This window comes from Hordeum vulgare, chromosome 4H (genome assembly GCF_904849725.1).
Source record: "Hordeum vulgare subsp. vulgare chromosome 4H, MorexV3_pseudomolecules_assembly, whole genome shotgun sequence".
Classification (NCBI taxonomy): Eukaryota; Viridiplantae; Streptophyta; class Magnoliopsida; order Poales; family Poaceae; genus Hordeum; species Hordeum vulgare.
The window spans coordinates 607461490-607527017 of record NC_058521.1 but is presented as its reverse complement, the minus strand read 5'-3'; the positions used below and the strand labels follow the sequence as shown (position 1 = coordinate 607527017).

The 65528-nt window shown below is 44.5% G+C and overlaps 2 protein-coding genes and 1 non-coding gene across 4 annotated transcripts; 2 read left to right on the top strand and 1 right to left on the bottom strand.

Annotated features, from left to right (window-relative positions):
* Nucleotides 1–27376: 27376 nt before the first annotated feature.
* Nucleotides 27377–30571, bottom strand: LOC123450047 (protein IN CHLOROPLAST ATPASE BIOGENESIS, chloroplastic-like). 2 transcript variants are annotated; one of them, XM_045127445.1, is made up of 11 exons: nucleotides 30330–30571; nucleotides 29962–30045; nucleotides 29573–29647; nucleotides 29434–29476; nucleotides 29275–29332; nucleotides 28994–29179; nucleotides 28860–28922; nucleotides 28686–28777; nucleotides 28087–28168; nucleotides 27869–27979; nucleotides 27377–27781 (listed from the first exon to the last, which is right to left on the bottom strand). In XM_045127445.1, exons 1-11 carry the CDS (start codon nucleotides 30463–30465, stop codon nucleotides 27641–27643), a joined length of 1071 nt encoding a protein of 356 aa, XP_044983380.1. In that variant the 5' UTR covers nucleotides 30466–30571; the 3' UTR covers nucleotides 27377–27640. The 2 variants fall into 2 exon arrangements, with proteins under 2 accessions (XP_044983380.1, XP_044983379.1); XM_045127444.1 differs by having other exon boundaries at nucleotides 27377–27979.
* Nucleotides 30572–30810: 239 nt separating this feature from the next.
* Nucleotides 30811–33488, top strand: LOC123450045 (protein WEAK CHLOROPLAST MOVEMENT UNDER BLUE LIGHT 1-like). Its single transcript, XM_045127443.1, has 2 exons — nucleotides 30811–31362; nucleotides 31464–33488. The coding sequence occupies exons 1-2, from the start codon at nucleotides 31060–31062 to the stop codon at nucleotides 33288–33290; spliced, it is 2130 nt and encodes a 709-aa protein (XP_044983378.1). The 5' UTR covers nucleotides 30811–31059; the 3' UTR covers nucleotides 33291–33488.
* A 185-nt stretch (nucleotides 33489–33673) lies between these two features.
* On the top strand, nucleotides 33674–33745 carry TRNAT-UGU. Its single transcript has one exon. It is a non-coding gene; the product is annotated as a tRNA-Thr (tRNA).
* The last annotated feature ends 31783 nt before the right edge of the window (nucleotides 33746–65528 follow it).

Genomic DNA, 65528 nt, shown 5'->3' with positions numbered 1-65528 from the left:
GGAGAACTCTTCTACCTCTCCGTCTCTCTTGCTGGATCAAGAAGGCCGAGATCATCGTCGAGCTGTACGTGTGCTGAACGCGGAGGTGCCGTCCGTTCGGCACTAGATCGTGGGACAGTTCGCGGGATAGATCGCGGGGCGGATCGAGGGACGTGAAGACGTTCCACTACATCAACCGCGTTCACTAACGCTTCTGCTGTATGGTCTACAAGGGTACGTAGATCACACATCCCCTCTCGTAGATGGACATCACCATGATGGGTCTTCGTGCGCGTAGGAAATTTTTTGTTTCCCATGCGACGTTCACCATCAGTGGTATCATGAGCTAGGTTCATGCGTAGATGTCTTCTCGAGTAGAACACAAAAGTTTTTGTGGGCGGATATGTGTGTTTTGCTGCCCTCCTTAGTCTTTTCTTGATTCCGCGGTATTGTTGGATCGAAGCGGCTCGGACCGACATTACTCGTACACTTACGAGAGACTGGATTCATCGCTACGAGTAACTTCGTTGCTCAAAGATGACCGGCGAGTGTCGGTTTCTCCAACTTTAGTTGAATCGGATTTGATCGAGGAGGTCCTTGGATGAGGTTAAATAGCAATTCATATATCTCCGTTGTGGTGTTTGCATAAGTAAGATGCGATCCTACTAGATACCCATGGTCACCACGTAAAACATGCAACAACAAAATTAGAGGACGTCTAACTTGTTTTTGCAGGGTATGCTTGTGATGTGATATGGCCAAACGATGTGATGTGATATATTGGATGTATGAGATGATCATGTTGTAATAGATAATATCGACTTGCACGTCGATGGTACGGCAACCGGCAGGAGCCATAGGGTTGTCTTTATAACTAACGTTTGTGCTTGCAGATGCGTTTACTATTTTGCTAGGATGTAGCTTTAGTAGTAATAGCATGAGTAGCACGACAACCCCGATGGCGACACGTTGATGGAGATCATGGTGTGGCGCTGGTGACAAGAAGATCGTGTCGGTGCTTTGGTGATGGAGATCAAGGAGCACGTGATGATGGCCATATCATGTCACTTATGAATTGCATGTGATGTTAATCCTTTTATGCACCTTATTTTGCTTAGAACGACGATAGCATTATGAGGTGATCTCTCACTAAAATTTCAAGACGAAATTGTGTTCTCCCCGACTGTGCACCGTTGCTACAGTTCGTCGTTTCGAGACCACGTGATGATCGGGTGTGATAGACTCAACGTTCACATACAACGGGTGCAAAACAGTTACGCACGCGGAACACTCGGGTTAAGCTTGACGAGCCTAGCATGTGCAGACATGGCCTCGGAACACATGAGACCGAAAGGTCGATCATGAATCATATAGATGATATGATTAGCATAGGGATGCTTACCACTAAAACTATACTCAACTCACGTGATGATCGGACTTGAGCTAGTGTAAGTGGATCATGAACCACTCAAATGACTAGAGAGATGTACTTTTTGAGTGGGAGTTTAGCGAATAATTTGATTAAGTTAAACTCTAATTATCTTGAACATAGTCTAAGTCCACTTTGAATATATTTGTGTTGTAGATCATGGCTCACGCTACAGTCATCCTGAATTTTAATACGTTCCTAGAGAAAGCTAAGTTGAAAGATGATGGAAGCAACTTTGTAGACTGGGCTCGTAATCTTAAGCTAATCTTACAAGCTGGGAAGAAGGATTATGTCCTTAATGCTGCGCTAGGAGATGAACCACCCGCTACGGCTGATCAGGATGTTAAGAACGCTTGGTTAGCACGTAAGGAGGACTACTCAATAGTTCAATGTGCAGTCTTGTATGGCTTAGAACCGGGACTTCAACGTCGCTTTGAGCGTCATGGAGCATTTGAGATGTTCCAGGAGTTGAAGTTTATCTTTTAGAAGAACGCCCGGATCGAGAGGTATGAGACCTCCGATAAATTATATGCTTGCAAGATGGAGGAGAACTCGTTTGTCAGTGAACATGTGCTCAAAATGTCTGGGTACTCAAACCGTCTAGCTGAGCTGGGGATTGAACTCCCGCAAGAAGCTATCACTGATAGAATCCTTCAATCACTGCCGCCAAGCTATAAAGGCTTTGTGTTGAACTACAACATGCAAGGGATGAACAAGTCTCCCGGCGAGTTGTTTGCGATGCTGAAAGTCGCAGAGTCTGAACTCCGTAAAGAGCATCAAGTGTTGATGGTGAATAAGACCACTAGTTTCAAGAGAAACGGCAAAGGCAAGAAGGGTAATTCAAAGAAGAGCGGCAAGCCTATTGCCAATCCGACGAAGAAACCCAAAGCTGGACCTAAGCCTGAAACAGAGTGTTACTATTGCAAGGGTATGGGTCACTGGAAGCGCAATTGCCCCAAGTATCTGGCTGATAAGAAGGCGGCCAAAGAAAAATCAGGTATATTTGATATACATGTTATTGATGTGTACTTAACCGGCTCTCGTAGTAGTGCCTGTGTATTCGATACCGGTTCTGTTGCTCATATTTGCAACTCGAAACAGGAACTGCGGAATAGACGAAGGCTGGCGAAAGATGAAGTGACGATGCGCGTGGGAAATGGTTCCAAGGTTGATGCAATCGCCGTCGGCACAGTCTCACTTCAGTTACCGTCAGGATTAGTTATGAACTTAAATCATTATTATTTAGTGTCTGTGTTGAGCATGAACATTATATCTGGATCTTGTTTATTGCGAGACGGTTACTCTTTTAAGTCAGAGAATAATGGTTGTTCTATTTCTATGAGTAATATCTTTATGGTCATGCACCCAATGTGAGAGGATTGTTCATATTGAATCTTGATAGTGATACACACATACATAACATTGAGACCAAAAGAGTTAGAGTTAACAATGATAGCGCCATATTTTTGTGGCACTGCCGCTTAGGTCATATTGGTGTAAAGCGCATGAAGAAACTCCATGCCGATGGACTTTTGGAGTCACTTGACTTTGATTCACTTGACACATGCGAACCATGCCTCATGGGCAAGATGACTAAAACTCCGTTCTCCGGAACAATGGAGCGTGCAAGTGACTTGTTGGAAATCATACATACCGATGTCTGTGGCCTGATGAGCGTAGAGGCACGCGGCGGATATCGTTATTTTCTCACCTTCACTGACGATTTGAGTAGATATGGTTATGTCTACTTAATGAAGCACAAGTCTGAAACATTTGAAAAGTTCAAGCAATTTGAGAGTGAAGTTGAAAACCATCGAAACAAGAAGATCAAGTTCCTACGGTCCGATCGTGGGGGTGAATATCTGAGTTTCGAGTTTGGTGCTCACTTAAGACAATGTGGAATTGTTTCACAGTTAACACCGCCTCGAACACCACAACGTAATGGTGTGTCCGAACGTCGTAATCATACTTTATTAGAGATGGTGCGATCTATGATGTCTCTTACCGATTTGCCATTATCATTTTGGGTTATGCATTAGAAACAGCTGCATTCACTTTAAATAGGGCACCATCAAAATCCGTTGAGACGACACCATACGAACTGTGGTACGGTAAAAGGCCAAAGTTGTCGTTTCTTAAAGTTTGGGGATGTGATGCTTATGTCAAAAAGCTTCAGCCTGAAAAGCTGGAACCCAAAGTGGAAAAGTGCATCTTCATAGGTTACCCAAAAGAGACAGTTGGGTACACCTTCTATCTCAAATCTGAGGGCAAAGTGTTTGTTGCTAAAAACGGAGATTTTCTCAAGAAGGAGTTTCTCTCGAGAGAATTGAGTGGGAGGAAGATAGAACTTGACGAGGTTGTCGAACCTCTCATCCCTCTGGATGGTGGCGCAGGGCAAGGGGAAACCTCTGTCGTTGCGACGCCGGTTGAGGATGAAGTTAATGATGATGATCATGAAACTCCAGTTCAAGTTTCTGTCGAACCACGCAGGTCGACGAGACCACGTGCTTCTCCAGAGTGGTACGGTAATCCCGTCTTGTCAATCATGTTGTTAGACAACAATGAACCTGCAAGTTATGAAGAAGCAATGGTGGGCCCAGATTCCAACAAATGGCTAGAAGCCATGAAGTCCGAGATAGGATCCATGTATGAGAACAAAGTGTGGACTTTGGAAGTATTACCTGAGGGCCGCAAGGCTATTCAGAACAAATGGATCTTTAAGAGGAAGACGGACGCTGACGACAATGTGACCGTTTATAAAGCTCGACTTGTGGCAAAGGGTTTTTCACAAGTTCAAGGAGCTGACTACGACGAGACATTCTCACCCGTAGCGATGCTTAAGTCCGTCAGAATCATGTTAGCAATAGCTGCATTTTTCGATTATGAAATCTGGCAGATGGATGTCAAAACGGCGTTCCTTAACGGTTTCCTTAAGGAAGAGTTGTATACGATGCAACCCGAAGGTTTTGTCGATCCTAAGAATGCTAACAAAGTGTGCAAGCTCCAGCGATCCATTTATGGACTGGTGCAAGCATCTCGGAGTTGGAACAAACGCTTTGATGAGGTGATCAAAGCATTTGGGTTTATACAAGTGGTTGGAGAATCCTGTATTTACAAGAAAGTGAGTGGGAGCTCTGTGGCGTTTCTAATATTATATGTGGATGACATATTGCTGATTGGAAACAACGTGGAGTTCTTGGAGAGCATAAAGGATTACTTGAATAAAAGTTTCTCTATGAAGGACCTAGGAGAAGCTGCTTACACTCTAGGCATTAAGATCTACAGGGATAGATCAAAACGCCTGATAGGACTTTCACAAAGCACATACCTTGATAAAGTTTTGAAGAGGTTCAAAATGGAACAGTCCAAGAAAGGGTTCTTGCCAGTTTTACAAGGTACGAGATTGGGTAAGACTCAGTGCCCAGCAACTGATGAAGATAGAGAGCATATGAGCTCCGTCCCCTATGCTTCAGCCATAGGTTCTATCATGTATTCAATGATGTGCACTAGACCGGACGTTAGCCTAGCCATAAGTATGGCAGGTAGGTTCCAGAGTAATCCAGGAGTGGATCACTGGACGGCGGTCAAGAATATCCTGAAGTACCTGAAAAGGACTAAGGAGATGTTTCTCGTGTATGGAGGTGACGAAGAGCTCGCCGTAAAAGGTTGCGTCGATGCAAGCTTTGACACAGATCCGGACGACTCTAAGTCGCAAACCGGATACGTATTTATTCTTAATGGGGGTGCGGTAAGCTGGTGCAGTTCCAAGCAGAGCGCCGTAGCAGATTCTACATCTGAAGCGGAGTACATGGCTGCCTCGGAGGCGGCTAAGGAGGGTGTCTGGATGAAGCAATTCATGACGGATCTTGGAGTGGTGCCAAGCGCACTGAATCCAATAACCTTGTTCTCTGATAACACGGGTGCCATTGCCCTAGCAAAGGAACCACGGTTTCACAAGAAGTCCAGACACATCAAACGACGCTTCAACCTCATCCGCGACTACGTCGAAGGGGAGGACGTAAATATTTGCAAAGTGCACACGGATCTGAATGTAGCAGACCCGCTGACTAAACCTCTTCCACGGGCAAAGCATGATCAACACCAGAACTGTATGGGTGTTAGATTTTTTACAATGTAATTCGCATGATGATGTGAGGGCTAGATTATTGACTCTAGTGCAAGTGGGAGACTGTTGGAATTATGCCCTAGAGGCAATAATAAATATAGTTATTATTATAATTCCTGTATCAAGATAATCATTTATTATCCATGCTATAATTGTATTGAATGAAGACTTATATACATGTGTGGATACATAGACAAAACACTATCCCTAGCAAGCCTCTAGTTGGCTAGCCAGTTGATCAAAGATAGTCAGTGTCTTCTGCTTATGAACAAGGTGTTGTTGCTTGATAACTGGATCACGTCATTAGGAGAATCACGTGATGGACTAGACCCAAACTAATAGACGTAGCATGTTGATCGTGTCATTTTATTGCTACTGTTTTCTGCGTGTCAAGTATTTATTCCTGTGACCATGAGATCATATAACTTACTAACACCGGAGGAATACTTTGTGTGTATCAAATGTCGCAACGTAACTGGGTGACTATAAAGATGCTCTACAGGTATCTCCGAAGGTGTTCGTTAAGTTAGTATGGATCGAGACTGGGATTTGTCACTCCGTGTGACAGAGAGGTATCTCGGGGCCCACTCGGTAATACAACATCACACACAAGCCTTGCAAGCAATGTGACTTTATGTAAGTTGCGGGATCTTGTATTACGGAACGAGTAAAGAGACTTGCCGGTAAACGAGATTGAAATAGGTATGCGGATACTGACGATCGAATCTCGGGCAAGTAACATACCGAAGGACAAAGGGAATGACATCCGGGATTATATGAATCCTTGACACTGAGGTTCAAACGATAAGATCTTCATAGAATATGTAGGATCCAATATGGGCATCCAGGTCCCGCTATTGGATATTGACCGAGGTATCTCTCGGGTCATGTCTACATAGTTCTCGAACCCGTAGGGTCTGCACACTTAAGGTTCGACGTTGTTTTATGCGTATTTGAGTTATATGGTTGGTTACCGAATGTTGTTCGGAGTCCCGGATGAGATCACGGACGTCACGAGGGTTTTCGGAATGGTCCGGAAATGAAGATTGATATATAGGATGACCTCATTTGATTACCGGAAGGTTTTCGGAGTTACCGGGAATGTACGGGGAATGACGAATGGGTTCCGGGAGTTCACCGGGGGGCCCACCCACCCCGGGGAAGCCCATGGGTGTTTGGGGTGCCGCACCAGCCCTTAGTGGGCTGGTGAGACAGCCCAAGAGAGGCCTATGCGCATAGGAAAGAAAATCAAAGAGGAAAGGAAAAAAAAGAAGGAGGTGGGAAAGGGAAGAAGGACTCCACCTTCCAAACCAAGTAGATTTCGGTTTGGAAGGGGGAGACCTTCCCCCTTGGCTCGGCCGACTCCCTTGGGAGTCCTTGGACCCCAAGGCAAGTCTCCCCCTCCTCCTCCTATATATAGTGGGGTTTGGAAGTGTACCGGGCTCATCGGTAGTGTACCGGGAGTGCCGGGAGTGGTGTCGGGGACCATCGGGAGGGGTGTCGCGCCCCAAGGGGTCTCATGGGCTATGGGAAGAGATAAACCAGCCCCTAGTGGGCTGGAATAAGTTCCCACTAAGGCCCATAAGGTTTGAGAAGGAAAAAACACAAGGTGGAAAGAGTTTCCAAGTGGGAAGGTGGAATCCTACTCCAAGTAGGATTGGAGTAGGACTCCTCCACCTCCAATTTCGGCCAAACCTTTAGGTTTTGAGGCTGCCTCCTCCCCTCCCTCCCTCCTATATATAGTGGGGTTTTAGGGCTGATTTGAGACAACTTTTGCCACGGCAGCCCGACCACAGACCTCCACGGTTTTACCTCTAGATCGCGTTTCTGCGGAGCTCGGGCGGAGCCCTGCTGAGATTAGATCACCACCAACCTCCGGAGCGCCGTCACGCTGCCGGAGAACTCATCTACCTCTCTGTCTCTCTTGCTGGATCAAGAAGATCATCGTCGAGCTGTACATGTGATGAACGCGGAGGTGCCGTCCGTTCGGCACTAGATCGTGGGACTGATCGCGGGACGGTTCGCGGGGCGGATCGAGGGACGTGAGGACGTTCCACTACATCAACCGCGTTCACTAACGCTTCTGCTGTACGGTCTACAAGGGTACGTAGATCTCACATCCCCTCTCGTAGATGGACATCACCATGATAGGTCTTCGTGCGCGTAGGAAATTTTTTGTTTCCCATGCGACGTTCACCAACACTCCACTCTTCCCTCTCTCCACTCTTCCATCTCTCCCCTCTTCCATCTCTCCCCTCTCCACTCTTCCATCTCTCCCCTCTCCACTCTTCCCTCTCTCCACTCTTCCATCTCTCCCCTCTCCACTCTTTCCTCTCTCCACTCTTCCATCTCTCCCCTCTCTCCACTCTTCCATATCTTCCCTCTCTCCACTCTTCCCTCTCTCCACTCTTCCATCTCTCCCCTCTCTCCACTCTTCCATCTCTTCCCTCTCTCCACTCTTCCTCTCTCCACTCTTCCATCTCTCCCCTCTCTCCACTCTTCCATCTCTCCCCTCTCCACTCTTCCCTCTCTCCACTCTTCCATCTCTCCCCTATCCACTCTTCCATCTCTCCCCTCTCCACTCTTCCCTCTCTCCACTCTTCCATCTCTCCCCTCTCCACTCTTCCCTCTCTCCACTCTTCCATCTCTTCCCTCTCCACTTTTCCCTCTCTCCACTCTTCCATCTCTCCCCTCTCTCCACTCTTCCATCTCTTCCCTCTCTCCACTCTTCCCTCTCTCCACTCTTCCATCTCTCCCCTCTCTCCACTCTTCCATCTCTCCCCTCTCCACTCTTCCCTCTCTCCACTCTTCCATCTCTCCCCTCCCCACTCTTCCCTCTCTCCACTCTTCCCTCTCTCCCCTCTCCACTCTTCCCTCTCTCCACTCTTCCATCTCTCCCCTGTCCACTCTTCCCTCTCTCCAATCTTCCATCTCTCCACTCTTCCATCTCTCCACTCTTCCATCTCTTCCCTCTCTCCACTCTTCCATCTCTCCACTCTTCCATCTCTCCCCTCTCTCCCCTCTTCCATCTCTCCCCTCTCCACTCTTCCCTCTCTCCACTCTTCCATCTCTACCCTCTCCACTCTTCCCTCTCTCCACTCTTCCCTCTCTCCCCTCTCCACTCTTCCCTCTCTCCACTCTTCCCTCTCTCCCCTCTCCACTCTTCCCTCTCTCCACTCTTCCATCTCTCCCCTCTCCACTCTTCCCTCTCTCCACTCTTCCATCTCTCCCCTCTCCACTCTTCCCTCTCTCCACTCTTCCATCTCTCCCCTCTCCACTCTTCCCTCTCTCCACTCTTCCATCTCCCCCCTCTCCACTCTTCCCTCTCTCCACTCTTCCATCTCTCCCCTCTCCACTCTTCCCTCTCTCCACTCTTCCATCTCTCTGTTGGGGAACGTCGCATGGGAAACAAAAAATTTCCTACGCGCACGAAGACCTATCATGGTGATGTCCATCTACGAGAGGGGATGAGTGATCTACGTACCCTTGTAGATCGTACAGCAGAAGCGTTAGAGAACGCGGTTGATGTAGTGGAACGTCCTCACGTCCCTCGATCCGCCCCGCGAACAATCCCGCGATCAGTCCCACGATCTAGTACCGAACGGACGGCACCTCCGCGTTCAGCACACGTACAGCTCGACGATGATCTCGGCCTTCTTGATCCAGCAAGAGAGACGGAGAGGTAGAAGAGTTCTCCGGCAGCGTGACGGTGCTCCGGAGGTTGGTGATGATCTTGTCTCAGCAGGGCTCCGCCCGAGCTCCGCAGAAACACGATCTAGAGGAAAAACTATGGAGGTATGTGGTCGGGCAGCCGTGAGAAAGTCGTCTCAAATCAGCCCTAAAACCTCCGTATATATAGGTGGGAGGGAGGGGAGGAGGCAGCCTCAAAATCTAAAGGTTTGGCCGAAATTGGAGGTGGAGGAGTCCTACTCCAATCCTACTTGGAGTAGGATTCCACCTTCCCACTTGGAAACTCTTTCCACCTTGTGTTTTTTCCTTCTCAAACCTTATGGGCCTTAGTGGGAACTTATTCCAGCCCACTAGGGGCTGGTTTATCTCTTCCCATAGCCCATGAGACCCCTTGGGGCGTGACACCCCTCCCGATGGTCCCCGGCACCCCTCCCGGCACTCCCGGTACACTACCGATGAGCCCGAAACTTTTCCGGTAATGCACGAAAACCTTCCGGTAACCAAATGAGGTCATCCTATATATCAATCTTCGTTTCCGGACCATTCCGGAAACCCTCGTGACATCCGTGATCTCATCCGGGACTCCGAACAACATTCGGTAACCAACCATATAACTCAAATACGCATAAAACAACGTCGAACCTGAAGTGTGCAGACCCTGCGGGTTCGAGAACTATGTAGACATGACCCGAGAGACTCCTCGGTCAATATCCAATAGCGGGACCTGGATGCCCATATTGGATCCTACATATTCTACGAAGAACTTATCGTTTGAACCTCAGTGTCAAGGATTCATATAATCCCGTATGTCATTCCCTTTGTCCTTCGGTATGTTACTTGCCCGAGATTCGATCGTCAGTATCCGCATACCTATTTCAATCTCGTTTACCGGCAAGTCTCTTTACTCGTTCCGTAATACAAGATCCCGCAACTTACATTAAGTTACATTGCTTGCAAGGCTTGTGTGTGATGTTGTATTACCGAGTGGGCCCCGAGATACCTCTCCGTCATACGGAGTGACAAATCCCAGTCTTGATCCATACTAACTCAACGAACACCTTCGGAGATACCTGTAGAGCATCTTTATAGTCACCCAGTTACGTTGCGACGTTTGATACACACAAAGCATTCCTTCGGTGTTCGTGAGTTATATGATCTCATGGTCATAGGAACAAATACTTGACACGCAGAAAACAGTAGCAACAAAATGACACGATCAACATGCTACGTCTATTAGTTTGGGTCTAGTCCATCACATGATTCTCCTAATGATGTGATCCTGTTATCAAGTGACAACACTTGCCTATGGCCAGGAAACCTTGACCATCTTTGAACAACGAGCTAGTCAACTAGAGGCTTACTAGGGACAGTGTTTTGTCTATGTATCCACACAAGTATTGTGTTTCCAATCAATACAATTATAGCATGGATAATAAACGATTATCATGAACTAAGAAATATAATAATAACTAATTTATTATTGCCTCTAGGGCATATTTCCAACAGTCTCCCACTTGCACTAGAGTCAATAATCTAGTTCACATCACCATGTGATTCCAACGAATCCAACACCCATATAGTTCTGGGGTCTGATCACGTCTTGCTCGTGAGAGAGTTTTCAGTCAACGGTTCTGAAACTTTCAGATCCGTGTGTTCTTTACAAATTTTTATGTCATCTTATAGATGCTGCTACTACATGCTATTCGGAAATGCTCCAAACATCTACTCTACCATACGAATCCGTTTCACTACTCATAGTTATTCGGATTAGGGTCAAAGCTTACATCGACGTAACCCTTTACGACGAACTCTTCAACCACCTCCATAATCGAGAAAAATTCCTTAGTCCATTAGTTACTAAGGATAAATTTTGACCGCTGCTAGTGATTCAATCATGGATCACTCTCTGTACCCTCAACAGACTTTGAGTCAAGGCACACATCAGGTGCGGTACACAGCATGGCATACTTTAGATTCTACGGCTAAGGCATAGAAGACGACCTTCGTCTATTCTCTTTATTCTGCCGTGGTCGGGTTTTGAGTCTTACTCAAATTCACACCTCACAACGCAACCAAGAACTCCTTCTTTGCTGATCTATTTTGAACTCTTTCAAAAACTTGTCAAGGCATGCATCTTGTTGAAACTTCTATTAAGCGTTTTCGATCTATCTCCATAGATCTTTGATGCTCAACGTTCAAGTAGCGTAATCCAGGTACTTCTTTGAAAACTTCTTTCAAACAACCTTGTATGCTTTACAGAAATTCTACATTACTTCTGATCCACAATATGTCAACCACATATACCTATCAGAAATTCTATAGTGCTCCCACTCACTTCTTTGGAAATACAAGTTTCTCATAAACCTTGTACACACCCAAAAACTTTGATCATCTCATCAAAGTGTATATTCCAACTCCGAGATGCTTGCACCAGTCCATTGAAGGATCACTGGAGCTTGCATACTTGCTAGTATCTTTTAGGATCGACAAAACCTTCTGGTTGTATCACATACAATGTTTGCTCAAGGAAACCGTCGAGGAAACAATGTTTTGACATCCTACGTGCAATATTTCATAAATAATGCATCAACAACTAACATAATTCTAACAGACCTTTAGCATCGCTACGAGTGAGAAAGTCTCATCATAGTCAACTGTTTGATCTTGTCGAAAACATCTTTGCGACAAGTCGAGCTTTTCTTAATAGTGACTTATCACCAGCATCGTCTGTCTTCTTTTAAAGATCCATCTTTTACTTAATAGTCCTATGACCATCAAGTAGTTCTTCCAAAGTCTACACTTTGGTTTCATACATGGATCCTCTCTCGGATTTCATGGCTTCCAGCCATTTGTCAGAACCCGGGCCCACCATCGCTTTCTCCATAACTCGTAGGTTCACTGTTGCTCAACAACATGACCTCCAAGACAGGGTTACCGTACTACTCTGCAGCAGTACGCGACCTTGTCGACCTACGAGGTTTGTAGTAACTTGATTCGAAGCTCAATGATCACCATCATCAGCTTCCACTTCAATTGGTGTAGGCGCCACAGGAACAACTTCCTATGCCCTGCTACACACTGGTTGAAGTGATGGTTCAATAACCTCATCAAGTTCTACTACCCTCCCACTCAATTCTTTCGAGAGAAACCTTTCCTCGAGAAAGGATCCGTTTCTAGAAACAAACACTTTGCTTTTGGATCTGAGATAGGAGATGTACCCAACTGTTTTGGATATCCTATGAAGATGCATTTATCCGCTTTGGGTTCGAGCTTATCAGGCTGAAACTTTTTCACATAAGTGTCGAAGCCCCAAACATTCAAGAAACGACAGTTTAGATTTCTCTAAACCTCAGTCTATACTGTGTCATCTCAACGGAAATACGCGGTGCCCTATTTAAAGTGAATGCGGTTGTCTCTAATGCATAACCCATAATCGATAATGGTAATTCGATAAGAGACATCACAGCATGCACCATACTAAATAGTGCGTGGCTATGACATTCAGACACATCATCACACTATGATGTTCCAGGTGGCATGAACTGTGAAACAATTTCCACATTGTCTTAACTGTGTACCAAAAACTCGCAACTCAGATATTCATTTCTATGATCATATCGTAGACAGTTCATCCTCTTGTTACGACGAACTTCACTCTGAAACGGAATTGAACTTTTCAGTATTTCAGACTTGTGATTCATTAAGTAAATACTCCTGTATCTACTCAAGTCGTCAGTGAAGTAAGAACATAATGATATCCACTGCGTGCCTCAGCACTCATTGGACTGCATACATCAAAAATGTATCACTTCCGACAAGTTACTATCTTGTTTCATCTCAATGAAAACAAGGCCTTGCTCATGTGGTATGATTTGCATGTCACTAGTGATTCGCAATCAGGTGAGTAAAGATCCATCAGCATGGACCCTCTTCATGCAATTTATACTAACATGACTCAAGCGGCAGTGCCACAAGTAAGTGGTACTATCATCATTAACTCGTATCTTTTGGCACCAATGTGTAACACTACAATCGAGATTCAATAAACCATTGAAGGTGATTATTCAAGCAAATAGAGTAACCATTATTCTCTTTGAATGAATAATCGTATTGCAATAAACACGATCCAATCATGTTCATGCCTAACGCAAGCACCAAATAACAATTATTTAGGTTCAACACCAATCCCGATGGTAGAGGGAGCGTGCGACGTTTGATCATATCAACCTTGGAAACACTTCCAACACGTATCGTCACCTCGCCTTTAGCTAGTCTCCGTTTATGTCGTAGCTTTTATTTCGCGTTACTAATCACTTAGCAACCGAACCGGTATCCAATACCCTTGTGCTACTAGGAGTACTAGTAAAGTACACATCAACATTATGTATATCAAATATACTTCTCTCGACTTTTGCCAGCCTTCTTATCTACCAAGTATCTAGAGTTGCTCCGCCTCAGTGACTGTTCCCCTTATTACAGAAGCACTTAGTCTCGGGTTTGGGTTTGGGTCTCTTCATTAACGCAGCAACTGTTTTGCCGTTTCACGAAGTATCCCTTCTAGCCCTCGCCTTTCTTGAAACTTAGTGGTTTTCCAAACCATCAACTATTGATGCTCCTTCTTGATTTCTACTTTCGCAGTGTCAAACGTCGCGAATCGCTCAAGGATCATTGTATCTATCCTTGATATGTTATAGTTCATCACGAAGCTCTCAAAGCTTGGTGGCAGTGACTTTTGGAGAACCATCACTATCTCATCTGGAAGATTAGCTCCCACTTGATTCAAGTGATTGTCGTACTCAGACAATCTGAGCACATGCTCAACGATTGAGCTTTTCTCCTTTACTTTGTGGACAAAGAATCTTGTTTGGAGGTTTCGTACCTCTTAACAAGGGCACAAGCATGAAATCAAAATTTCATCTCTTCGGAACATCACTTATGTTCCGTGACGTTTTACAACGTTTTCGGCGCCTTGCTTCTAAGCCATCAAGTATCTTGCACTGAACAATCGTGTAGTCATCAGTAACGTGTATATCGGATGTTCATAGCATCCACAGACGACGCTCGAGGTGCAGCACACCGAGTGGTGCATTAAGGACATAAGCCTTCTGCGTAGCAACGAGGACAATCCTCGGTTTTACAGACTCAGTCTGCAAAGGTTGCTACTATCAATTTTCAACTAAATTTTCTCTAGGAACATATAAAAACAGTAGAGCTATAGCGCAAGCTACATCGTAATTCGCAAAGACCATTAGACTATATTCATGACAATTAGTTCAATTAATCATATTACTTAAGAACTCCCACTCAAAAAGTACATCTCTCTAGTCATTTGAGTGGTACATGATCCAAATCCGCTATCTCAAGTCCGATCATCACGTGAGTCGAGAATAGTTTCAGTGGTAAGCATCCCTATGCTAATCATATCAACTATACGATTCATGCTCGACCTTTCGGTCTCATGTGTTCCGAGGCCATGTCTGCACATGCTAGGCTCGTCAAGCTTAACCCGAGTGTTCCGCGTGTGCAACTGTTTTGCACCCGTTGTATGTGAACGTTGAGTCTATCACACCCGATCATCACGTGGTGTCTCGAAACGAAGAACTGTCGCAACGGTGCACAGTCGGGGAGAACACAATTTTGTCTTGAAATTTTAGTGAGAGATCACCTCATAATGCTACCGTCGTTCTAAGCAAAATAAGGTGCATAAAAGGATTAACATCACATGCAATTCATAAGTGACATGATATGGCCATCATCACGTGCTTCTTGATCTCCATCACCAAAGCACCGGCACGATCTTCTTGTCACCGGCGCCACACCATGATCATCCATCAACGTGTTGCCATCGGGGTTGTCGTGCTACTTATGCTATTACTACTAAAGCTACATCCTAGCAAAATAGTAAACGCATCTGCAAGCACATATGTTAGTATAAAGACAACCCTATGGCTCCTGCCGGTTGCCGTACCATCGACGTGCAAGTCGATATTTCTATTACAACATGATCATCTCATACATCCAATATATCACATCACATCATTGGCCATATCACATCACAATCATACCCTACAAAAACAAGTTAGACGTCCTCTAATTTTGTTGTTGCATGTTTTACGTGGTGACCAAGGGTATCTAGTAGGATCGCATCTTACTTACGCAAACACCACAACGGAGATATATGAGTTGCTATTTAACCTCATCCAAGGACCTCCTCGGTCAAATCCGATTCAACTAAAGTTGGAGAAACCGTCACTTGCCAGTCATCTTTGAGCAAAGGGGGTTACTCGTAACGATGAAACCAGTCTCTCGTAAGCGTACGAGTAATGTCGGTCCAAGCCGCTTCAATCCAACAATACCGCGGAATCAAGAAAAGACTAAGGAGGGCAGCAAAACGCACATCACCGCCCACAAAACCTTTTGTGTTCTACTTGAGAAGACATCTACGCATGAACCTAGCTCATGATGCCACTGTTGGGGAACGTCGCATGGGAAACAAAAAATTTCCTACGCGCACGAAGACCTATCATGGTGATGTCCATCTACGAGAGGGGATGAGTGATCTACGTACCCTTGTAGATCGTACAGCAGAAGCGTTAGAGAACGCGGTTGATGTAGTGGAACGTCCTCACGTCCCTCGATCCTCCCCGCGAACAATCCCGCGATCAGTCCCACGATCTAGTACCGAACGGACGGCACCTCCGCGTTCAGCACACGTACAGCTCGACGATGATCTCGGCCTTCTTGATCCAGCAAGAGAGACGGAGAGGTAGAAGAGTTCTCCGGCAGCGTGACGGCGCTCCGGAGGTTGGTGATGATCTTGTCTCAGCAGGGCTCCGCCCGAGCTCCGCAGAAACACGATCTAGAGGAAAAACTATGGAGGTATGTGGTCGGGCAGCCGTGAGAAAGTCGTCTCAAATCAGCCCTAAAACCTCCGTATATATAGGTGGGAGGGAGGGGAGGAGGCAGCCTCAAAATCTAAAGGTTTGGCCGAAATTGGAGGTGGAGGAGTCCTACTCCAATCCTACTTGGAGTAGGATTCCACCTTCCCACTTGGAAACTCTTTCCACCTTGTGTTTTTTCCTTCTCAAACCTTATGGGCCTTAGTGGGAACTTATTCCAGCCCACTAGGGGCTGGTTTATCTCTTCCCATAGCCCATGAGACCCCTTGGGGCGTGACACCCCTCCCGATGGTCCCCGGCACCCCTCCCGGCACTCCCGGTACACTACCGATGAGCCCGAAACTTTTCCGGTAATGCACGAAAACCTTCCGGTAACCAAATGAGGTCATCCTATATATCAATCTTCGTTTCCGGACCATTCCGGAAACCCTCGTGACGTCCGTGATCTCATCCGGGACTCCAAACAACATTCGGTAACCAACCATATAACTCAAATACGCATAAAACAACGTCGAACCTTAAGTGTGCAGACCCTGCGGGTTCGAGAACTATGTAGACATGACCCGAGAGACTCCTCGGTCAATATCCAATAGCGGGACCTGGATGCCCATATTGGATCCTACATATTCTACGAAGAACTTCTCGTTTGAACCTCAGTGTCAAGGATTCATATAATCCCGTATGTCATTCCCTTTGTCCTTCGGTATGTTACTTGCCCGAGATTCGATCGTCAGTATCCGCATACCTATTTCAATCTCGTTTACCGGCAAGTCTCTTTACTCGTTCCGTAATACAAGATCCCGCAACTTACATTAAGTTACATTGCTTGCAAGGCTTGTGTGTGATGTTGTATTACCGAGTGGGCCCCGAGATACCTCTCCGTCATACGGAGTGACAAATCCCAGTCTTGATCCATACTAACTCAACGAACACCTTCGGAGATACCTGTAGAGCATCTTTATAGTCACCCAGTTACGTTGCGACGTTTGATACACACAAAGCATTCCTTCGGTGTTCGTGAGTTATATGATCTCATGGTCATAGGAACAAATACTTGACACGCAGAAAACAGTAGCAACAAAATGACACGATCAACATGCTACGTCTATTAGTTTGGGTCTAGTCCATCACATGATTCTCCTAATGATGTGATCCTGTTATCAAGTGACAACACTTGCCTATGGCCAGGAAACCTTGACCATCTTTGAACAACGAGCTAGTCAACTAGAGGCTTACTAGGGACAGTGTTTTGTCTATGTATCCACACAAGTATTGTGTTTCCAATCAATACAATTATAGCATGGATAATAAACGATTATCATGAACTAAGAAATATAATAATAACTAATTTATTATTGCCTCTAGGGCATATTTCCAACACTCTCCCCTATCCACTCTTACCTCTCTCCACTCTTCCATCTCTCCCCTCTCCACTCTTCCCTCTCTCCACTCTTCCATCTCTCCCCTCTCCACTCTTCCCTCTCTCCACTCTTCCATCTCTCCCCTCTCCACTCTTCCCTCTCTTCGCTCTTCCGTCTCTCCCCTCTCCACTCTTCCCTCTCTTCGCTCTTTCGTCTCTCCCCTCTCCACTCTTCCCTCTCTCCACTCTTCCATCTCTCCCCTCTCCACTCTTCCCTCTCTCCACTCTTCCATCTCTCCCCTCTCCACTCTTCCCTCTCTCCACTCTTCCATCTCTCCCCTCTCCACTCTTCCCTCTCTCCACTCTTCCATCTCTCCCCTCTCCACTCTTCCCTCTCTCCACTCTTCCATCTCTCCCCTCTCCACTCTTCCCTCTCTCCACTCTTCCATCTCTCCTCATCTATGGTGGTGGCGACGTGCAGCAGATCGGAGAATAGCAAGTCGACCTCCGGCCACCTTCACCGACATCCGTGGTGACGCAGCACTTCGTTAATGTCGGTAAGCAATTTTCCCCTCTGCACATACTACTTTGCATTCAATTCGAGTTTAGTTTCGATCCACGTTAGGGGAATGGGAAATCCGGGTTTCACAACATTTTCATTAATGGCGGTAAATAAAGAGGTTCCTCATCCGGATTGAGTACAACAGGGATGGGGATTAGGGTTCATATTACACAGTACACACGGATCTTATCCTCGGGGACCCCGGAGGCGATTGAAGCAGCGGGTGGCCTTGGCCTTGGGCTTGGTCTTGGTCTTCTTCGTCTCCTCTTCCTCGACGGAGTCCAACTCGATGATCAGGCTTCGGTGTCCTCGCACCACATCTTCTTCCACCTTCATAGCCATCGGTTCTTGATCCTCCTTCAGCGGCCATGAGGACGCTGGTGCTGTTTATACTTGGCCCACTTTTCCCTCTGTCCAGCATCGCCGGAGTCGGCCTGATTCATGGCCCAACAAAAGTATGTCCACTGACATAGCACCCTTCGTTGGGTCAGGAATCAGTGTCTTCAACTCCTCCGGCGTGACCTTCTTGACCACAGCGTCTGACTCTTTGTGCATCTCTTCCATGCTGCTGAAATTTGAGAACACTTTCATGGTGGTCTCAAACTTGGCGCGATCATCGAGCGAGCACCCTAGGAAGAATGCCCTCCATCCAATGCCCAAAGGGAAGGGGTTGGGGTTGGGGTTCGAATTGTTGTCGGAGTTCATGTCGATGGGTTGGAGGAAGAGTGAGAGACAAATAGGTGGAGTGGTGACTGTTAGGCTGGGTAAATAAAGGGGTTCTGGGCAATAGGTTTTAGTGACGATGTTGCAACATTCGTATCGCAGATCATGACCATTTGAACCTCTTCATAATGCAGATTGACACGGAGAGCAAGGGGAAGGAGGTGGTGCTACCAAAGGAGCAAGACAAGGGCAAGGACGTGGTGCCGCCCTCAGAGGTGACGCCCGTCCAGAGCCCTGGCACGAACGATGTCCAGCCAAAGGAGCCCCCGAGCGGCAAGCGTCAGAACTATGACCACTAGCTTGAGGTCGGAGGGCCAACCAACTTCTGCAAGGTGATCATGGCCCCCAACGGGAGACCATACCTATGTCGCTCGACTTCACGAAACACTCCCCGTCGGTGCCACATGAGTTCAAGCTAAAGACGAACATGGGTTGCTCCTCGAGAGTGATTGTCCTGCTGCTGAACGACATGGTCGCCCTCGATCAGGGTCGGTCCACCTTCGTCGTTGCCCATCAGATTAAGATAGGCTTCATGGTGACCTTTAAGTTGTTCACTCCCGACATGCTGAAGGTCATTGTGTTCAATGCCGATGGCATTGAAGTGGTGACCAGGTGCACGAAGCACGACAACGCCTTCAGAATGAACCCCTAAGACAGCCCCGACACTCGAGTTGCTTTACTAGTATCGAACTACTATTTATATATGTTGTATGTTCTGTTATATGTGTTCTTCCTGAGGCAACTGTGTGCTGGTAACCTTACCATCGCGCCAAAGAGGTTACCAGACAACATGCGGTGCATGCCACCAAACAACATGTTGTGTGTTTGCCCGTGCACAAGCGGGCAATTAAACAGTATGCCAAGAGTAACACCTCATGCAACCTAGAGTGTATGTAGGCAACCAAATAAAATGCATATGTTAGTTTTGTATCCGCTTTTACCTCAACTAAACCTTGTTTACCCAGGCTCCACCAGACAGTCCCAGCAACTACGCCTACCAAACACACTCATACTCCCTCCAGCACAATTTTTACTCCGTGTTGTATTAGATTTGTGTCAACTCAAACATTATAATTAAAGTTTGACCAAATTTATATTAAAAATATTAACATCCACAAATGCCAAATATATATAAACTATGAAACCGTGTTTCGTAACGAATCTAACAATATTGATTTGGCATTGTGAATGCTGATACTTTTTTTATAAGTTTGGTCAAGGTAGACATACTTTGACTTCGGACAAACTTATACTCCTTCCATCCTAAAATAAGTGTCTCAAGCTTAATATAACTTTGTACTCGACCTAGTACAAAACTGATCCACTTACTTTGGGACGGAGCGAGTATGTAGACTAAAAAAGCTGAGGGGTGCAAGTTTTTTTCTTTTCTCTTTTTACAAAAGGGCCTAAGAGCAACTCTAGGAGACCCCGCAAAACGCCCGACCCGCAAAAATTCCGACGAGTATGCGGGTTTGGGCTATTTTTCCTGCCAGAGCAGATACTGTAAACGCGGCCCGACCCGTAAAACTTTTGTGGTGGCCCATAAACGCGAGCACTCGACCGGTATATCTGGGGGTTCGACCGCTGGATGCGGGTCGAAACCCTATCCCTCTGCCGCCGCGAAAAGTCCCCCACCTCACCGCCGGCGCCTCCAATCCGCCGCCGCGCGCCTCCATTCCGCCGCGTAGCCGCTCCATTCCACCGCCCTTGATGACCAACTCCGATAGCCGTAGGAACGACGACCCCGAGAGGGCTCATTGCGTCAGATCCGACGCCACCCGTAAGCACGCCGCCCGCCGGTACACGCAGTGGGGCCAGCCGCCGCCGTCGTCGCTCCTTCGTCACGAGACAGAGGAGTACGACCGCGCGCGCGACCGCCTCTTCTCCGGCAACTCCTTCGAGGCGTCGAGCTCGCGCTCCTCCCCCCCCCCCCCCCCCCGTGAAGAGGGAGCTCGAAGAGCTCCTTCAACCTCCCGTCGGTGAAGATGGAGCCGGAGGCCAAGGCGGTGCCGGAGCGATGTGTCGGGGCCGTCGCCGGACCGGAGGATTTCCTCCCTCCGACGGAGGTGGATAGCCTTTTGCCCGTGCTGCTGGCGCGGAGTGCACGAGAGGCGGAAGAGGACCAGCAACGTCGCCGGGGGAGGAGGAGATCGACACCATGCTCTACGAGCAAGGTGTCGCGTCGGCCCTCGCCTTCGGCCACAAGGTGGAGGAGTGGCGCCGTGAAGCGACTGCGCAGGAGCGCATCTACATCGAGCTCTCCTCCGACGACGACAACTGAGCGCACTGCGCATCTACTACCACACGAGCTCGACTCCGGTGAGCTCAATTTTGCGTAGTGCGGTAGGATAGCTAGTAGCTCTGGTGAGCTCCGATGAGCTCCAGTAGGTGTGCTCCCCCCTCTAGTAAGTGATGCAGGCTGTGAATGTAGTTTGTATGATCATGTTCTATGTAGCTCTCAATGACTATGGTTTCAATTTTGTTCGCGAATGTTTTATTTCAAATTATACAGTTTGATTATACGTGTTCTGTTCTGCAGCGCAACATTTCGTCCCGTGAAACCCCACTCCGTCGAACGCGTTTGCAGGTGACAATTATAGAGGGTCTGCTAGAGTTGCTCTAAGGCCATGTATTAAACATCAAAGATCCTTATAAACACACTTGCGCATAAAACTAAAATTACATTCAAATCCTTGGGGTATCAAAGTCGGCTTCCTCATACATACATCCGTCGATGATGCAGCCTTTGAGCCTGTGCCTCGACGTAGCAACTTTTTAAAACTCAGTAGACAGGAAGCTGTCAACGCAAATCAGAATTTTAGCGCCAACGGCCGCCGTCTGAGATGCAAATCGCCCTCCCAGAATTTTAGGGCATTGAGAGAGAGATAGAGTCAAGGTGCATTGGACTTTGCAAAGTAAAAATGCAAAGAGGTTTGAGCTCATATTGAAATTGCTACGGAGCCTGTTCATGGATGACATGGTTGCGGTATGATCATAGAAGATATTCTCCACTACACATACGAAATGTGGATTAGTAGAATTTTAGGTTGTCCCGCCCATTGTAGCACGTGTGTCGCCCAGGGCCAAAAGCCTATCAATAAATAAGAACACATTCCCACGAGTTCCCAAAAAAAAAGTGATAAAGACAAGATACGTTTTGACCAGAAAAGCCCGCATTGAATCAAATTAACCTTAATGAATAACTAATGATTTCTCTTCTGATATAAATTAATCGTTTATTCCCGGATGCTTTGTCATTCTCTTTTTTTTAATGGTCACATGTATCGAACTAACTTCGGAATTGGGCACAGTATTAAAGATCTTTTAGAAACGCATACTCCTCTGGGGGGTCGATTAGGGCGTGGAGGAGATTTTATTCATTCTTTAATGTAAGAATTTTAATGTAAGAATAAACGTATCCCTATGTCTGTTTTCAAAGCACAAAGAGTTCTTGACGAGATTCGGTGGCGTTACTACGAGGAAACTGGACCTCGCAACCAGACTGAAAAATTCAAGTAGTTCTTAAATAAAAATAGAAAAGAAATTTTCTTCCTTACAATTTTGTTTGCCCAAAAGAATCCCCATGAATAGGATCAAACCTTATTCCATGCTATTTCCATAAGATTGCTATCTAAATCCATCTAATCTACTTACTTCGTTCCCTAATTTCATTCAAGAGATCCTGAGGAAAAGAATTGGGTTTCCACCGAGCTGAAACAACCCGTTTAAATTCGGTACTAATACTAATATAGTAGTAGAAAGAGTACCCAATAAAACTTCCCATTTCTTTCTATTGAGATGAAAAAGAAGAAAAGTGGATTTCTAGTCACAGGCTGCAAAATTCAGAACAAATTGGAACCGTTAACTAGAATTCTCTTTCTTTTTTGAATTGCAGTAGTGAACTACTCTTAAATCTGTATTATCTCCCCCCCTTCAATTTCACCTTAGGATCCCAATTCCAATAGGATCCGCAGGCCTCATTAGCCCATACTCGTTTGTATAACTATTGTTTTTTCACTAATGACTACTATCCCAGATACGTCATGGTATGGAATTCTTTGGACTACAAGATCAAACCAAATATCCGGTTCTGTGCGTGCTTCAAACAATTTTGTCTTCTCCATATTACCATATCTCTAGAGTCAATAATTTTCTATGAGGAACTACTGAACTCAATCACTTGCTGCTGTTACTCGACAGTTTTCTGTTGAGGTCCCCAAGAACGTTGAAAATTCGTCCGAGAGTAGCTCCACCGACCAGAACACTGAGAGGAGCTCCCGTGTCAATCACTTCCATTCCTCTCATCAACCCGTCCGCCGATGGTGTTTTTCGCAGCAGTCCAAGGGGTTGGTTCACTTTTGGTCATGGTACCTTTGCTTTGCTCTTCTTTTTCGGATGTTCCCTATGGTAACTGGGTTCATGAGTTATGGTCAACAAACAATACGAGCTGACGACAGCCATGCACCACCTGTGTCCGCGTTCCCGAGGGCACCCCTCTCTTTCAAGAGGATTCGCGGCATGTCAAGCCCTGGTAAGGTTCTTCGCTTTGCATCGGTTATTAATGACTGGACAAAATCAAGAAATAACCCCTTATGTGCGAAATTATAGAAGATCCCCTTTAAGATCAAACAATTCCATCGAATTGAGTATGACTGAGGTATAGGTAGATCTAAAAAAAAGCAAAAACAAAGAGTCAAATTGCCTAAATTATTTATCCAAACCTATTGATCATTAACTTAGATTTTCATATGAATTTACAAAAGAATTAGAACTTTCCTGGGTAAAGTTTATTGAGGGAGTTAACCTACGTCCTTACATTCTATTTAGGATTAGGAATAGGTGTAATCAGACCTGCTTTTGACATATCTATCCTATTCTTATTCAAAGCTCTCTGCTTTCTAGATGATCCTTATAGAGTAGGAGATAGAAATTCTATCTAAATCCATATAATCTACTTACTTCGTTCCCTAATTTCATTCAAGAGATCCTGAGGAAAAGAATTGGGTTTCCACCGAGCTGAAACAATATGCAGATGGTTCTAGTAAACCAAAACTATCATTTTTTTTAGCTATTTGGCTTCCTTATTCTTTAACAAAAGAAGATTTAGTTACGATTGGAAATCAACTTTTTTGTTTATTGATAAAAATTAGGGTTTGAAACTTAGGTAATTAATTTCTTCTGCTTAACACAAGAAATATTCTTTTAAACGAGGGTATTCGTGCGTGGATGGCAGCTCAGGATCAGCCTCATGAAAATCTTATATTCCCTGAGGAGGTTCTACCACGTGGAAACGCTCTTTAATGGAACTTCCGTTTTAGCTGGTCGTGACCAAGAAACCACCGGCTTTGCTTGGTGGGCTGGGAATGCCAGACTTGTCAATTTGTCCGGTAAACTACTTGGAGGGGTCAGGCGCTGATGAGCACATTGAACTATCCATGTGGCTGAGAGCCCTCACAGCCCAGGCACAACGACGCAATTATCAAGTTACACATTTGGATGAAACAACAAATTCGTCCAGACTCTTGGTAGAGTCTAGAAGACCACGACTGATCCTCAAAGGTAATGAATGGAAAAAATAGCATGTCGTAATAAAATCAATCTACGAAAGATAACCAAAGATCAAAAGATCTGGTTCAAAATTATATTGCTTCATCGGACCCGGGGAAATTGCCAAGCCATTTGACGATTGACACATTGGAATATAAAGGACTAGTAAATAAAATACATCCCTTATTCAATCCATAATCAAGAATAATTAGGATTTCTAAAAAAAATAAAAAATAAAGGGTCCACTCATAGGAAAACCCGAACGTAATGCTCACAACTTCCCTCTAGACTTAGCTGCTGTTGAAGTTCCAGCTATTAATGGATAAGGTTTTTCTGCTAACATATAAGAATTTTTGAAGAAAGAAAAGACAAAAATACCACTGTCCCTTGGCCCGCGGGTCTGACACAAGGTTAGAATCCGAGCTCTGGTCTCTAACTAGAAAAGTAAATGCTTGAGCTTGAGAAGCTTCTGGCCCGATGGGTCCATAAAACTCACTCGATTCTCTTTCGGATAGGCCCTGAAAGGAGAAGAAAGGCTGAAATGCCAACGGACTAGGACTAAGGGTCAAAGTGATAATTTTTCTTACATCTCCCCCGCCTCCCAGGGGCCCAGGTATCATATACACCGCCAAAATAAAGAGCTTGTTATCAATGGCTAATTTAATTCGCTCGAGAGATAAGCATGTGGCTCTTTCCATTGTGCAAGCAAGATTGGTTGGATTAGCTCACTTTTCCGTGGGACGTAAATCAATAGTTCAAACCGCACTCAAAGGTAGGGCGGCTATAACAAAGTTTCTGTTATTCGTATTAACAGCTACTCTAGGGGGAATGGTTTCCACCGAGCTGAAACAATATGCGGATAGTTCTAGTAAACCAAAACTATCGTTTTTTAGCTATTTGCGGGAATAGCAACATGAACTAAATGTCCTGTCCAAGCCAAAGAACTTACCCCGAAAAGTCCTGACAAATGATGATTGAGACGAGATTCCGCGTTTTTGAACCACGAAAGGCTTGGTTTCCATTTGTATTTCTACTTGAATCAGAGAGAAGAAGTTTATTAACCTCTAGAAAGATATCAGATACCTAGGGGCGCGAGCCAACTCTCTCTAAGGAACTCGGCCGGTTGGGCAGTAAGGGTCGGAGAAGGGAAGGTGTTGGGTTAAGTCTCGCAACGAGCGCAACCCGTGAAACCGTGCTGAGCTCCCAAGCAGTGGGAGGGGAAAGTGATCTCTGACCGCGAGACGTTTAAATAGGTGTCAAGTGGAAGTGCAGTGATGTATGCAGCTGAGCCCATGCTACTCGGGTCAGAGCATAAGCTAGTGATGCTTTCGGCTACTGGACCTTCGCTTTGATGAGAAATAAAAAGGAATATCGAGAATTCGCGTGGCTGAAGCTGAAGCCTATTCTACAATGTCTCAATTGGGTTATATGACGATTACTAGCGATTCCTGCTTCATGCAGGCGAGTTGCAGCCTGCAATCCGAACTGAGGACGGGTTTTTGATACCATCTGCTTTGGGTTCTTTATTATCTCCTTCGAGGGATTTTTAAGATCGTTCAGACTATATTTAGTCTATTTTGGCAATATATATCAATATTCCCCTTCTTTTTTCTATGCAAAACAAATTCTATGCAAAAAAAAGTCATGCATGGTTCCAGATAATCTGCTTGGTTGCAATAGTTAGAAATGCGTATGAATATATACCGGAACTGATAACATTCGAGATTATGCAGGATTATACATGAAAGATCTTTTTTGGCTCTCTCTTTAGCCCTATGTCTCTTATCCCTAGGAGGCCTTCCTCCACTAGCAGGTTTCTTCGGAAAACTCTATCTATTCTGGTGTGGATGGCAAGCAGGCCTATATTTCTTGGTTTCAATAGGACTCCGTGTGGTAAGGAAAAACTGGTAATCTATTCCTTAAAAAAAAAATCTTGGAGATTATGTAATGCTTACTCTCAAACTTTGAATGAGGGGTATAGGTATGGATTCCATAGGAATTCGGTAACCACATTCCTATATATGATCTACGGAGCTTCCATATGGAAAAATCCTTAGGGTTCAAATCCCCCGAAATTCCTACGAAATCCTTCAAAACAAAGAGGCCCTAAAAAGGAAACTGAAAGTAAAAAAAAGCAGAGGCAGTGGCCATGGCCTTTTTTTTAAGGAGTTGTGCTCTGTGTTGGCCACCAACAGATAAGTATGCTATGAAATTTATGTATTTCTTTGTCCGCTGAAAGTCTACAATAGAAGGATGCACTTTCTTAGAAGTATCTATAACGAGAGCTTTTCTACCGGGGGCAAAAATCCCTCTAATATTCCAGAAGATACTATTCATGTTAACATTTTTTCCTGGGATGCTTGTCCGCCTCTGATTACAGACCCTGTACCAAAGGTCCTCGGTAATAAGCAAATCATCAGCCTAATCATGAAACTGAGACTCATCGTTAGCACTAATAAACTTGTTATTTACATGACTAGTGGGAGACAGGAGATCATCAGTCATATCTCCAGGCTCAAAGGTTCTAAACTGTTATCTACAGGAGTTAAATCAACTAGAGAGTGTTCAGCTAGAACATCAGAAATATCTACTCCTACAGTGTGAGTAACAAAATGAAATGAAATTTATCATTATGCAGTAAAGAGGTAGTTATGGTTGGTAACTGCAGGCTTAGAGATCTCAAGATTTTTCACCTTCTTGTTCTCTTGGGCCAGCTCTATCATGGTCTTCCCCTTGCAGTCAAATCTTGTGCTCTGCCTAGTAGCTTGGACAGGGCCCCACTTCTTCTCTTTCAAAGCTGGTGGCATCTGAGGAGCCTCTGGGATAACTTCTTCTGGCTGCTCATCTTGCTGGTCTTCACCCCATAGGTTCTTCTATATCTAACAGAATTATCCAGATTTTCGTCAGAGCGGACAGCTACAATCATAGGTTAGTTGAGTACATAGCTAGATAATATTTGCCAATATCCAAATCAGGAGCTCAAATGTCGAATTGATATGCCATGTTACCACCATGTCCAGATTCGACATGTTTGAAACTTGGTTGACCAAATAACCAAATGTTGCAACAATTTGAGGTTTATTTCGTATATTATTAATCATGAATACACACATAGATGGCAAAAAGAAATTGAATAACTGGACATTATTTTCGCTCGTGCGACGTGACCACAAAGATACGCCAAGATCCACTCTGGAATAGTTTCTTCTTGCCCATAAAAGCTAAACCTACACTACACTTCTCAGTCCAAACTCCGAAGCCGAGTGCCGTAAAATTCCTCGGAGCAGCATCATGCTTGTAGGGAACACGAACAACTGCAGGTGTTCTACTCCCTGTAAGCGATGAACTTCGCAATGTCGTGGATCCCAGCCTCTCTGTAGCAATCGGCGATCCGATCCACGACTTCGTCCCAGTTGCCGTCAACTGTTGCTAGATCCATAAGAAACGCCGCCTCGTCAAGGACCACCTGCATGTTTGAGAAGCTCATGTGACAAGGTGCAGGGAAGCAACTGGGCGTCGATGATGGAATGGTAGACGGTTTGTAGTTACAGACCTGCTCTGGTGCTTTTCCTTTCTTCAGATCGTCTTGTTTGCCCTCCTCGGATACCTTCTCTCTTATGAACTCGATCTGCTCATCCTCCCACCCAGCTAATTCAGCTGCCTCCTGTTACACAGGAATGATGAAAATGAACAAAAATGGGTCAAAGGTCGCTCGGCTGAGGCATAGAAGCAAGGAAGTGAAGGGGAGGAGGTAACAGGGGGAAACCATACTTCATATCTACAGCCCAGTGTCCACCATGGTGACTTCAGAGCCACTCGAGCTGACTCTTTGGCCTCAGATGTACGTCCAACTCTGAAAACAAAACCACACAAGAAGCAAAATTAGGAACCCCGACGATTCACATGTACACCACAGATTTTATTCAGACAATTATATAGATGGAATGTTATCCGATTTACAGCACGTATGCCAGCTCAGTTGACGAACATTAGCACGTTATTACTGTGTTATTTATTCGCAACGTTAGTGTCGTGCTGCTAGTCCACAACACTTGGAGAACTACTTAGATCACTGTTCTTTTAGGAATTTTACACAAGAACTAGATAATTCTCAATTCAAAACTCAGTTGAAAGTATTAGCAATCTTATATCAATAGATATTTTGCTACAAATGAATTCTAGCCGGTCCAATACAGCACAACTGAAGATGCAGCCAAGCAGCAAGATGTCAAAGAATTGCTCGACTCATAGTTTGCTAGGGATCACCATTCACCAGCGCACACTATGCTCATGCAAAGTGTAACTACACAGTGAGTGTCTATTGATAGAACATCAGTCACCCACCTATACAGCTAATTACACATCAGTACCTTTTCTGAACTTCTGAGTTGAACACAAAGGGTCTTCCAAATCCAGGAAATTGATCTCTAGTATAGAATTCTCCAGTAATAAGAGCGGAAACCTGAAGGGCAAACACAATGTACAATTTAAATCTCGTTGGATAAACATTACTAATATATATCGGGAGAAGGAAAGAGTTTTACATGATCTCCTTTTTCTAGGTGGCGTGATGCTTTCCTTTCTAGAATATCCGGAAAGAGTCCAACCTACAGCAAGATATCAGTAAAGACACTTGTCCTCAAACTCAGTAGTTACAAACTGAGGTGTATTTCTCAACCTTCTTCAACAAATAGACATCAAGATCTGCCATCTGCGATTCTTTGAAATCACCTCTTTTGTAAATGTTTGCACCAGCTTCCCCTACAGCAGACCATAAATCTTCTCGAACAGCAGACCATAAATCATCACCACTATCAGCCCTGCTATCAGCCTCGACAAGTATTCTATGAATATATTGGTTGACCTGATAAATACGAGTAGAAATTGTAAACAAAAATGGATTGCATGTGCACATGTTGTAAATTAAAACATTATAAACACATAGCAATATAGACTTACGTTTTTAGCCAAAAGCCATAGCCCATGGTTACGCACTTCCACTACAGGCATCTCCATCCTGAAGGACAAGCAGATGTATACATATGCCTACTATTTAAATACTAGTCCCAAATGTGAAAACAATAAAAATATATAACAGTATATGCAGGGGCAACTAACCCACTTGGAGCAGTTGGCCATCTCAGTAGGGATGTCAAGTTACCTGCATTCTGACTAATATCGTCAGGCCTTTGAGCTTACAATCATGATGTTCGTAATCACTTTCAGGTGAATAATTCAGTGTAGAACACATCCAAACCTTGCGGGCTTTCTGACAGGGGAACAACAAGTGGAATGAGCCCTCTCTTAGCTCCAGGAGAAACTATCTTTTCACCTGCCAAGTTCCAAATGTATTTTGAACAACAAGGTCGAGAGAGCCCAGGAGCTATAATATTAGCAGTATACTTTCTCTACCCGGTGGTATTCTAAGTTTCTGATTAGGAACCACCTTATGCAGGACTGAAATCGAAAGTTATACAACTAGATTAACAAAGAAAATGAGAAGGCAGTTGTTGTCGCTGCTGAAACTGAATCAGTAAGCCTTACGCCCATAACAGATGATTTCGAATAGCATGACAAAGGGTTTGTTGCCATGAATGAAGAATCCATGGAAATGAAAAATGTTACTGAGATAATGTGATGTAGTACCTCGTGCCTGAAGCACATTCAACAAAGAGTTAAGATGCTCCGGGGGATCGGTGACAGCGATTTCCTTGACGAACGACACATGATCTGCAAGTTCCAGCAGGAGAGCCATCAGAAACCTTGTGGTAGCAAAAGGAAAAGTGCAGAACGACTAAGTGGATAATGCACACGGCGTAGCAGCATACTATATAGGAACGAATGTGGTGCATTAAGCTACTGCTTCAGTGGATTCTGCTCAAACAGCCTAAAAGTTTACAGCACCGTGGATTCAGCCGGCTCCCCAAATCCAATAACCCATCAATTAATAATCATCTACGCTTGGTCTTTGTCAGCGCCATCTGGGTCACGAACTAAGTCTAGAGAGTCCTCACCGTACGCGGTGGCGGCGGCGGCGGCGACCGAAGAGGAGGAGGAGGAGCCACAGCGCGCGGCGACGAACGACGCCCCTCCGAGCGCTCGCCGTGGCGCTTGCAGCACGGACGCGGCCGCTGCCGCCGCGGGCCTCATCTCGCCGCCGGCGGTGGTGGGTGTGCGGGCGGGGATGGCTGCTGAGGGGGCTGTGGATGGACTCCGCGGCGACACGAGGCTTCGATTGGGCCAAACAAACAAAGCTGTCCCGATCCAACGAGACGGGGACCACGGCCCATGAGCCAGCGGAGATATCCATCCAATGGCTGGCGAATTCCGGCCCAGGATTTCCAGATTTTCCAAAACAAAAAGAAGAAGAAAAAAAAACCAATCCGCGCGTGCAGCGCCAGCCTCCAGGAGAGGCTCCGCGGCTCGCGCGCGCCATCGCCTCCCGGCCACACTCTCCTCCTTCCTCCCACCCACCCCCCCCTCCCCCTCCCCCTCCCACCCGCAACGACCAGACCGGAGCGGCGGAGCCTACCCCTCCCCCGTCCACGTGCTCGACAGCTCAATAGGAACGATCAAGGCAGCAATCCAGGTGACTCATTAACGTGGCTTCCAGTTTTTTTCCTCTAAGATGGATTGCTGGCCCGCCGTCTCCGCTTCGATTCCCACCGGCATTGCTTGCAGGAACCTGGGAGCGTGGGCGCGGTCAGGAGGTGCTTCCTCGACGTCCTACACCTATGCTGCGGGATGGAGGAGGCTAGCATGGAAGGCCCCGCCACCAGCAGCAGCCGCCCGGCCCCCGCGCCGGCGTCCATGTCCCACGCCAGCTCCGAGGACGCCGACTTCTTCGACACCCACCACCAGGACGACGACGACGATGACGACGACGACGACGGAGAGCACGGCCCGGGGACGTACATGGCGTCGGATATCGCCGACCGCTTCGTCCGGGTCATCGACGGCAAGGCGCACCGCGTCGACACCGCCGCGCCCATCGACTCCGTCCGCGGCGCCGTCAGCAAGTTCGGCGGCATCCTCGACTGGAGAGAGGTCCGTCCGTCCGTCTGTCCGTCATTCGTGTCTCTGTCTCTATACTACTGCCTGTCTGTCTGTCTGACGGTTTGCTCTGGTTCGTTCGTTTGTTAATGCAGCGGCGGCAGCAGGTCGAGGAGGAGCTCGGCGGGGTGCAGGCGGAGGCCGCGGAGTACCAGCGCCGGACGCGGGAGGCGGACGCCGGCAGGGCGGAGGCGCAGCAGGACCTCATGGGCGCCACCGGCGAGATCGACGACCTCTGGCTCACCGTCAAGCGCGCGCAGATCGCCGAGGCGCAGGCGCGCAAGGACTCGGAGCTCGCCAAGCTCCGCCTGCGCAAGCTGGAGAAGGGCGCCCGGGAGCGGGCGGCGGCCAAGGCCGAGCTCGAATCCCTCCGGGACCGCCACGCTGCCGCGCTAGCCGACCTGCGCGCCACCAGGGCCGAGCTGGGCACGCTCAAGAAGGAGCGGGACGCCGTCGCGGAGGAGGCCAGCGCCGCGGCGGCGCGTGTGCGGGTCACTGCTGGCGAGGCGGTGCAGGTCGGCGAGGCCCTGCGGGAGGCCACCGCAGAGCTCGACGTGCTCATGGCCGAGCTGGAGTCAGCCCGTGCCACCCACGACACGGCGGAGGAGAGGAGGATGAGGCTGGCGCTGGCGTGGCGAGAGGAGAAGCTGCGGTTGCAGAACGAGCTGGAGCAGGGTGAGATGGAGGTGCGGAGGTTGAGGGATGAGCTGGTCGCGGCCGGCGACCTCCAGTCCAAGGTGTCCGCGGCTTCCGAGCATCTCGCGAACCTCAGAGCCGAGCTGTTCGCACGCGCGGTCGAAGGGGCCAGCGAGGAGGAGGATAAACAGACCCCGACGGCGAGAAGCACGCCGGTGATGCTGGACAGCGCGAAGAAAGAGCTCGAGGAGGTGAAGGGAAACGTGGAGAAGGCCAAGGACGAGGCCAAGATCCTGCACGTCGCCGCCGCGTCGCTGCGCGCGGACCTGGAGAGGGAGAAGGCGGAGCTCGACTCGCTACGGCGGAAGCAGAGCACGTCGTCGTCGGCGTCCATCTCGTCGCTGGAGGAGGAGCTACGCCGGGTGACCACCGAGCTCGCCGCGGCGCAGGCAAGAGCAAGGGACAGCGGCGAGGAGAAGAAGAAGACGACGCCCGAACAACTAGACGAGGCACGGCGAGAGGCGGAGCAAGCCAAGGCGAGCGCACGGGCGACGCAGGAGGAAGTCGCCGCGGCCAGGGAAGACGCCCGCGTGGCCAGGGCCGCGGTCCAGGCGACGGAGGCGCGGCTGGAGGCCGTGATGCGGGAGATGCTCGCGGCGAAGGCGTCGGCTGAGACCGCCGCGGCCTCGGCGGACGCGCTGCTGCAGCAACAGGACACAACCAGGAGCGCGCAGAGCCAAGGCGGCGCCGTCCCCGAAGACTGCGTGGCATTGACCACGGAGGAGTACGAGGAGCTGAGCCGGAGGGCGAGGGAGACGGAGGAGGCGGCCGGCGAGCGGGTGGACGAGGCGGTGATGCACATCAAGGAGGCCAAGGACGCGGAGACGCGGTGCCAGGAGAGGCTGGCGCAGCTGGAGAGGGAGACGGAGCAGAGGAGGCAGGCGCTGCGGGCGGCAACGGAGGAGGCCGAGCAGGCCGAGTCCGGGAAGCTGGCGGCGGAGCGCGAGCTCCGGCAGCTGCAGGCCGAGCAGCACCGGCGCGCGGGCAGCGGCGGCGAGAAGGCGTCGCCGCGCACGGGGCTGGCGGAGATCTCGGCGTTCGAGGGCGGCGGCGACGCGCGTGGGAACCCGCACATCCTGAGCCCGAGGGTCGGGTACATGCCGAGGGCTGACATGGCGGCCATGTCGGCGGCGGAGGAGGCCGACGCGCGGCAGAGGAAGCCCTTCTTCCCGCGCATGGTCATGTTCTTGGCCAAGAAGAGAGCTCAGACATGGAATGGCAAGTGATTCTTCATCGATCATCTTCTTGCTCGGCGTCGGATCAGCTTCGTTGCTGGCTGTGATGATGTTACTGATACATGAGACATGTGTAATGTGTATTGATCAAAGAGGTAGATCATGAGATGATCATCATATACAAGTGATTTTTGTAAATGGTTTTTGGTCTAACAAAGATGATCATGAGATATTTTGGCTCAGTGCTTTGACGGTTGATTGCAAATGAAGGTTGAATTCTGTGATGCAAATTTGGATTGATGTTTCTTTGTACACATGGAATACGTAGTATATATATGTTTTAGGCCTGTCACCAGACGTGCAGCTGTTTGTTGGCTTTGTGTTTGAGTTAGTACCAACTAAATATAGTGGTATTTTAAAGAAATGTCGTCCAGGCCCTTATAGCTCAGTGGTAGAGCGTCAGTCTTGTAAACTGAAGGTCCGTAGTTCGATCCTGCGTGAGGGCATTTCTTTTGTTCTTACAATCCAACGGCTTGTGTGGCCACGTCATATTTTTAACTTTTTGGACGTAATAATGCCATCACGTGGACTAAAAAAGAGCACTCTTTGTATATCACCGTTGACGGTTTAATGGATTTGTTGCCTTGTCACATTACTTCGACTACCTTCATGCAATCCGACTCAACCATGATCCTACTACGATATCACTTGTCCTGCAAGAAATAACCTGTTTAGGAGGACACGAACTGTCGCAGTGCCGTTAACAAACGGTATCCCGTCATGGCGGATCATATTAATTTAACAGTGAAAATAATGATACATCATCGGCCAATACATGAACTAATTAAAAAGTCCGGTGGATCCATGTTCCAACACAATGTTATGTGACTTCACGAGTTGACTAGTTAAGATATCAATGACCCTATTCTCTTGACAATGGTTTGTAGTGACATGATTAACGTTGTGAACTAAAAGTGAGCTCTCTTCCTACTCCCTCCGTTCCTAAATATATGTCTTTTAAGAGATTTCACTAGGAGTCCACATATGGAACAAAATGAATGAATCTACACTCTAAAATATGTCTATATACATTCGTATGTAGTCTACTAGTGGAATCTCTAGAAAGAATTATATTTAGGAACGGAGGGAGTAGATCACAGTAGCCGATTCAGTGGAGTTGCTTCCTTGTTGCATTACTTTGATTACCTTCATGCAGTCTGACTCAACCATGATCATGTTACATCCCACTTGTCCTATCAAAATTAAACCGTTTAGGAGTGTCCGAGCGGTTGTCGCAACATCGACAACAAATGGTATCCCACAACATCCATCTGCAACAATCTCAAGGGATCTCTTGTTTTGTTCTTGTTCCTAAAAATCCAACGACTTTGGCAAACCTTCACCATGCTTTATTAAAATCTAAAGTGTTCTCTTTTTATCAACAACCTTGATAGAGACCGTGTTAAGAAAGATGTATTGCATGCTAGCGTAAAGGGAGAAGACCTTTGTTGTCCCCACCATTGACAACAAGCTCGGTGGGATAGAGATTCACAAGATGGTTCTTTGTCATAACACCCGTGTCACGAATCCGAAACCCACGGTCAACTGAAGCAGCAGAGTATTTATAATCCAACAACACCGTTTCTTTCTTTTCAAATTTTTCTTTCCTTTTCTATTTTTCCCTATTATACTATTTTTTCATCGTATACCTCAATATCATTGCACATTTTTTATGGGGATGAAATGATGATAGGAGGAAAATGCACCGGAAGAAGTGATCTGATTTGGCTGTAGCCAAAGTAGAGAGAGGTATGGGTTTAAAATATCTCGGAATGTTTAACAAGGTCATGTTGGTAAAGCAAGCTTGGAGAGTAGTAACAAGGACGAATTCCTTGTGTGCCCAAGTTTTAAAGAGGAACTGGTTCAAAAAAAAGTTTTAAAGAGGAAGTACTTTCATGATACTGATTTCATGTCGACTACGAAGAGAAGGAACTCATCGCATACTTGATGAGCTATTTTATTCGGTCATCGGGCCCTTAGCCATGGTCCATGATAATATTCTATGAGACAGCACATAGGTCCATGATAATATTCATAAGCGGGCTCATTTGTTGCCTTTACTTCAGCTTCTTTCCCCATTATAGTACCATCGTATTCAGGGAACGAAGGATAGTCGTCATCATCATCTTCTTCATTCTCTTTTATTAGAACCCCTCTTTCTCCGTGCTTGGTCCAATAGTTATAGCCGGACATGAAACCGGACGTAAACAGGTGGACGTGAATGACTCTTGACTTAGAGTAAGTTTTACCATTCTTACAGACAGCACATGAACAACATATAAAACCATCCCGCTGGTTTGCCTCAGTCGTACGCAGAAAACTCTGCAAGCCATTAATGAACTGGGGAGAGCGTCGGTCATCGTACATCCATTGTCGGTTCATCTTCATTACACAAGACCGAAAAGACCAAATTAATACAAGTTCACACATAAGGTTCATACACACTTATTCTCATAAAACAACATAGAAGAGTTTCTAGCTAAAGCATTTAAATGCAACAACAAATGCGACCAAGATCGCAACTAAAGTAACAATTGATCCAATATTAAGGGCATATTTTCTAATCCTTCTAATCTTCAAGGGCATTGCATTCATCTTGATCTTGTGATTATCGACCACATCGGCAACATACAACTCCAATATCATCTTCTCTTCTTCAACTCTTCTCAATTTTCGTTTCAAATCCTCGTTTTCTTTTTCAACTAAATTTAACTTCTCGATAATAGGGTCCGTTGAATTTTTCGTTCAACTACCTCCTAGATAAAAATATCAATGTCAACTTCATGGGCATAGTTGTCATATACACGAAATACATCAAAGAGTTAAAAAAGAGAATATACCACATCCGAATCGTAAACCGGACGAGGGCCGACGGGCACGGATATCAAAACCATGGCACTATGTATAACAAACAATCATGCAAGTAAGAAAATTATACAAGTAACTATCTAAATCATACAAGTAAGATCTTTTTTATAAAAATGATAAGAACAAGGGGCTCACCAAGGTGGTGCCGACGGCGATGGGACAGTGCGGGCGATCGACTGTGCTTAGGACGGGGACGACACTAAGTAAACCACACCTACACATATGTAAACTAGCAAGTTATTTTGAGCTCAAATTGCATATAAATCAAATAAACTCCCACATAATTACTCCCAAACAAAAATCCACAAATCACTATACTTATAGAGCATTGCACGAATCGATCTAGCAATGAGAGATGAAAGGACAAAGTTGCTAACCTTTGTGAACACTTGGAGAGATGGGGTGCCTCAAATCTTGACAAATCTTGGCAAAAAATGGAGGTTGGGCTCGAGCCAATGGGGAGAACAGAGAGGGAAATGAAGAAAACAAAGCAATGTCCTCGGGCTGAACGAAGGGGTTTATATAGGAAAATCTTTAGTCCCGGTTTGTATCACAAACCGAGGCTAAAGGTCTACCTATAGTCCCGGTTTGTGATACAAACCGGGACTAAAGGGGCTAGTGGGGGCCCCAGCCTGACACCAGTCTGCCACAAACCAGGACTATAGATCCAAATTGAACCGGGACTAATGGTGCCCGTGCCCCCCGACCGCTCCTAGTCGATGGAACCGGGACTAATGGTCACATTAGTCCCGGTTCAAAACCAAACGGGGACTAAATGGTCAAACGCAAGACCTGTTTTCTACTAGTGAATCCTGCTTTCAAACCAATTGGCTGACTCCCTAATGGAAATGCGGTGATGGTGGAAGATCTTATTGACCCAATATCAAAAACATGCATGTGGAGAGGCTAGCAACAAAATGTATCCCTATAAATACAAAGAAGATTTAGTGTGGTTCCTGGTCGGTTTGGATAGCTAGGAATGCTATATAGAGCATGGTGAAAGAGGACCAGCCATTTCCAACGATGTTAAGTGGACCGTGGATGTGAGAATGGATCTCTCCATCATATGCAAGGAGAAGGTGATGCCTCCCACTAAACCAGTTGCTCATTGGTCTCTGTCGGTTGAGGGCTTTATGGAAATTCATGTTGATGCAAATTTTGAGCAGTCTACCCATCACAGAGCCACATGAGCTGGGGTGTGAGGACATGACAGAGCGCTGATTCGGGCCTTTTGGTATGACTGTGCATCAAATCCTTTCATACTGAAGCTTTCGCTACGAGGGATGATAGTCGGTTAGCATGTGATGTGAGACTCATAAAGGCAATTATTGAAACCGATGCCACAAAAGTTGTCAATATCTGAAAACATAAAGGAGGAAAGATTGGAAACTGCTAGCATCCTTTCATGAAGTTGATGAAATCAGCAAAGGTTTTGATACCTTCCAGCCAGTTTACGTTCGAAGAGAAACTAATGAACATGCACATGTTTGTGCCGTGACAGGAAGTAATTATAGAGGTGTTTTCTTTGTATTAGTTTTATTCCGAACTTTCTTGAAACTTGTCTCGAAAATGATTGTAATCCTCCCGGTTAAACAAATGAAAGTTGTTGCTCTCTTTTAGCAAAAATCAATCATCGTGCTAAGCTAAGGAAACCAACATGTAGTAATGATGTCCTACTCCGGCCCAAGACGTGTCCGATGTAGGCGAGCCGTGCGGGACAGTCGCTACAAATACAATCTCCTTTTTTTATTAGGATAACCCGATAAATCCTATTTGTCGCCCGCAGTTGGCAAACAGATGACCACTAGACACACACTGACAAGCTGGTTTGGGTCTGCCGGCTTTTGCTTGCTGTTTTTCCTGTTTCCTATTTTTTCTACAACTTTTTTTTGTTGGCTCTGTGTTATTATTATTGTTTTGTTTTTTAATTTTATTTTCTTTCTTCTTCTTGTTTTTTAATGCATGGTGAATAATAATTCTTCAATATATGATGATTTTTTTGAATACAAACTAAACATTTTTTGTAATATACACTGAACATTTTTAATATATGATGAACTTTTTTTAATTACGCGATGAATATTTTTTAATACAACATCATTTTCAAATATACGATGCATGGGCACTGAATCTTTTTGAAAACACATACTGATTTTTTTAAATGTTTGTTTTATTTGCAATAGGTTTCTAAATATCCATCACCGTAAAAAGACAACATCATTTGTTTTAGAAAAAACGACTATAAAAAACGAAAGAGAAAACTAAACAAAATCGGGCCACAAATTTAAATATACGATGCATGGGCACTGAATCTTTTTGAAAACACATACTGATTTTTTTAAATGTTTGTTTTATTTGCAATAGGTTTCTAAATATCCATCTCCGTAAAAAGACAACATCATTTGTTTTAGAAAAAACGACTATAAAAAACGAAAGAGAAAACTAAACAAAATCGGGCCACAAATTTAAATATACGATGCATGGGCACTGAATCTTTTTGAAAACACATACTGATTTTTTTAAATGTTTGTTTTATTTGCAATAGGTTTCTAAATATCCATCACCGTAAAAAGACAACATCATTTGTTTTAGAAAAAACGACTATAAAAAACGAAAGAGAAAACTAAACAAAATCGGGCCACAAATTTAAATATACGATGCATGGGCACTGAATCTTTTTGAAAACACATACTGATTTTTTTAAATGTTTGTTTTATTTGCAATAGGTTTCTAAATATCCATCACCGTAAAAAGACAACATCATTTGTTTTAGAAAAAACGACTATAAAAAACGAAAGAGAAAACTAAACAAAATCGGGCCACAAATTTAAATATACGATGCATGGGCACTGAATCTTTTTGAAAACACATACTGATTTTTTTAAATGTTTGTTTTATTTGCAATAGGTTTCTAAATATCCATCTCCGTAAAAAGACAACATCATTTGTTTTAGAAAAAACGACTATAAAAAACGAAAGAGAAAACTAAACAAAATCGGGCCACAAATTTAAATATACGATGCATGGGCACTGAATCTTTTTGAAAACACATACTGATTTTGTTAAATGTTTGTTTTATTTGCAATAGGTTTCTAAATATCCATCTCCGTAAAAAGACAACATCATTTGTTTTAGAGAAAACGACTATAAAAAACGAAAGAGAAAACTAAACAAAATCGGGCCACAAATTTAAATATACGATGCATGGGCACTGAATCTTTTTGAAAACACATACTGATTTTTTTAAATGTTTGTTTTATTTGCAATAGGTTTCTAAATATCCATCTCCGTAAAAAGACAACATCATTTGTTTTAGAAAAAACGACTATAAAAAACGAAAGAGAAAACTAAACAAAATCGGGCCACAAATTTAAATATACGATGCATGGGCACTGAATCTTTTTGAAAACACATACTGATTTTTTTAAATGTTTGTTTTATTTGCAATAGGTTTCTAAATATCCATCTCCGTAAAAAGACAACATCATTTGTTTTAGAGAAAACGACTATAAAAAACGAAAGAGAAAACTAAACAAAATCGGGCCACAAATTTAAATATACGATGCATGGGCACTGAATCTTTTTGAAAACACATACTGATTTTTTTAAATGTTTGTTTTATTTGCAATAGGTTTCTAAATATCCATCACCGTAAAAATACAACATCATTTGTTTTAGAAAAAACGACTATAAAAAACGAAAGAGAAAACTAAACAAAATCGGGCCACAAATTTAAATATACGATGCATGGGCACTGAATCTTTTTGAAAACACATACTGATTTTTTTAAATGTTTGTTTTATTTGCAATAGGTTTCTAAATATCCATCACCGTAAAAATACAACATCATTTGTTTTAGAAAAAACGACTATAAAAAACGAAAGAGAAAACTAAACAAAATCGGGCCACAAATTTAAATATACGATGCATGGGCACTGAATCTTTTTGAAAACACATACTGATTTTTTTAAATGTTTGTTTTATTTGCAATAGGTTTCTAAATATCCATCTCCGTAAAAAGACAACATCATTTGTTTTAGAAAAAACGACTATAAAAAACGAAAGAGAAAACTAAACAAAATCGGGCCACAAATTTAAATATACGATGCATGGGCACTGAATCTTTTTGAAAACACATACTGATTTTTTTAAATGTTTGTTTTATTTGCAATAGGTTTCTAAATATCCATCTCCGTAAAAAGACAACATCATTTGTTTTAGAAAAAAGACTATAAAAAACGAAAGAGAAAACTAAACAAAATCGGGCCACAAATTTAAATATACGATGCATGGGCACTGAATCTTTTTGAAAACACATACTGATTTTTTTAAATGTTTTTTTTATTTGCAATAGGTTTCTAAATATCCATCACCGTAAAAAGACAACATCATTTGTTTTAGAAAAAACGACTATAGAAAACGAAAGAGAAAACTAAACAAAATCGGGCCACAAATTTAAATATACGATGCATGGGCACTGAATCTTTTTGAAAACACATACTGATTTTTTTAAATGTTTTTTTTATTTGCAATAGGTTTCTAAATATCCATCTCCGTAAAAAGACAACATCATTTGTTTTAGAAAAAACGACTATAAAAAACGAAAGAGAAAACTAAACAAAATCGGGCCACAAATTTAAATATACGATGCATGGGCACTGAATCTTTTTGAAAACACATACTGATTTTTTTAAATGTTTGTTTTATTTGCAATAGGTTTCTAAATATCCATCACCGTAAAAAGACAACATCATTTGTTTTAGAAAAAACGACTATAAAAAACGAAAGAGAAAACTAAACAAAATCGGGCCACAAATTTAAATATACGATGCATGGGCACTGAATCTTTTTGAAAACACATACTGATTTTTTTAAATGTTTGTTTTATTTGCAATAGGTTTCTAAATATCCGTCTCCGTAAAAAGACAACATCATTTGTTTTAGAAAAAACGACTATAAAAAACGAAAGAGAAAACTAAACAAAATCGGGCCACAAATTTAAATATACGATGCATGGGCACTGAATCTTTTTGAAAACACATACTGATTTTTTTAAATGTTTGTTTTATTTGCAATAGGTTTCTAAATATCCATCTCCGTAAAAAGACAACATCATTTGTTTTAGAAAAAACGACTATAAAAAACGAAAGAGAAAACTAAACAAAATCGGGCCACAAATTTAAATATACGATGCATGGGCACTGAATCTTTTTGAAAACACATACTGATTTTTTTAAATGTTTGTTTTATTTGCAATAGGTTTCTAAATATCCATCACCGTAAAAAGACAACATCATTTGTTTTAGAGAAAACGACTATAAAAAACGAAAGAGAAAACTAAACAAAATCGGACCACAAATTTAAATATACGATGCATGGGCACTGAATCTTTTTGAAAACACATACTGATTTTTTTAAATGTTTGTTTTATTTGCAATAGGTTTCTAAATATCCATCTACGTAAAAAGACAACATCATTTGTTTTATAAAAAACGTCTATAAAAAAACGAAAGAGAAAACTAAACAAAATCGGGCCACAAATTTAAATATACGATGCATGGGCACTGAATCTTTTTGAAAACACATACTGATTTTTTTAAATGTTTGTTTTATTTGCAATAGGTTTCTAAATATCCATCTACGTAAAAAGACAACATCATTTGTTTTATAAAAAACGTCTATAAAAAAACGAAAGAGAAAACTAAACAAAATCGGGCCACAAAAGCAACCGCCCTGAGGGCCCAGCCGCTTCAGGGCGCATACCCTTCCCCATGGAAATCAGCATTTCTTGATGCTGGGTTGGTTGGGCTCTGTCCATTATATTTTTTTTCTGTTTCTGTTACAGAGAATCGAACTCACAACCTCTTCACCAATAACACGGTGCGCTCAGTACACTAACCAACCGGCTGCAGTAACATCACGTGTTCACTTCCATCTTTCAATCCCTTTCTTCTTACTAGTAAGCTTGCACGTGCAGCACACGTTTCGATTGTCATCAAATAATGTTTATAACAATTGTGTAATATTTACATCTGTTTTAATCTTACGTACTTAATTACCAATCATATTGCTTGGGTGAAAAAAAAACTATATCAATGGACAAATGAAATATACAAAAATAATAATTAAGATGAATGAATTCATATATTCTAGATGAGCCATTTATCTTATATGGTGAACTTTTTAAATAATAACATTGTTATGACATTACCGCTCAAAAAAAGTTCTGACATTAATTGATCATGTAAATATATAAAAATTCTAAATATACAAAATATTTATGAGTGTGTGTGTGTGTGTGTATATATATATATATATATAATATTACTAATCAAACTTCTCTACTATTAAAGCAGGATCAAACGTCGTGATGGTTCGACCACCTCTACTGATAGTAAGCATGCACGTTAATAACCACGGTATTATTGGATATTGTATATTTTACTATAATTTTGAGAAATATATTGTTAACTGCAATATCACTCGAGCACACAATATTGATACGGTACTATCTAACACACATCATACACCAAATACTATTTGTTTGAAACAAAGGCTCCAATAAACATTTCAGCCATTGTTTAGATCATAAATAGCGCTATGGAAACCCTACCGGTCCAAGGTTTAAATCATGAAAGAGCCATACCTTTACACATCTAGCAAAAGATATCTAGAGAGTGAACTTCCAGTCCCATATACCATTACAATAACAAAAATTCAGTAGAAATAACCATACTACTCAATAGCAATGCATACCACCTAACAAATGCTCTCATATTCGTTAGAAATCAGGGCAAGCAGCTACTATTTTAGCAAATTAATTAGAATCCATAGTTTCATACAGATAACAGAGATAAACACACATCCCAGGAAGACAATCTCAACAGGATTGACAACATGAATTCGTCACCACTCCTGAGCATGCCAACAATAGGATCACACAACCCAGAAGCTGCAAAGAGAATTGACAAATCAGTGTATTAATCTTTAGGAACATACATCACTGCCATAAAATTCCACATATAGTTCCGGTGTGGAGAAGCTTCGTAAGATCTGGCACAACCCCTTGGCCTTGCTTTCCGTGATCGAGGGTTGAAAAGATATTGTCATTTTTTTAAGGCCGTTGCCCAACTGAATAAGCATTGCGCAAAATCACTTTCACCCTTAGTTTCTGATAGTTCACTAATTTCTACTTCCACACACGATCAGGCACAAGTTCCTTAGTTGTCCAGTGTATTGGCTAATCACAAATGCAACTCAGTGGACATGGAGTCTGTGCCTGAAGTGAGGAGCATATCAAATTTGTAAGATTAACCAATACGTTTCTGGACGCAATTATAAATTATCAGAGTCCCTGAGTACTTCGACATGCATCAGCACAATTTACAAAAGAACACAGGGAAATAGTTTGAAGCTAGGATACTGCAGAAAATATGTTTTGTTCTGTAAAAGAGATGATGGTACAACAAACACTATTATAGACTCCAAGCATGATGATGTTTGGTTCAATGTTTATCTTCAATGTCAAAGAAACTTCTTAAAAAAGATATTGTACGTTAACAAAAATTCTCCAGGTACTTTAATTCTTTTGGGCAGAAGATAAAAATTATTTAATTAAATATTTCCTTGGACAAATCACCAACTATATACATAAGTAAACATACTTATATACTAATATATGGGATAAAACGAAATCATGTTTCCTAGAATAGAGTTTAGGAGATGATGGGCATTGGCAACAGCTTAATTTATGCATTGCACGATGAACACAAAACATTCCAAAAATCTATTTTTAGATGTTGTACTCCTGATGTCTTTTACAAAAGCAGTAACACGTAAGACCATTTAGGCTTGCATGAAAAAAAACACTTCAGAATTAAGGCCTCAAAGATTACAAGGAATTGAGGAAGGCATACCAAAGATAACAAGACCTTCTAGACGCCATGCTTCTGCTATCCATTCCCTAGCTAATCATGGCTTCACAAAACCTGAAATTCGATATCACATTTCTTTCAACAATTTGTGAAACTGCATTCATGTGAATATATACATCTCAAATTTCTTAGGACAGTTACAATTGCCATTGTACAAGCAAGTATCAGAAGGGGGTGCGTGGTGGTAAGGTGAGATGCACAACGCGTCGATTGTTAGGAGGGATCCACAGGCATTCAGGGGGGTTGGTGGACTTTCAGGTGGCCGGGAAGCAGCGGGGGGATGCAGGCCATCGCGGGAGGAGTGAGATGTGGGGCGTCGTGAGACGGACGGTGCCGCTAGATGTGGGTTCTTATCTAATCAAATTCCATCATACAACCAGAACAGAATTAGAGAAAATTTGTTTAGGTACATCACATGGACCATCCAACACGTCCCAATTTCGCGAAAAATAGGCAGATCATCAACAAGCTCTCACAACACTGCTCATGAGGCTCTAAACTCTGAATTTGAGTGTGTCTTGTACTGTAATTGTTCAGCTCATAGAGATAGCCCTTGTAGGATCATAGATTCTATCGGCTGTAGGCATATGTTGCAGGCCATGTAATTCACGCTGTAATTGACTGAAAATTTGGCACCTCTCCCTGTTAAAGAAAAGGTTGTCATGTAGGATAGTGGTATAGAAATTGTAAGATCAAAGGAACTACAAATTACCAAGAAGAAGAAATAATAAGTGTGAACCAGATCAGTGTCACCTTTGTGACGTACTCGCCTACACCCTTCCAAAAGTAATAATCAAAGCAAGCGGCTGCAGATTCAAAAAGGAAGCACTGGTGCACAGTTTGAGTTCTCTTGCATTTTTTGGTATGAAGAGAGAAAAAAATGATGATAGGTTACAGAAAAACAAGTATACCAAATTAAAGGAACACATTTTTTTATTTGCAAAGAAAGCAACCAGGCAACTATGCAATTTAAAGGAACACATTGTTGGGAAACGTCGCATGGGAAACAAAAAATTTCCTACGCGCACGCAAACCTATCATGGTGATGTTCATCTACGAGGGGGATTTCAGATCTACGTACCCTTGTAGATCGCACAGCAGAAGCGTTAATAAACGCGGTTGATGTAGTGGAACGTCCTCACGTCCCTCGATCCGCCCCGCGAACCGTTCCACGAACCGTCCCGCGATCCGTCCCACGATCCGCTCCGATCTAGTGCCGAACGGACGGCACCTCCGCGTTCAGCACACGTACAGCACGACGATGATCTCGGCCTTCTTGATCCAGCAAGAGAGACGGAGAGGTAGATGAGTTCTCCGGCAACGTGACGACGCTCCGTAGTTTGGTGGTGATCTAATCTCAGCAGGGCTCCGCCCGAGCTCCGCAGAAACGCGATCTAGAGGATAAACCGTGGAGGTATGTGGTCGGGCTGTCGTGGAAAAGTTGCCTCAAATCAGCTCTAAAACCTCCGTATATATATAGGTGAGAGGGGAGGGGCCTTGCCTTGAGACACAAGAGGCCCCAAGGGGTTTGGCCGAAGGGGGGGAGGAGGATTCCTCCTCCAATCCTAGTCCAACTAGGATTGGAAGGTGGAGTCCTTCCCTTCCTTCCCACTTCCCCCTTTCTTTCTTTTTTCTCTTTGATTTTCTCATCTCCTGCGCAGGGGCCTCTCTGGGCTTTCCCACCAGCCCACTAAGGGCTGGTGCGGCACCCCTAAGGCCTATGGGCTTCCCCGGGGTGGCCTGCCCCCCCGGTGAACATCCGGAACCCATTCGTCATTCCCGGTACATTACCGGTAATTCCGAAAACCTTCCGGTAATCAAATGAGGTCATCCTATATATCAATCTTCATCTCCGAACCATTCCGGAAACCCTCGTGACGTCCGTGATCTCATCCGGGACTCCGAACAACATTCGGTAACCAACCAAATAACTCAAATACGCATAAAACAACGTCGAACCTTAAGTGTGCAGACCCTGCGGGTTCGAGAACTATGTAGACATGACCCGAGGGACTCATCGATCAATATCCAATAGCGGGACCTGGATGCCCATATTGGATCCTACATATTCTATGAAGATCTTATCGTTTGAACCTCAGTGCAAATGATTCATATAATCCCGTTTGTCATTCCCTTTGTCCTTCAGTATGTTACTTGCCCGAGATTCGATCGTCAGTATCCGCATACCTATTTCAATCTTGTTTACCGGCAAGTATCTTTACTCATTCCGTAATACAAGATCCCGCAACTTACACTAAATTAATTGCTTGCAAGGCTTGTGTGTGATGTTGTATTACCGAGTGGGCCCCAAGATACCTCTTCGTCACACGGAGTGACAAATCCCAGTCTTGATCCATACTAACTCAACGGACACCTTCGGAGATACCTGTAGAGCATCTTTATAGCCACCCAATTACGTTGTGACGTTTGATACACACAAAGCATTCCTCCGGTGTCAGTGAGTTATATGATCTCATGGTCATAGGAATAAATACTTGACACGCAGAAAACAGTAGCAAAAAAATGACACGATCAACATGCTACGTCTATTAGTTTGGGTCTGGTCCATCACATGATTCTCCCAATGATGTGATCCAGTTATCAAGAAACAACACCTTGTACATAGTGAGAAGACCCTGACTATCCTTGATCAACTGGCTAGCCAACTAGAGGCTTGCTAGGGACAGTGTTTTGTCTATGTATCCACACATGTATCTAAGTCTTCATTCAATACAATTATAGCATGGATAATAAACGATTATCTTGATACAGGAATTATAATAATAACTTATTTATCATTGCTCTAGGGCATAATTCCAACAGTCTCCCACTTGCACTGGAGTCAATAATCTAGCCCTCACATCACCATGCGAATTACATTGTAATAAATCTAACACCCATACAGTTATGGTGTTGATCATGCTTTGCCCGTGGAAGAGGTTTAGTCTGCGGGTCTGCTACATTCAGATCCGTGTGCACTTTGCATATATGTACGTCCTCCCCTTCGACGTAGTCACGGGTGAGGTTGAAGCGTCGTTTGATGTGTCTGGTCTTCTTGTGAAACCGTGGTTCCTTTGCTAAGGCAATGGCACCCGTGTTGTCACAAAACAAGGTTATTGGATTCAGTGCGCTTGGCACCACTCCAAGATCCGTCATGAACTGCTTCATCCAGACACCCTCCTTAGCCGCCTCCGAGGCAGCCATGTACTCCGCTTCACATGTAGAATAAGCTACGACGCTTTGCTTGGAACTGCACCAGCTTACCGCACCCCCATTAAGAATAAATACATATCTGGTCTGCGACTTAGAGTCGTCCGGATCTGTGTTAAAGCTTGCATCGACGTAACCTTTTACGACGAGCTCTTCATCACCTCCATACACGAGAAACATCTCCTTAGTCCTTTTCAGGTACTTCAGGATATTCTTGACCGCCGTCCAGTGATCCACTCCTGGATTACTCTGGAACCTGCCTGCCATACTTATGGCCAGGCTAACTTCCGGTCTAGTGCACAACATTGCATACATGATAGAACCTATGGCTGAAGCATAGGGGACGGTGCTCATATGCTCTCTATCTTTATCAGTTGCTGGGCACTGAGTCTTACTCAATCTCGTACCTTGTAAAACTGGCAAGAACCCCTTCTTGGACTATTCCTTTTTGAACCTCTTCAAAACTTTATCAAGGTATGTGCTTTGTGAAAGTCCTATCAGGCGTTTTCATCTATCCCTATAGATCTTAATGCCTAGAATGTAAGCAGCTTCTCCTAGGTCCTTCATACAGAAACTTTTATTCAAGTAATCCTTTATGCTCTCCAAAAACTCCACGTTGTTTCCAATCAGCAATATGTCATCCACATATAATATTAGAAACGCCACAGAGCTCCCACTCACTTTCTTGTAAATACAAGATTCTCCAACCACTTGTATAAACCCAAATGCTTTGATCACCTCATCAAAGCATTTATTCCAACTCCGAGATGCTTGCACCAGTCCATAAATGGATCGCCGGAGTTTGCATACTTTGTTAGCATTTTTAGGATTGACAAAACCTTCGGGTTGCATCATATACAACTCTTCCTTCACAAAACCGTTTTGACATCCATCTGCCAGATTTCATAATCGAAAAATGCAGCTATTGCTAACATGATTCTGACTGACTTAAGCATCGCTACGGGTCTGACCCGAACTCGACGACGCACGCGACCACCATGTCTTGCTCCTCCTGCAGCTGCCACACCGCGCCGCAAGAACGAACCCCAGTCATCGACGCGCTTCGCACGCCTCCGCTAGGATCCACATGCAGCGCCGCCGCACTGCGCGCTAGTCCCAGGGCTAACCCTAGGGGGGGGGGGGCGAACGGGGCGGCCGCCCCCGGCCCCCAAAACTCAGGGGGCCCTCCCAGGTATACGTACGTAGGGTATTTGCAGGGTATTTGTACATGCAGGCTGCCAGGCTACAATGGATTCAGACTTTAGAGCCTTAGAGGCTGGTTCAGGGCCTGGTGCCACAACCAAACGAAGGCTGATCCGCTGGCGGCGCTGGCGCTGATTAATCTGGACCAGAACGTACATGCACATGAACATGGAAAGGAAAGGGTCAAAGGAACCGCTGGTTTGACTAAAAAAAGAAAGGAATCGCTGAATCGCTGAATTGATGGTATGTTTCCTATCGCTGTGTTGCTTTTCCGCTGACTGCCGCTGCCGCTGTTCGTCGCCGCGACGCCGCCGTCTTGCTCCAGCCAGGCTCCAGGGCCCTGTCTCCCTGACTGGCTGACTCGCTCGTTCAAGTTTCAACTTTCAACATTCGTCGCGACGCCGCCGTCTTGCTTCTGACGAAGACGCTGGCAGTCAGGCTGCTGTAGCAGGTACGTCTCTTCTAAACTCCTAGTTTACATCTACATGTCCAGATGCCTAATCTATGCAGCACTGCCGTATGTGCCTCTGCCGTCTGTCAATGGATTTTTCTTCATGTTTTAATCCTGATTCCCGAATCAACGGGTCGAATTGTTGGTTGGGCGATTAAATCATTGAGCCCATACGGAGCCAGATCAGATTACAGAGAGAACAAAGCTACAGGTACTATACTATGTCCTATCAATTTTTGTCATGATATTATATAAAGATCATTTGTAGTTAATCTAATATTTTAATTAGCTAATAGCTATGTGCTTATTTTAAAAGCTAATTGTTCCTTTCAATTTCAGCAAGGTCATGTCGGGTCCGGGTAGAAAATATCCATGTGGAAGTCTTAAAAGAAAAAAGAAGCAGGAGGTAAATGAGGAGAAAGAGGCATTGAGTGGATCAATTTTCAAATATTATAAGCGCAACATGAGCACTTCAAGAAATCTAGATGAGTTGGCGATAGTTCTTGTGAATGACCAAACTAATGCCAATCAGAAAGATGATGATCATACTCCTACAGAAAACGATGTTGACATCAACATGGATGATATCAATGTGAGTGATCATGAGCCCATATTTAATTCATCTCCGATAGAATCTACTAGTATTGATGAGGAACCGGTTATTACTGTGGATATTTATGATCCAAGCAACTGGGGTAGTCTTGATAACAAAGCTAGGGACATATTAGTGGAAAAGGGGCCTAAAAGGGAAGAAGAAAATACTACATATCCTTTGGATGGAAATTTACGACATTTTGCGTATAGCCATTACTCAAGAAAAATGAGCAATGGAGAAGTGCGTGATAGGAGATGGTTAGTTTTTTCAAAACACGCAAAAAAGTGTTTTGTTTTTGTTGTAAGTTTTTCAATTCTGATAAATGCAAGAGTGCGTTGGGGCATGATGGGTTTTGTGATTGGCGGCATATTAGTGAGAGACTGAAAGAACATGAAGCTAGTGTCGACCACATCACCAACATGAACTCTTGGAATGAACTGAGACTTCGACTGAGTAAGCATGAAACAATTGATAAAGAGTTACAACAGCAAATCACAAAGGAGAAGGAACACATAAGGCAAGTTTTATTGAGGATAGTCGCCATTGTGAAATTTCTTGGTAAGCGTAATTTGGCTTTTAGAGGATCCAGCGAGCAACTTTATGATGATTCAAATGGCAATTTCTTAGCTTGTGTGGAGATGGTTGCGGAATTCGATTTGGTAATGCAAGATCATCTTAGGCGTATTCAAAACAAAGATATCCATTACCATTATCTTAGCCATAAAATTCAGAATGAGTTGATTTCTCTTATGGCTGTTGGCATTAGAAATTCTATCATCAAGATTGTCAAAGTGGCCAAATATTTCACCATTATCCTAGATTGTACCCCGGATGTGAGTCATCAAGAACAAATGAGTTTGTTGGTTCGATGTGTTCATATGTCTGATGGAAAAATACAAATTGTGGAGTACTTTCTTGGTTTTTTGGTAGTGGAGGACACATCTGGTTTGGGAATTTTCAATGTATTGGTTGATTCTATGATGTCCTTCGGTCTTAATATTGATGACATTAGGAGCCAAGGTTATGACAATGGATCTAACATGAAAGGAAAATACAAGGGGGTTCAAAGTCGGTTGCTTGAGGTAAATCCAAGAGCTTTGTATATGCCATGTGCTTGCCATAGTCTCAATCTCACTCTTTGTGATATGGCTAAATCTTGTGGTAAAGCTGTTTCTTTTTTTGGAATTGTGCAACGAATATATGTACTATTTAGTGGTTCTACCAAAAGATGGAAAGTTTTTGTGAGCCGTGTGAAAGATTTAACTGTGAAATCTTTGAGCAATACTCGCTGGGAGAGTCGTATTAAAAGTGTAAAAGCAATTAGATATCAAGCTCCTGCCATAAGATCAGCTCTACTTGAGTTAAGTGAAGATAGTGGTACAGAACCCAAGGATAGGAGTGATGCAAAAAAATTGTTTGATGTGCTTGGCAGCTATGAGTTCATACTTGACATGGTCATTTGACATGACATTCTATTTGCTGTAGATACAGTGAGCAGGAAGCTGCAATCACCATCCATGTGTATTGAGTCTGCCTTAACGCAAATAGATGGTATGGGGACTTATTTTGACACTTATAGAGAGGAAGGGTTTGTTTCTAGTGTGGTAATTGCCAAAACAATTGCAGCTGAAATGGGTGTTGAGCCATCATTTCCAGTAAAGCGTCGTGTTTCTAGGAAGAAACAATTTGATGAAGATGACAATGATGAAGCAATGTTTGAAGCTGAGAAGGATTTTAAAGTCAATTATTTTTTGGTCATGGTTGATAAGGCGGCCACTTCACTAAAAAACAGATTTGAAAAACTTGAATCATTCAAAAAAATATTTGAATTTTTAATGAGTTTGACGACCTTGAAGTCATTGGAGCATTCTGAACTTAAAAACAATTGCACTAAATTTGCAAGTTCTTTCTCCTCAAGTGGTTCATGTGATGTTGATTTAAATGATCTGATTTCTGAGTTAATTGTTATACAGTCAACTTTGCCTGATAGAGCGATGTCTGCTATGGATGTTTTTGAGTTTGTCAGAGAATCAGATTGTTATCCTAATATTTCTATTGCATATCAGATTTTCTTTACTATGCCTGTGACTGTGGCATCAGCTGAAAGGAGTTTCTCGAAGTTGAAATTATTGAAGAACTACCTCAGATCTACAATGTCGCAAGAGAGATTAAATGGCTTGGCAACTTTATGCATTGAGAAAAAAATTTCTTGGATGAAATTGATATTGATACTATCATTAGCGATTTTGCTTCTCGGAATGCTAGGAGAAATTTTTGAAGGTAATATGTAATACATTATGCAATATGCACATTGATTTTTGGTGAACTTAATTATATATGATGAATGCTTTATTTAAAATAAAATATATGATGATTACTATTTAGACATTTATACTAAGGGCCCTGAAGGGCCCCGGATTGTAGTTTCGCCCCGGGCCCCTGAAACCTCAGGTCCGGCCTTGGCTAGTCCGGCGCCTCCTCACGAACGACCGTCCCGCGTCAGCCATGTCGCGTGAAGGGGAGAGGAACCCCGCCGCCGCCCCTGCCGGCCAGGCTTCGCCCGGCGGCGCTGCTGGCAGCATTTGTGATTATCATTCTATGCAAACATGAATTATAACGTGTGAAACTTGACATAGTAATAAAATAAAAATTAAATTAAATTTCCACATCTTGTAATGTACTCTTACAGCTAGTTGGGGGGAAGATCCATGTTGACCAGCAGGAATCGATGTTTCTTTCTACCGGGAGGCTTTGTGTTTGTGATTTTATGCCGAACACCTCACCCGTATCGATAAAATAAATAGCATCCTCCTCTATCCCTCGAGATGCAGAAACAGACTTGCTGAAGCGTTTGCTGATGAAAAGTGGCTGCTCACCTAGCCCAGCTGACACCTGCAACCAGGTGCGTTCACTGAAATCTGCCTCAAAACCTCCACCTTACTGTTAGCACAAGCCCGACCTCGCGGCTGCAATCCGCCGTGTACTTTCCAGCGATACACGCGTACGAGAGTAGCTCGAGTATTTTCCGAGCTAATCGGTTGTGTCGGAGACGGGGACGTAGACAGCAATGTGCACGTATACACGAAGCAGCCTATCAGGCTGCTGGATGGATTCCTCCTGTGCTAGCTAGCACGTACGCAGCCGGCTAGATGTGCGGCGAGAACACACGAGATAGTATGGCCACAGGACCGTATCGGTCCTGATGTTGTATTGCTCTGTATTAATCTGATACAATATTACAGGGATACTTGTACGTATATATAGTAGCTAACCAAGACAACTACTAATCCTATACCTACACGGTGACGGTTTCAAGTCCAAGCCGGACTAGGACTCGTGGTTAATTCCAACAATCACCCTCCCTAAACACGATGTCCTCACTTCAGAGCTTGGACGCCGATCCTTCTCCGCATCTCTGTAAACTTCTGTCGTCCCATAGACTTGGTCAGGATATCTGCAAGCTGGTCGTCAGTGCAAATGTAGTTGACGTCAATCTTGCTTTCTTCCACGCACTCCCGTAGGTACCGATACCTCGTATCGATGTCTGTGCGTCTATCATGACGCACTGGATTCTTCCACAGAGAGATTGTAGACTTGTCGTTAACGTTCTGCACCACTCGTTCCTTACCTGTGAGGTCACCGAGTAGCCTTCCTAGACACACACCTTGAAACACCGCGGTTGCAACTGCAATATACTCTTCTTCACGTGAGGATAATGCGACCACTTTCAACTTTTGTAATAGCCAACTCACTATATTTCCTCCCAAGAAATATACCACGTCCGAGGTACTTATACGGTCGTCCACATCTCCTGACATGTTGCTATCACTGTAGCCCAATATCTCCAGCATCTCCTTCTTCTTCTCTCTCAAATAGACATAACCGAAGTTTGTTGTCCCTTTGATGTACCTGAGTATATTTTCCACAGCTGTCCAGTATTTCGTCGTGGGTGCTTCCATGAAGTGACTCACTATGTCAACGGAATAGGCCAAGTCTGGTCTTGTATTCGTGAGATACCTCAACTTTCGGACCACACTTCTATACTCCGTTGCATCAACCACGGGTGCTTCACTTTTCTTGCTTAGTATAAGACGAGGCTTCATTGGAACATAACTTGGGTTGCAATCTTCCATGCTACTGCTTTCAAGTATCTTCTTTGTATATGCCTGCTGGCATAGTGTGATCTCGTCCGGCTTTTGTTGTACCTCGATCCCAAGGTAGTAACACAAGAGCCCTAGATCAGTCATCTTGAATAGCTCCTTCATTTGTAGCTTGAAGTTTGCAATCACCTCTTCATCAGCTCCAGTTATCAACAGGTCATCCACATGGATGCCCACTAAGAGACGATCCTTTTCATTACCTCGCTTATACATCGTATGCTCGAGTGGACTCTTCTCAAAACCTAGAGAAATCAATGTACTGTCAAGCTTGATGCTCCATGCCTGATAAGCTTGTCGTAGCCCGTACAACGCCTTGTGTAGCTTCAATACCTTGTGTTGCTCTCCTTCTTTGATATATCCCGGTGGTTGCTTCACATACAATTCTTCTTCTAACTCCCCAGCCAAAAACATGAAGTTCACATCCATGTGATGTATCGTCCAACATTCTTGAGCCGCGAGAGCAATAAGTAGCCTCACCGAGTCCATCCTTGCAACCGGAGAAAACACTTCTTTGATTTCCACACCTTGCTCTTGCACGTTTGCTTTAGCCACGAGCCTTGCTTTATGCTTCACCAAGTTCCCTTTGGCATCCTTATTGACTTTGTACACCCACTTGAGCTCTATGGCACTATGTCCGTTGGGAAGATCCATGAGCTCACATACTTTGTTGTCTCGGATCGACCTCAACTCTTCATCCATAGCATGACGCCAACACTCTTCCATAATTGCTTCTTCAAAATTTTCCGGTCCCTCGATGTGCAAGCATCATTGCCCTTTACTTTTCATCTTCACCGAATTTATTTGAAGCGCTTCCTCTGGATAGAGATTAAATACGCGTCGTTCATGTGCTATTGAAGAAGCCACATATTCTTTTAAACTTGCCAAAGTTCTAATTTCTGGCGTTTCAAGACTTTCAGAGAACACACTTGCCCCTCCTCCAACGCTGCTTTCTAGGCTGAGTGCCCCTTGCAAAATTTCTAGGATTTTCTTCCCTTCTAGCCCTAGCCCTGGAGCTGCTGTATACAGCTCGTACTGGCCAACACCATCTGGCTTCTCCACTGTGCAGCACAAGCTAGTGAGCAAATCAGCCGCTTTCGTGCCTGCACAACTTGGGTTGCTCCCACCTCTGTTCGATGCTCGACCAATAGCCGCATCAACTTGCTCGTTCGGCACAACGTCGGCTCCGTGCGCTCGGGCATGCTGTCCACATGGGCTCTCCTCGTCCGGTCGATCTTCTAATGCAATAGATGCGTCCGTGCTCAGGATGTCCGCACAACACGAAGTTGCATTTTCCAACTTGCTCGTTCGGCACAACGTCGGCTCCGTGCGCTCGGGCATGCTGTCCACATGGGCTCTCCTCGTCCGGTCGATCTTCTAATGCAATAGATGCGTCCGTGCTCAGGATGTCCGCACAACATGAAGTTGCATTTTCCAACATCACGTATGTGCCATGTTCGTGTGGGCTAAGTGAAGGTCGCCGCATTTCATGTTCTTCTGTCGCAACGACTCCATCACATCCCACGCTGTGTTCTTCTGGCAACACATCTTCGCCGTCTTCCAGCGTGATCACACTGCCACACCTTATGTTATGGTATTCTGGCGTCATAACGTCACCTGTTTCTAGCATGACCACACCATCACACCCCGTGTCATGGTCTTCAGGCGCCATGTCTTCGCCTTCTTGCGTGACCACACCATCACGTCTTGTGTCATGGACTTCTGGTGCCACGACTTCGCCTGGGTGTACTGATGTGGGTGCACTCATCGGACTCATGTCCAGATCATGATCATCTGGATCATCTTCGTCCACTAGTTCGCACATCAGAATCATATCCCCGTCGTCTCCTTCCTCAGCCATGAGCGCCTGTTGCTTCGGTGCTTCCTCGCAGTCAGCCTTGAAGTGACCGAGGAGGCCACACTTATGACATCTCACTTTTCTGATGCCAAACTTCCTCCTCGGTGGTGCAGGCGCATCCTCGTCATCTGAGTCGGCGAAGTTCTTTCTCGCCGAGCGCTGCTTCCCCTTCCCCTTCTTCTTGCTGTTGCTCGTGGATCCGCCCTGCTGTTCTTTTGACAGGGAAATTGTTTATTGAATAAATATGTTCAAAATTATAAAAATCCGAACTTGGTCTTTTTCCTAACCAATAATGTAGCTCGGCCAAAATAAAACCCAACAAGTCGAGAGAAAGCAAAGGATAACGGATTTTAATAATGGGCCGCAGCCCACTGCTAGGCATTGTAGGCGCCACTTCTCCAACGGGCGCCTACATCGCCCCAAAAGGAGCTCCCATGGAAATCCCTATTCGCAGCGCGTTGCGTCTAAATGTCGAGGCTTCGCATAGGGGCTTCCACCTACCATTTCGTAATGGGCCGGGGCATTTACATGCCAACGCTTCGGTTTTGGGAAGAGGTTTCCTGCCGGTTTTTTTCCGGTTTTGGGAACTTTCTAGAAGATTCCCTGAACTGGTCTTTTTTTTTATTTTTTTTCTGTTTCTGTTTTAAAAATATTCCGAAATTTGAAAAAATGTTTCAGAATTTAAAAAATGTTTGGAAATTTGAAAAATGTTCCAGAATTTAAAAAATGTTCAGGAATTTAATTATTTTTTTCCTGAAGTCGAAAAAATGTTCCAGATTTGAAAAAATGTTCCAGAATTTTAAAAAATGTTCCAAAAGTTGAGAAAATGTTCCAGAATTTAGAAAAATGTTTCATAATTCAAAAAATGTTCCAGATTTGGAAAAATGATCCGAAATTTTATTTTTTTCCAAAATTTGAAAAAATGTTCCGGAATTTTATAAAACTATTCTGATATTTTTACAAAAATGTTTCAAATTTTTCAACTGCTGATCGCTAACTTTTGTTTTGTGGTCTTCACATTCGCTGCTGGTGGCTAACTTGGGCTGGCCCAGTCGGGGCAACCCCCTGTGCATCCGCTCGGAAGTTGCGGCAACGAGCGGCGCATAGGAGGTCCTCTTCCCCATGATTGGGAGCTTCTAGACGCATACAATGAACCTAGACTGGGCCGGCACGGCTTATTTTTCGTTTCAAAATTTTTATTAATTGTTTTTTTACTTTTTTCAAATCCGGAACATTTTTCAATTTTTCGGATTTCTCTCTGGAAAATCTGAAATATTTTGATATAAATTTCAAAATTCCGGTTTTTTTAAATCCAGAACATTTTTTAAAATACCGTAACATTTTTTATATTCTAGAACATCATTTCCAAATTCCGTAACATTTTTCGAAAATTCCAAAACTTTTTTTGAAATTCCAGAACATTTTTTCAAATTCTGAAACATTTTTTTAAAATTCCAGAACATTTTTGAAACAGAAACAGAAAAAAAGAGAATAGAAAAAGACAATGAAGTAAAATGAAAAATACCAGTAGAAGGAACAAAAGTTTGCGTGAACTGGTTTTAAGTTTTGCCGTCGCTGTTAGTTTTGTTTAGATTTCGCGTTGTTATTCATTCACGTACGACATTCAGCTGGGATGGCTAGCGTAGCTTGTACCTGATCAGAAGGTTGCCGGTTCGATACCTAATGCGAACACTTTTCGTGGTGTTTTATCTCGCGAACCAAAACCACCCAAATGGGCTAGTTCAGCGTGAGCTGCCCCGTGTTCGAAGCGGCGACTACTTGCCACAATGAGCGGCGTATAGGGAATTCCTTCATGATTGACCCTCGCCGCCACGCTACCGGGAAAGTTTGGGCTACCACGCCGTTCGCGCGTGCCCCTTTGGTTTGTTCTACGCCGAGATCTGTTTCGGTAAAACATGCCTCACCCTCGGGAACGGGTGCAGGAGCTCGCGCCTCCCCCGCGGGTTGTAACCGACGAGGACCGTCGCGAGAACCGGAGGCAGGACCGTCGCCTCGACATCGCTAAGATGGACGAGGAGACCATGGCGGTGTGGCGCCAACACTTCCCCGAGGATGTCGTCAACGAGCTCGAATTCTACGTGCAAAGGAAGGCGGAGAGGAGGGCGGAGCGAGCCGCTTTTCTCGAGGACAGGCGTACGCGGAAGGAGGCCGCGTTCTTCAACATCGAGCTCAAAGAAGCGTCAACCTAGGATGACCACGATTAACGATGGAATGACGCCTTCATTACAACGTCGGAGTCGGAGGAAGACGATGAGTACTTAGCCGCTGTCATTTCTATCGTTTGTGTGAACTTGTTTGTCATGAACTTGCTTGTGGTTTGCCTCTTGCCCAACTCGCTTGGGTGACAACGAGAGACTCCAGAACCCCCGGACAAGGCATGTTCACTATTGGCGATCGTCACATGCCGGAGTCTAACAAGGCGATGAGTGCACCCTCCCTGATGCAAACGACCATATGCATTGTAACACCGGTGTGGACGCTGATGACGGTGAGGAGGGACACCTGAAGCCGACCGGAGGTTGGGTCTTCATCACAAAAGTCATGCTCATCAGTGTCCTTTATGTAAAAGAGGTACCAGAAGCGATGCCCGCGAGTTGGTTGGGCTGGGCCAACAACCTGGCACATGACCGATGCCAAGTGCTCATAGGCGACTGTCCCGTCCATCGCATCCTCGACATTTTGAGAGGTTCCACAAGACTGTCGGTGTAGATATTGTGCTCTTCATCATTGGGGATGGACTTGACACGCGTTAGGAGGTCAAGGAAGTGTTTGGTCTAGTCAGTCACCATGTCAGTGCGGCCAAGGGAGATGAGTTCTCTAAAGGAATTGGCACACGAGAGCAGGGGATGAGAAATCAAGATTATTCTAGCTTTTATTCTATATATCCCCGGTTACAACCTGGTGGCTAAGAAATGACAAAAGAATACAAACTACTAACAAATTTGCAGATAGTGGGGAAATCCTTATACAAAACAAAAAGAAATCATTTCCATATCCAAATCCTTTTTATTAACGGCTGTTAGCACATTTTCCTACTGCAGTTGCCTGGGTCTCCTACGCTAGTAAGCGAGGTCCCATCTTTTCTCCTACGCTAGTAAGCGAGGTCCCATCTTTTTTTTGAAAAAGAAGGTTCAAACCCCCGGCATTTGCATCTATCGATGCATACGACCATTTTTATTAATTATTCAACATAGATTTAACAGCAACATACATCAAACCATCCGAAGCCACCACTCACACATACAAAACTCGATAATGTAGAGTGTTCTTATTCTCCATATCTAAAACCGGTGCCATCATCGATACATCCACATAACGTATCGGAACCCACATCCGGTGCAACAGACCTAAAGCGTACACCACATGCACACGTTTTAGACACCGCCATCATCATCAGGCCGCTGACCCATCTTCAAGAGAGAGATCTGTATCATCCTTGCCAGTCCGTCCATCCGTCGACGCCACCACGGCTCGTCAGTCCAGACACGAAGATTATGGAAGATCTGTCGTGCGTAGCACCTGCTGACCAGGCATGACACATCGTAGCACCTATCGGCCAGGCATGACTTGACATCTCCACCGAAAGCTCCGTGCAAGATGATCGACGCCACCACGGCGCCAAACAACACCACCGCCCTACGCTCATTCGTCCAGACACGAAGATTCTGGAAGAACTGTCGTGCGTAGCACCTACCAACCAGGCCTGACTCAACGTAGCACCTGTCGGCCAGGCATGACTTGATAGTTCCACCAATTCTTCGGGCCAGACGAAGCCGCTCCATCTCCCGCCTCTGTCATCCAGCACTGCTCCACAAACGATGCTCCCAAGGGAGAAACGGCACCGCAGTACCGCCATCGTCCGATCTGGAAAGTCAGATCTTAGGGTTTCCCCCCAAGCAGTGCCCACCACCAGCAACCGTCCAGGACCCACATAGTGTCTACCACCACTAAGCCCTCAAGGTGACGCCTTCAGGAAGGTCACGACGTCATGGACGCCGCCGCCGCCAACCAGAGTTTGGGTTTTCACCCGAGAGGCAGTGAGGTAGGAAGTGGAGGAGCAGACGTAGACTGACGTCTCCAGGAAGAACAACAACGCCCTTGAGTGTCGTTGTCGGCGCGGGCGGCCAGGGCCGACCAATGGGTTTCCCCTTACCTGAATCTCCTCCACCGGCTTCATCCACGGCCACGCCGGCAATGCCAGGAAACCGCAGGAGAGAAGCACACCGCGGGTATCTGGATCAATGAAGATCCAATCTGAACAGTGACGAGTGCCACCACCCTGCGCTGGTCGACGGCGTCCGGGCGCCGGATCCAGAAGGATCTGACCCGAACTCGACGACGCACGCGACCAACATGTCTTGCTCCTCCTGCAGCCGCCACACCGCGCCGCAAGAACGAACCCCAGTCATCGACGCGCTTCGCACGCCTCCGCTAGGATCCACATGCAGCGCCGCCGCACTGCGCGCTAGTCCCAGGGCTGACCCTGGGGGGGGGGGGGGGGGGCGAACGGGGCGGCCGCCCCCGGCCCCCAAAACTCAGGGGGCCCTCCCAGGTATACGTACGTAGGGTATTTGCAGGGTATTTGTACATGGAGGCTGCCAGGCTACAATGGATTCAGACTTTAGAGCCTTAGAGGCTGGTTCAGGGCCTGGTGCCACAACCAAACGAAGGCTGTTCCGCTGGCGGCGCTGGCGCTGATTAATCTGGACCAGAACGTACATGCACATGAACATGGAAAGGAAAGGGTCAAAGGAACCGCTGGTTTGACTAAAAAAAGAAAGGAATCGCTGAATCGCTGAATTGATGGTATGTTTCCTATCGCTGTGTTGCTTTTCCGCTGACTGCCGCTGCCGCTGTTCGTCGCCGCGACGCCGCCGTCTTGCTCCAGCCAGGCTCCAGGGCCCTGTCTCCCTGACTGGCTGACTCGCTCGTTCAAGTTTCAACTTTCAACATTCGTCGCGACGCCGCCGTCTTGCTTCTGACGAAGACGCTGGCAGTCAGGCTGCTGTAGCAGGTACGTCTCTTCTAAACTCCTAGTTTACATCTACATGTCCAGATGCCTAATCTATGCAGCACTGCCGTATGTGCCTCTGCCGTCTGTCAATGGATTTTTCTTCATGTTTTAATCCTGATTCCCGAATCAACAGGTCGAATTGTTGGTTGGGCGATTAAATCATTGAGCCCATACGGAGCCAGATCAGATTACAGAGAGAACAAAGCTACAGGTACTATACTATGTCCTATCAATTTTTGTCATGATATTATATAAAGATCATTTGTAGTTAATCTAATATTTTAATTAGCTAATAGCTATGTGCTTATTTTAAAAGCTAATTGTTCCTTTCAATTTCAGCAAGGTCATGTCGGGTCCGGGTAGAAAATATCCATGTGGAAGTCTTAAAAGAAAAAAGAAGCAGGAGGTAAATGAGGAGAAAGAGGCATTGAGTGGATCAATTTTCAAATATTATAAGCGCAACATGAGCACTTCAAGAAATCTAGATGAGTTGGCGATAGTTCTTGTGAATGACCAAACTAATGCCAATCAGAAAGATGATGATCATACTCCTATAGAAAACGATGTTGACATCAACATGGATGATATCAATGTGAGTGATCATGAGCCCATATTTAATTCATCTCCGATAGAATCTACTAGTATTGATGAGGAACCGGTTATTACTGTGGATATTTATGATCCAAGCAACTGGGGTAGTCTTGATAACAAAGCTAGGGACATATTAGTGGAAAAGGGGCCTAAAAGGGAAGAAGAAAATACTACATATCCTTTGGATGGAAATTTACGACATTTTGCGTATAGCCATTACTCAAGAAAAATGAGCAATGGAGAAGTGCGTGATAGGAGATGGTTAGTTTTTTCAAAACACGCAAAAAAGTGTTTTGTTTTTGTTGTAAGTTTTTCAATTCTGATAAATGCAAGAGTGCGTTGGGGCATGATGGGTTTTGTGATTGGCGGCATATTAGTGAGAGACTGAAAGAACATGAAGCTAGTGTCGACCACATCACCAACATGAACTCTTGGAATGAACTGAGACTTCGACTGAGTAAGCATGAAACAATTGATAAAGAGTTACAACAGCAAATCACAAAGGAGAAGGAACACATAAGGCAAGTTTTATTGAGGATAGTCGCCATTGTGAAATTTCTTGGTAAGCGTAATTTGGCTTTTAGAGGATCCAGCGAGCAACTTTATGATGATTCAAATGGCAATTTCTTAGCTTGTGTGGAGATGGTTGCGGAATTCGATTTGGTAATGCAAGATCATCTTAGGCGTATTCAAAACAAAGATATCCATTACCATTATCTTAGCCATAAAATTCAGAATGAGTTGATTTCTCTTATGGCTGTTGGCATTAGAAATTCTATCATCAAGATTGTCAAAGTGGCCAAATATTTCACCGTTATCCTAGATTGTACCCCGGATGTGAGTCATCAAGAACAAATGAGTTTGTTGGTTCGATGTGTTCATATGTCTGATGGAAAAATACAAATTGTGGAGTACTTTCTTGGTTTTTTGGTAGTGGAGGACACATCTGGTTTGGGAATTTTCAATGTATTGGTTGATTCTATGACGTCCTTCGGTCTTAATATTGATGACATTAGGAGCCAAGGTTATGACAATGGATCTAACATGAAAGGAAAATACAAGGGGGTTCAAAGTCGGTTGCTTGAGGTAAATCCAAGAGCTTTGTATATGCCATGTGCTTGCCATAGTCTCAATCTCACTCTTTGTGATATGGCTAAATCTTGTGGTAAAGCTGTTTCTTTTTTTGGAATTGTGCAACAAATATATGTACTATTTAGTGGTTCTACCAAAAGATGGAAAGTTTTTGTGAGCCGTGTGAAAGATTTAACTGTGAAATCTTTGAGCAATACTCGCTGGGAGAGTCGTATTAAAAGTGTAAAAGCAATTAGATATCAAGCTCCTGCCATAAGATCAGCTCTACTTGAGTTAAGTGAAGATAGTGGTACAGAACCCAAGGATAGGAGTGATGCAAAAAAATTGTTTGATGTGCTTGGCAGCTATGAGTTCATACTTGACATGGTCATTTGACATGACATTCTATTTGCTGTAGATATAGTGAGCAGGAAGCTGCAATCACCATCCATGTGTATTGAGTCTGCCTTAACGCAAATAGATGGTATGGGGACTTATTTTGACACTTATAGAGAGGAAGGGTTTGTTTCTAGTGTGGTAATTGCCAAAACAATTGCAGCTGAAATGGGTGTTGAGCCATCATTTCCAGTAAAGCGTCGTGTTTCTAGGAAGAAACAATTTGATGAAGATGACAATGATGAAGCAATGTTTGAAGCTGAGAAGGATTTTAAAGTCAATTATTTTTTGGTCATGGTTGATAAGGCGGCCACTTCACTAAAAAACAGATTTGAAAAACTTGAATCATTTAAAAAAATATTTGAATTTTTAATGAGTTTGACGACCTTGAAGTCATTGGAGCATTCTGAACTTAAAAACAATTGCACTAAATTTGCAAGTTCTTTCTCCTCAAGTGGTTCATGTGATGTTGATTTAAATGATCTGATTTCTGAGTTAATTGTTATACAGTCAACTTTGCCTGATAGAGCGATGTCTGCTATGGATGTTTTTGAGTTTGTCAGAGAATCAGATTGTTATCCTAATATTTCTATTGCATATCAGATTTTCTTTACTATGCCTGTGACTGTGGCATCAGCTGAAAGGAGTTTCTCGAAGTTGAAATTATTGAAGAACTACCTCAGATCTACAATGTCGCAAGAGAGATTAAATGGCTTGGCAACTTTATGCATTGAGAAAAAAATTTCTTGGATGAAATTGATATTGATACTATCATTAGCGATTTTGCTTCTGGGAATGCTAGGAGAAATTTTTGAAGGTAATATGTAATACATTATGCAATATGCACATTGATTTTTGGTGAACTTAATTATATATGATGAATGCTTTATTTAAAATAAAATATATGATGATTACTATTTAGACATTTATACTAAGGGCCCTGAAGGGCCCCGGATTGTAGTTTCGCCCCGGGCCCCTGAAACCTCAGGTCCGGCCTTGGCTAGTCCGGCGCCTCCTCACGAACGACCGTCCCGCGTCAGCCATGTCGCGTGAAGGGGAGAGGAACCCCGCCGCCGCCCCTGCCGGCCAGGCTTCGCCCGGCGGCGCTGCTGGCAGCATTTGTGATTATCATTCTATGCAAACATGAATTATAACGTGTGAAACTTGACATAGTAATAAAATAAAAATTAAATTAAATTTCCACATCTTGTAATGTACTCTTACAGCTAGTTGGGGGGAAGATCCATGTTGACCAGCAGGAATCGATGTTTCTTTCTACCGGGAGGCTTTGTGTTTGTGATTTTATGCCGAACACCTCACCCGTATCGATAAAATAAATAGCATCCTCCTCTATCCCTCGAGATGCAGAAACAGACTTGCTGAAGCGTTTGCTGATGAAAAGTGGCTGGTCACCTAGCCCAGCTGACACCTGCAACCAGGTGCGTTCACTGAAATCTGCCTCAAAAACCTCCACCTTACTGTTAGCACAAGCCCAACCTCGCGGCTGCAATCCGCCGTGTACTTTCCAGCGATACACGCGTACGAGAGTAGCTCGAGTATTTTCCGAGCTAATCGGTTGTGTCGGAGACGGGAACGTAGACGTAGACGTAGACAGCAATGTGCACGTATACACGAAGCAGCCTATCAGGCTGCTGGATGGATTCCTCCTGTGCTAGCTAGCACGTACGCAGCCGGCTAGATGTGCGGCGAGAACACACGAGATAGTATGGCCACAGGACCGTATCGGTCCTGATGTTGTATTGCTCTGTATTAATCTGATACAATATTACAGGGATACTTGTACGTATATATAGTAGCTAACCAAGACAACTACTAATCCTATACCTACACGGTGACGGTTTCAAGTCCAAGCCGGACTAGGACTCGTGGTTAATTCCAACAATCACCCTCCCTAAACACGATGTCCTCACTTCAGAGCTTGGACGCCGATCCTTCTCCGCATCTCTGTAAACTTCTGTCGTCCCATAGACTTGGTCAGGATATCTGCAAGCTGGTCGTCAGTGCAAATGTAGTTGACGTCAATCTTGCTTTCTTCCACGCACTCCCGTAGGTACCGATACCTCGTATCGATGTCTGTGCGTCTATCATGACGCACTGGATTCTTCCACAGAGAGATTGTAGACTTGTCATTAACGTTCTGCACCACTCGTTCCTTACCTGTGAGGTCACCGAGTAGCCTTCCTAGACACACACCTTGAAACACCGCGGTTGCAACTGCAATATACTCTTCTTCACGTGAGGATAATGCGACCACTTTCAACTTTTGTAATAGCCAACTCACTATATTTCCTCCCAAGAAATATACCACGTCCGAGGTACTTATACGGTCGTCCACATCTCCTGACATGTTGCTATCACTGTAGCCCAATAGCTCCAGCATCTCCTTCTTCTTCTCTCTCAAATAGACACAACCGAAGTTTGTTGTCCCTTTGATGTACCTAAGTATATTTTCCACAGCTGTCCAGTATTTCGTCGTGGGTGCTTCCATGAAGTGACTCACTATGTCAACGGAATAGGCCAAGTCTGGTCTTGTATTCGTGAGATACCTCAACTTTCGGACCACACTTCTATACTCCGTTGCATCAACCACGGGTGCTTCACTTTTCTTGCTTAGTATAAGACGAGGCTTCATTGGAACATAACTTGGGTTGCAATCTTCCATGCTACTGCTTTCAAGTATCTTCTTTGTATATGCCTGCTGGCATAGTGTGATCTCGTCCGGCTTTTGTTGTACCTCGATCCCAAGGTAGTAACTCAAGAGCCATAGATCAGTCATCTTGAATAGCTCCTTCATTTGTAGCTTGAAGTTTGCAATCACCTCTTCATCAACTCCAGTTAT

Coding starts and splice junctions, on each gene's coding strand:
- LOC123450047 (XM_045127444.1), bottom strand. CDS start 30,465: ATGAGGCCCGCGGCGGCAGCGGCCGCGTCCGTGCTGCAAGCGCCACGG. Junction 30,046..30,329: donor CGCCGCCGCCACCGCGTACG/GTGAGGACTCTC, acceptor TGGAACTTGCAG/ATCATGTGTCGTTCGTCAAG. Junction 28,169..28,685: donor AACTCAGAAGTTCAGAAAAG/GTACTGATGTGT, acceptor TTTTGTTTTCAG/AGTTGGACGTACATCTGAGG.
- LOC123450045 (XM_045127443.1), top strand. CDS start 31,060: ATGGAGGAGGCTAGCATGGAAGGCCCCGCCACCAGCAGCAGCCGCCCG. Junction 31,363..31,463: donor GCATCCTCGACTGGAGAGAG/GTCCGTCCGTCC, acceptor TTGTTAATGCAG/CGGCGGCAGCAGGTCGAGGA.